General features: G+C 40.9%; 1 protein-coding gene and 1 long non-coding RNA gene across 2 annotated transcripts; one reads left to right on the plus strand and one right to left on the minus strand.

Moving 5' to 3' along the window:
• Positions 1-6051: 6051 nt before the first annotated feature.
• Positions 6052-47066, minus strand: FAM91A1 (family with sequence similarity 91 member A1). The gene is made up of 24 exons (XM_026679104.2): positions 46830-47066; positions 43421-43505; positions 42119-42270; positions 41136-41193; positions 40077-40144; positions 37675-37788; positions 37126-37216; positions 33117-33179; positions 31042-31148; positions 29135-29173; positions 28888-29000; positions 26536-26654; positions 25017-25129; positions 24719-24805; positions 22774-22906; positions 19177-19325; positions 17900-18034; positions 16928-17041; positions 15443-15515; positions 14892-15041; positions 13578-13685; positions 10948-11071; positions 10775-10844; positions 6052-10151 (listed from the first exon to the last, which is right to left on the minus strand). Exons 1-24 carry the CDS (start codon positions 46899-46901, stop codon positions 9945-9947), a joined length of 2544 nt encoding a protein of 847 aa, XP_026534889.1. The 5' UTR covers positions 46902-47066; the 3' UTR covers positions 6052-9944.
• LOC148131545 (uncharacterized) lies at positions 46662-56711 on the plus strand. The gene is made up of 3 exons (XR_015749045.1): positions 46662-46735; positions 53777-53833; positions 56591-56711. It is a non-coding gene; the product is annotated as an uncharacterized LOC148131545 (long non-coding RNA).
• The last annotated feature ends 9771 nt before the right edge of the window (positions 56712-66482 follow it).

The following is a 66482-nucleotide window of genomic DNA, read 5'->3' on the forward strand; positions in this document are numbered from 1 at the left end:
GGGTCCGTGGGGTTTTCTGAGCTTGGTGGTGTTTTTGCAGACGTTTCATTACCCGACTAGGCAACATCATCAGTGCCAGTAATGCACTCATTGCCACTACAACCATCTGCTTTGCTGTGAAATGGAGATTTCCCAAAGAACCACTGGTTTAGTGAGTTGTCCTATACATTACAGAGGATTGGATTAATCGATCTTTCAGGTTCAATTCTACGATTCTCTATACGATCAAGGTAGGACATGATCCTATATCTTCACCCATCATTTGGGATACCTATGAAGAGAGCATCTAACTAGATTTATCTTTGTGCGTAAAGGACTTTTAGACTGACGTTGCCGGGATCACAGTACGAAATCTACTAGGTACTAAAGAATTAAGAAGCAATCTTCTCTTGTATCCTGCTTTCCCCATTCTTGAGATTAAACAGCTTTTCCTTTCCAGGAATTTTACAGAAATGGGAAAAAAAATTAGGGAAAGGAGTTAACTGTAAAACAAAATCAGATGCTATAAATAAGGATTAATTGGCAATGGGAGAATTCTGGCTGAAGATACCTACATAACTCTTCCAAGAACAGTTAAAATAATGATAAAAAATCACTAGTATAAAGAAAGAGGAGATGAAAGCCAGGAAACAGATTTACTGTACTCAAAAATGACATTTGCAATCATCATTCATTTTGATGTAGAATCCAGTCTGGATTGCTGCATTGTTGTGGAAGGGAAGGGAGTGGAAGGAAAGGGAAAGGAAGGGAATAGAAAGAAAGGGAAAGGAAAGAAAGGGAGGGAGGGGAAAGAAAGGGAATAGAAGGGAAGGAAGGGGAGGAGAGGGGAAGGGATAGAAGGGAAGGATGTAGAAGGGAAGAGAAGAGAAGGGAAGGATGTAGAAGGGAAGAGAAGGGAGTAGAAGGGAAAGGAAAGGAAAGAAAGGGAATAGAAGGGAAGGGGGAGGAGAGGGGAAGGGATAGAAGGGAAGGGAAGGATGTAGAAGGGAAGGGAAGAGAAGGGAGTAGAAGGGAAGGGAAAAGAAAGAAAGGGAATAGAAGGGAAGGGATGGGAGGGGAAGGGAAGGGATAGAAGGGAAGGGAAGAGAAGGGAAGGATGTAGAAGGGAAGGGAAGAGAAGGGAAGGATGTAGAAGGGAAAGGAAGAGAAGGGAGTAGAAGGGAAGGGAAAGGAAAAAAAGAAAGAAAGGGAGTAGAAGGGAGGGGAATATAGTAGAAGGGAAGAAGAAGAGAATATAGAAATGATAGTTAAAATACTTGCAAGTTAAGAGTTAATAACAGTAAAATTCAACTTACGACAATTGTGACCAGAATATTGCTAAGGAAAGTGGTTAATAAGTGAGCCGTGCTTAATTTTATGACCTTTTTCACCATGGTTGTTAAGCAAACCATAGCAGTTAAGTAAAGCACATGTTCATTAAGCGAATCCAGCTTCCTCATTGGCTTCGCTTATCAGAAGCCAGCTGGGAAGGTCATAAATGGTGAACACATCACACAGGGCTGTGCAATGTACGAATTTTGATCACGCCCACCATAGAGATGTCGCTGTGGTCATAAGTGTGAGGACTTCTCCAATGCCATTGTAACTGATCACTAAACAAATGGTTTAAATGTGAAGGACTACCTGTAATTGCCAGTCAACACAGAAAGGTTAGGAACTGTGAGAAGGTTGTTGCAAGCTTTTATTTGTGGAGTTTGGGAGGTATTTCTTGGCTTAATAAGCTTCAATATCTTTGTTATCGGATGTTTAGCAGACCAAATAAATAGCAGACAGTTCCTTCTAAGCGCACGACCCCAGAGTATTGCGTTTCACTTGGATGAGTCACATTGAGCCCAGAAAAAGCTGCATTTAACTGTTGCTATTCTAGCAATCGTGTCCAAATTTTCACAGGTCCCTCAATATGCCCGTTCTGACTTAGGCACAAAGCACAAAGTCAACTCCACGTCCTGATAAAACCCCTTTTATTTAGCTTACAGTGAATTCCTCTCCAGAAAAGTCCCGGCCAACAGTCTTTCAAGAGATTTCACAATTACAGACCTTTATCAGGCTTGCAGAGTTGCCAGGTTGATATCTTTCAGACGCCACACTATAGCAGACAACACTTGCCAAGAATGCAGGAACAGATCTTCATCCAAATGAACTAATTGCCTCCTGCAAAACCCCACTTCCCTTTCGCTCCTCTTTTATTCCCAATGGGAGGGGCCATTCACTGTCCACCTGTGGCTTTACTCCCGAGTCGACCCTTGTTCCTTAGCTGTTCCCTTCTTCTGACAGCTCTACGCATGCACACATTGGGAACAGGCTCCAGCTGTTCTTCTTCCCCACTGATCTCCGACTCGGAAGGCAACTGATAACCATCAGATGGCCCTGGCCCCATTTCTGCCTCTGACACAGAGCACTCATCAGAGCCTTCCCCAGACTCCAGGACTGGCCCATGTTCCTCCCCAACCTCCTCACTGTCTGAATTTGCTGCCAGCTCTCCTGGCTGCTGGTGGGCTACAACAATGCCTGAGCAGGGTCCTCACAGCTGCTTAAGGCGAACACAAAGGCTTTGTACTCTAAGGTAAGACAGATTGGATTTCCCTTTCTTGCATAAAGATAGTCCTCAACTTACAATAGGGTTGTCAAACTAAAGGCCTGGGGGCCGGATCTAGCGGGGTGGTACTTAAATCTGGCCCATTCTTTATATGTTTTAGCCTCCAGTCCAGAGGTGGTATTCAGCAGGTTCCGACCAGTTCTGGAGAACCGGTAGCGAAAATTCTGAGTAGTTTGGAGAACCAGCAAATCCCACCTCTGACTGGAGATTTTACAGTATCCTCCCCCTGCCATGCCCACCAAGCCACGCCCACAGAACCGGTAGTAAAACTGCTCCAGTCCCTTAATCATCATTGTTGCTCTTCTCTGCACTCTTTCTAGAGTCTCAACATCTCTTTTACATCGTGGTGACCAAAACTGGATGCAGTATTCCAAGTGTGGCCTTACCCAGGCCTTATTATTAACAGTGGTATTAACACTTCACGTTGATCACCATTTGCGATCATCCGACTTCCAACAAGCAAAGTCAATGGGGAAAGCTGGATTTTCTTAATGACCATGGGATTCACTTAACAATGGCAGGGAGTCACTTAACAACCAAGGAAAGAGAAAGTTGTAAAATCAGGTATGACTCACTTAAAAATCCGCATTGCTTACCAATGGAATTGCTGGTCCCAATTGTAGTTGTTAACACAAGAACTAATTAAAGGCTTAGTTTAAATGGGGAAGAGAAAAAAAATAAAACAGGTGACTAAATTCTCATTCTCCAGCATCCTGGCACTGAATGTATTTATGATGACTATGATCATGATTTATCACTTATATCTTTTAGGTACACTGAGAGCTTATAAACCGAAGGCAAATTCCTTGTGTGTCCAATCACACTTGGCCAATAAAGAATTCTTTCTATTCTATTCTATTCTATTCTATTCTATTCTATTCTATTCTATTCTATTCTATTCTATTCTATTCTATTCTATTCTATTCTATTCTATTCTATTATTCTAATTAATTCATTCATTTAATCTCCATCTACTCTGTCACTCCATATTTATTAACTCACAAGGTCTGACCCAGAACTTAAATCGCGTTACATGTATTTTGGCCTTATATGTCTTACACCCCTAAAAGTAATTAAAATTATGCATCTCAAAAACTAGGTCAGAGATAGCAGTCTAGCTTTGACTAACAGAGCCTCAGGGGAAAATCTATATTTAACTCAAGTTCTCACATCCCGAAGTTGAATAGCCAAGCTTCACATAAGTGAACATCAGCAGATTACAGAAATCCTGAAGTTCCAAGATATTTAGGAAAGATCTCTATGAATTCACCAGAAAGGAATGTCGAGAGGAAAAATAAAAAGCAGCTAGAGATGCAGTGGGAATGAAATGAGAGAAAGCAGGAGATACATCGAAGAACAAAAGCTACCTCATCCCAGTCACCCTGGTTTCTACCTTTTCAATAGCAACAATGGCTAAATCAAATATTTCAGTAGAGCTTTCCATTTGTGTGACACACACACACACACACACACACATACCAGAGGTAGTATTCAGCAGGTTCTGACCAATTCTGGAGAACTGGTTGCGGAAATTTTGAGTAGTTTGGAGAACCGGCAAATACCACCTCTGACTCGCCCCGCCCCCATCTATTCTCTGCCTCCCGAGTCCCAGCTGATTGGCTGGTTCTTCTTTTGTTGCCCTGCACAGGAGAACGGAGCTGGAAAGCAGGTTAGTGGGGTGGGAGGGAATGGGGATTTTAGTTTCCTTCCCCTGGAGTGGGGTGGGAATGGAGATTTTGCAGTATACTTCCCCTGTCACACCCACCAAGCCACGCCATTCCCACAGAACCAGTAGTAAAAAAAATTGAATCGCACCACTGACACACACACACACACACAAGATTGAACATATCCTGGGAAGCAGGGAATACAAATGGCTGAATAGGAGGATAGATGTTGATAGGCAAATATTACAGACGTCTTGCCTATTCAGAAACTGTATTTCATAAAAACAAACCAAAACCAAAAAATAACCCAAGCCTTCATAGAGAGAAGGAAATTTGGAGACACAAGGTAATCTAAAGATTTTGTGTTCTGCATGTTCCTGTCCATATCAAATAAATTTGGATTATTTATTTAATATATAGCCACCCACCATATATCATGCAACTCTGGGTGACTTCCGTGTCCCCAGAAATAATCCTATGGAAAAGTGTTGCAATTTTGCTTTTCCAGGGAGATTCCTTCCTTATTTGTTTGTAAATGCCCTGGAAATCTGTCAAATACGGTAGTGAGATTAAAAATTCAAATGGATCACTTAAAATACTGGATGGCATTGCATAACATGCTTATTGTATAGCATGTTCATATTGCAGTATGAATAATATGCACACTGTGGTAACCTTGGCAACTTTAACATGTGTGGACTTCAACTCTCAGCATTCCTCCCTCTGCTGGCAGGGGAATTCTAGGAATTGATATCCTCACACCTGAAAGCTGCAAGGTGGAAAAACACTGAGCTTAAACATTTAGCCAAAATCAGGACCAGTCCTTTACTTGTACGTTACTCGGTTCTGCCACCAATACTGTTTTTCAGTGAAGTCAATTTATATCTTCACAACCAAAGAATGTGCACCCCCAATTTATTTCTTATATAAGATTGTGATTAATAAACTGTTGTACCTGAGTACCAGAGCAACAGAAATCCACGATAGAGGGGAAAAAAAATAAAATCTGCTAAAAGAGACAGAAATAAGACACACATTCGTATTTGCTGTATATATAAAGTGTTGCGATTGAGATCAAATATAAAGTCTGCCCACATTTAGTGGTTTGTGGTTCCAGCTCTCGCATTTTTCTATTTTAACTAGAGAATCTTTTTTAAAGCGGGTCTGCTGAAGAGGCCTTGTCCATCTACATCTCAATTGTTATCTAAAAAAAGCTTTCCCTTGTTAGGCAATTTGTTATTTTAGCTGAAATAACGTAGATAAGAAGTTCCTTATTTTTAAGCTTGAGATTCAATCCCATATATGTGAAAAAAAACCTATTTCTGGGAAGCATTTGATTAGCTGTTTAGCAACTGTTTAGTAACATAAAGGACCTAAGACATATAGCTGGTCTTTTACTTACCACAATCCAGCCCAATTTTTCTGTTGCTAAGACAGATATTGAGTTTTATCCCCTTTTACAATCTTTCTTTTCACAGTTGTTAAGTTAGTAACACCATTGTTAAGTGAATCTCGCTTCCCCAGATTCTGACTTCTGACCTCTCAGAAGGCCACAAAAGGGGATCATTATGCAATCGTCCTAAATACATGACAGTTGCCAAACATCTGAATTTCGATCACGTGACCCTGGGGATGCTGCAATGGTCATAAGTGAGAAAAACTTTTTTCAATGCCTTTGGAACTTCAAACGGTCACTAAATGAATGCTTGTGTGTTGAAGACTACTTGCACATGTAAATTCATTCTACCGTCAAAATGCTCAAACTTCAGAATAAGACATCCGCAAAAGTTCCAGACTAGCAACACAATTTTATTCGTAAACATTTATGTTACATGTTCCAATAAGTTAACTGAATTCCAGCATTTGTACATTTCACTGTATATGGTCAAAATTGGATTATGAAGAAAGAAACTGGATTCTTCGTTGGTTGTTACTGTCCCGTGTTTTAAAAACCTTCCAAAATACAAGCAGCATTAAAAACTGTGAGGAAATGCAAAGAAAAGTAACAGGATTATTGAAAGGAACAATTTAGATGATTAGGTAGCTGAGAGAAGAGTATAAAAAAAGAATCATAGAAATAAAACACGTTCTGGAGAAACTCACTGAGCGAGTAAGTCCCAATAAAAATATTATCTCTGGATGCCTCGTTTACTCTAAATTCAAAAAACAGATTACATCTTAATAATGAAGCACAAAGACAAACCAAGAAATGTTATGGCCTAAAATATGACTAACTTGATTCTGGACAAGGAAAAAAAAACAGATTAAAAAATAATAATGGATTGCACAGATGTTAACATTTTGCCTTTGTTCACAGTATATTTAAATCATTCAAAAAAACAAACAAACAAAAAAAAACAACCCCTAACATATAGCATAAGCACACATTTTTAAAAAAACACACAAAATGACAAATTAAGGCTCTGCTTTGTATAGCTCTGTTTTCTGTTATAGAAGGGGGTGTTTGTCAGTGAAGCAAAGGCCAGGCTTAGAATGACCCACTCGGGACCCCTTATAATATAGCCATTATTCACCATTCAGCACCTCCTTCGTATCTATTAAGTGTTACCTTTCTGGATTCTCACACCTTGCATAACTGCATCCAAAAAGGCACAAGTGGCCTACCAGTAGTTTTATGGAAACTTTAAAGATGAGTTACAGGGTAACTAATAATAAATGAATAGGAAATGCATTATCTGACATCTGGGAATCAAGTAAGAAGCCTGAATCAAGGAGAGTTGGGAGTCCATCTCTTGAATAGCTCTGAAATTTGAGGATTTTCTGCTGAATTTCTAGGTATGGGTGTGCATCCTGCATTTAAGTAAAACAGGACAAACAAACCCCTGAAAATTCTAACGCTTGGGAAATCCACTAGTTTGTCAATATACAAACACACACACATACGTGTGTGTGTGTGTGTGTGTGTGTGTGTATGAACAAAATTCTGGCACTTTCCCACACACTATATATAGTGTGGAGAGTGTTGGCTGGGAGCAACTGAATCTTCTACACATTAAGAGAGAATGATTTGTAGTTCAGGGTTGAAATGAAGAGTCCTTGGTGCTCTCTGAGCTTGCTCGTTTTCTTGCAGACGTTTCATTACCCAACTGGGTAACAGCATCAGTCACCTAGTTTGGGATAATGAAATGACCGCAATGAAACAAGCAGGCTCAAAGAGGACCAAGGGCCCCTCCCTTCTACACATTGTAACTGTATACTGAAACCAAAAGCAGCCGTCTTTTAGGGTGGCAAACAGGGTAAACAGGAGCCTTGAAAGAAGGCAATTCAGAGGGCAAGTCACTAGGAATGGTTGTAATCGAATCTGGAAGGAACCCAGAAGATATCTAATTATCTCCATGAGAGGGTCTTCGTCCTGAAGATTTCAATATAATAAGCTGCTGTGTTTATGCCCTGAAATGGGCCTGCTTCCTAAATAATTTGGTTTCCCAACGTAACTAGACAATAACTGGCTTCTGAACTACAATTAATCTTCATATTTACTCTCTTCCTGTTTTTCCCCCCTTCTCGGTTAGAAGGCTCTTAAGTAACAGCTGTGTATTTCAAGCACTGACACGGTGGGTGATAAATTACATTTTTAGGTGAAGCTGCATGTTAACTATAATATTAAAGGTCTATCCTAATATGAAGAGGGGAAAGGAGGGTATAAAATGCTGAGAAACGAGAGAAAGGTTGATAAAAATGGGGCTCTTTATACAATTTTTGTCTGTTCTTGCTCTTCAGAAGAATAGTATCAGAATTGGTGGATAGAAATGGAAGGGGATTACGTGTTTTGTATGTGTGTTCTATGCGAGGGAGGAAAAGAAGGGGGAAAAAATGAAACAATATCCAATGCCCTAAGTTCTAATTTTTAAAATATGGACAGAAAATCCTTTTTTAAAAATGAAAAAAAATACATATCTTGCTATATCCTCCTGGAATGTCAAATAAGTGCTCTCTAAATTCTTGGTCCCTCAAACATCTCCAACCATTCAAGCCAGCTGATTTGCATTAAAAAAAAGAAAGAAAAAATCCAGTTAAACAAACCAACCATGCTTCCCGCAAACTCCTGGATCCGTCCACTTTAGGCCACAATGATTTTAGGAAACAAGTCCAATTCCTAACTTCTTACAGCTGCATTTTTAGACTCTGCAACAGCCAAGATCCTGAAGTGAGCAGAACAGCATGACAGAATGTGTTATCGGCCTTACAAAACTAATTATTAAACAACACTGTGCACGTTTCTCTTGCCCTTCTAGGAAGGGAACACTGATATGTTCTACGAAGACTCCAGCACGAATCATTTCCATTAACGTTTTAAATAATGAAACAGAGCACCTCAACTGTTGTGGCCATTCACTAAAATCCCCCTCTCCATCTATTCCTCTGAAACGAGTGAAAGCCACACAGAAAGGCAACCTGTATGGACAGTACGTTCGGGTGAAATTAGGAAATTCCCCGGAGGGTTATCCTCAAAGCTTCCCAATTCTACACCAGATTTGCCTTCCTTTTTAATACCTTGCTTACAGTTCTAGTATCTCCTCTATCTGCCTATTCCTACATGGTAGGTAAATGTTTTCTTGAGTTTGGCCTTTTCGTTTGAGAGTCTCAGTTACCCCTGAACAGAATTCACCGAAAACTTTTTCCTATGCTGCCTTCAAGAACACGGAATATCGTGGTTACGTTTGCAAAGGTTTTGTGGACCGCATCCATGGTTAAAAAAGCTTGTCGCCTATATTTGTCAACTCAGACTAACTTTTTTTCCCCCCAAGCTGCCCGATGAAGTGTGCTTGAAAACCCAAGGGAACAGAGTCAAATTTTCCAGGTTCGGCTTTTGGGATGCTTGTTGGCGCTTTCCAAAGACAAATTCCACACAGGATGATAATTGTGCACAAACGGAGGACTTATAGGATGAAATCCATTATGTGTAAAACTGTTCCATAGCTAACTCTACAATAATATGCCCGTGTGCGAGCAGGTTTTTAGTTAGAAAGGAGAATGTTAATCCAACCTCTTAATGTTTTCCCATGAGGCATCAGCCGATGTTTACAAAATTTCAGATTAAAACCCAGTACAAAATAGCATTGAATCTTCCCACCATTGTTTTTAATCAGGTAGTTCAGAGACTAGATTGGGGATAGTCCCTTGTACTGCTAGTCCTCAAGACCATTGCCAGAATCACCGACACAGACACGGAGCATTCTTGGAGTATAATTTGTGCCTTTCTAACATCAAAAACTGTTTTAGCTGTTTACAGTATTATTGTAAATACAAAAAGAACCAGGCAAATTTAAGGTCAGCATTGCTAATATATAAAATTGCTATTATCCCTTGCGACAGCGTAGAAATTCAATGATCAGAAAGCTTTGGAAGGGGAACGGTCTGTTAAAATAAAAATGAAAGATCGATTGTCTTGAGATAAGGGACAGGCCAACGGATGAACAAAAGCTTTTTCGGATGAACAAAAGCTTTTTCGTTAGGACAGAAACATGCAGGAAACGGGGAGACCAAATGCCTCTTCCTCCTCCCCCTCCCCCATTGAAATGTAACATCGACCCCTTTATTAACACCTTCACTGCAGGGGAACAGCGTTGTGACGGCATCCCAAGTTTCAGAAGATTGGCACTGTGAGTTGAATGCAGTTGGTTATACCAGGAGTCCAAAGGCAAGTTGTGAAGGCCATGCTACTTTACGTGTTCTGGGGGCATGGCTGCAATTAGGACCGAGGAAGGAGACCGTCCGCTCCATTCCGATAATACGCCATCCTTAAACATGAGATTCTTGGCAGGCAGTGGAACCCCGGCGTCGGCAGAAGTTAGAGGAGAAAGTAAACTTGACGCAGAAGAAGAAAAACTGGCCTCTGACAGCAACTCCATGGTTGAAATGTTTTCCTAAATGAGAAGAAAGGGGCACAGGGTTCAATAGGATTCCAGTTTGACGACAGGTAGTCCTTATCTTACAACCAATCACTGAATGACTGTTGTATGCCATATGCCTTCCCCTCTGTTGAGAGAGGGCTGTTCAATTTTGACATAGACAGAGGGGGAGACATCATCTATCTCCAGTCTACAACACAGTCCTTTCAGCAGTTCCAGGAAGGCTCCATACCCATTTGCACCACTCAAGTGACCCTGAGGACGCAGATAAACCTCCAAGTGGCCTCAACAACTCTCTAAAAAAGGATGCAAATGACCAGCTGTCTGCAAGGAATATAAATCCTTCTATTCCCCACCATCCAGTCAGAGCTGAAGAAGCTTCTTGGATGAGAAGCAAAACGTCTTCAAAGAAAAACAAGAAAAGTCCAGTTGCCTCTTGAAAAAGCACCTTTGGGACAACCATGACCTGGGTGAACTGAGAACCTTCAAAGTCCAAAGATCATGAGATACACGCTCCCATTTCAGCTCCTGACAAAAACTATCCATCAGCCCAGAGACACAGACATTTGTAAGTTTCCCAGAGTGGCTGGGAGTTGATCAGCATAAGAAATAAATGAATATGATCTCAGTACATTTACCTGGAATGAATGAACAAAACTAAGGACCTGGAGGGAAAGTTTTCTGCTGGAATGTAACAGTTTTTGAAGGCTGCCAAAAGACAACAGAAAAAGCGACAGAGTTACATACTGTATCGGGTAACCAAAGGCTAATTTGTTTTATTTTTCTTCGGTATAATCCAACAAGGCCTCACCTCTCTCTGCTGCATAATCCATGGCTGGCGATCTTCCGACAGACTTTTCGGTTGAGGTCTGAGCTGAACAGGGGGATTCCGAAGCTCAGTTCCAAGGGAACCCACTCCAGTTCTGTGGTAGGGACTGAAAAGATACCAAGAAAGGGCAAAGTGGAAGGGACTTCAGCTGCCAACGTTTAAGGACTTTTTGAACACTTTTAAAGGTAAAAAGGTAAAGGTTCCCCTTGCACATATGTGCTAGTCGTTTCTGGCTCTAGGGGGCGGTGCTCATCTCTGCTACAAAGCCGAAGAAGCCAGTGCTGTCTGAAGACGTCTCCGTGGTCATGTGGCCAGCCTGGCTAAACGCCCAAAGGCACATGGAATGCTGTTACCTTCCCACCCAAGTGGTACCTATTTTTCTACTTGCATTTTTACATGCTTTCGAACTGCTAAGTTGGCAGAAGCTGGGACAAGTAACGGGAGCTCACTCTGTTACGTGGTGCTAGGGATTCGAACCGCTGAATCGCCAACCTTTCTGATCGACAAGCTGTCTTAGCCACTGAGCCGCTGCGTCCCTAACACGTTTCAGAACCTTTTTCGAACCTTCAAATTACAGTGTTAGTAATGAGTGATGACTGCACAACAACAACAACAATAATGCAATGATGATCTTTTCCTCTTGTATAGGTAGTCCCTCGACTTACGACAGTTCACTTAGTGGCCGTTCAAAGTTACAATGGCACTGAAAGAAAGGGACTTAAGACCAGTTTTCAGACTTACAACCTTTGCAACATCCCCATGGTTACGTGATTTACATTCGGATGCTTGACAACCGATTCATATTTACGACACTTGCAGTGTTCCTGGGGTCATGGGATCCCTCTTTTGCGAACTTCTGACAAGCCAAGTCAATAGGGAAACAAGATTTACTTAATGACTGAGCTACTAATTTAACAACTGCAGTGAGTCGCTTAACAAATGGGGTGAGAGAAGTGGTAAAATGGAGCAAAACTCTCTTAACAATTTTCTCACCGAGCAACATAATTTTTTTTGGCTCAATTGTGGTCATAAGTCGAGGACTACCTGCACCTTCAAGAGGTTGAACTGCTTATGCCAAGCAATAAACTCCACTCAAATGAACAAGTGGTGGGAAAGCAGCAGTCCAGAAACTTGTCTCTTTTTCTTCTGGTTGATGGTTCATCAATAACCATCAGCTCAACCATTAGTGCAACTGAGAAAATCTGAAAAAGGAAGGAATCCCGCATTTTCTGATTATTTCCCCAAAACCAGCATCTGTGAATCACCTTTCAAAGCAGATTTATAATACATTCTCTGCATTCAGAAAATTCATTGCAGAGAACGATGAATGATTTATCCTCGGCACTTTTTCTGCTATGGAGGTAATCCTTGACTTATGACCACAAATTGAGCCCAACATTTCTGTTGCTAAGTGAGACATTTGTTAAAGTGAGTTTGGGCCCATTTTACAATCTTCCCTGCCATGGTTGGTAAGTGAATCTGGCCTCCCCATTGACTTTGCTTGTCAGAAAGTCACAAAAGGGGATGACAGGACCCTGGGAACACGGCAACCATCACAAATATGAGCCAGTTGCCAGGTGCCTCAATTTTGATCACATGAACACGGGGATGCTGTAACAGTTGTTAAGTGTGAAAAACAATCCTAAGTCAGTTTGTTTCAGCACCGTTGTTGACTTTGAATGGTCACTAAAAAAAATGTTGTAAGTCGAGGACTAACTGTTCAATGTGGCCCTTCCTCCTTCTGCCTTTTGTTCTAGCACAAAGCCCAACCCATCTACAATCGGAACTTCTGCTTCTTGTTATAGGTCCCAACTCCTGGTCAACAGCACTCAGATTGTGCAAACAAGCGAATCCCCACTTGTGTTGTGGTTAGCCGGCAGCAGGTGTGGACAGCTGAAGAGAGTGAGGACTCAGGTGAGGGGCCAAGACCATAGCGAGTGAATTGCTGCCTTCAGAGATTGTGGGGGCTGGCAGCAGCGATGAGGAGGTTCCTGAGGAGCCTGTGCCAAGTGCGCATGCGCGCAGGGCTGCTCGTAGGAAAGAGCAGCTGCAGCAGCAAGGGCGACTCGGGAGTAAGGTTGCAAGGTAATGGGCCCCTCCTTCAAGAAGATAAAAGCCAGCTGTGAAGCGAACGTTCTTTGCAGGAAGCAAAGACGTTTTGAAACTCAGCCTCGTGGACATTACAGTATCTTAAGTTGGTATTTGAAGACTCTTGTGTTGTGAAATATTTCTTATCTGTGATTCTTAGCAGTCTCACACAGTTTTGGAGAGGTTTGTGCTTATCAAAGTTAATTAGTTTGCAGCAGCCTTTTAACCGGGGATTCGTAAGACTCATTAAAAGGTTTCTGTTCCCTTTGATTATTGTTTGTCTTATTGGAAAAGGGTTTGGGTCAGAACAACTTGTAGGATGCAGGCAACGTGCAAAACCCCATCCTCTTTGGTCCATGAAAAAAACCTCTCTCCACAGAACTGGTCCATGGTGTCCAAAACGTTGGGGGCTGCTGCTCTAGGTTACCCACCGACTGCAGAGTATATCATAGACCTCAGTGTAATGCCCTTTAAGGTTCTCTGTGTCCTAATAATAAAATCTTCTCCATTTTGATGAGATTTACCTTCTGGGCTTTGTTTAGCAGCAGGATCTATGTAGGGCTCTTCAATGACCATTTCAAAGGATTCTGTGCTTCCGTTTACATCTGAGCCCAGGGCAAGCTCTGGATCCTCTGAAGAGGAAAATAAATACTTAAAATTATACACAAAAATCTTCCTCAGATCAAAAATTGTTCACAACGGCACTTCTACTCCTATTCCCAAAATCAATAGCTGTTTAACCTTAGGTTGCACTGCAACGGTTAACAGGAATAAGATCTGGAAAAAGCAGAAAGATTGATATAAATACAAAAACAGGCTGGTTAGAGCCATAGTCTTTCCTATAAGGATGTATGGATGTGAGAGTTGGGCACCAGGAATGACCAACTGAAGAAGAATTGATGCCTTTGAACACTGTGATGCTGATGTGAATTATGTGCGTATGTTATGGACAGCCAGAGCAACCAACAGATGTGCTGAATTGTATAAAATCAGAAACATCACTAGAAGCCAAAATCACAAGACTACGTCCGATTTACTTTGGCTACATTGTGTGTACAAATTCATTGGAGAAGGCAATGATGCTGGGAATGGTTGGAGGAACAAGAAGAAGGGGCAAGCAAAGAACCTGCTGGCTGGATAACATCAAAACTGACACAAAGATGGACATCCAACAATTGAAAGATGCTGGTGCTTGACTGATTTGCATGGAAAGCACATGCCTATAAAGTTGGCAAGTGTTGGACACAATTAAATGGTTAAAACAGGGGTGTCCAAATCAAGTTCACGGCCTGCATCCGGCCCTCGGGACTACCGCTGTGCCTCTGCCAGCGAAAACAGAGCTCGGGAGGGCTGCACACAGCCCTTCCGGGCTCTGTTTTCAGCTGTGCTGGCCTCCTGCAGCCCTCTGCCAGTGAAAACAGAGCTTGGGGAGGCTGCGTCGGCCCCTCTGGGCTACGTTTTCACTGGTAGACGGCTGCAGGAGGCCACTGCGGCCAAAAATGGAACCTCGGCAAGTGGCATCAAGCTGGCCACACCCATCCTGGCCACACTCCCAACAACACCCCCCCCCCAGCCCTCCCCCCTCAAGGTCAAACACAACCCTGATGTGGCCCTCAATTAAATTGAGTTTGACACCCCGGGTTAAAACAACAACATACAGAAGAACTGCATTTGCTGTAACTAATGGCTCTGGATAGAAGGTTGTGGAATATGTTTCTTACCTGCATACCTCTTAACAAACACAGAAAAATCTTGCTACCATTCTGATCTTGTTCCACCATTTGCAAGAATGCACACAAATTGAATTATTTTTTTTTTAAAAAAAACCCAGGACCAACCTTTTTCCTCAGACGCATCGCTCAGCTTCCTCTTCACGGGGTGACTGAAAGGGTTCAACATGGTGATGTAGCCGCATAAGTGCTGCAGATCCATCTTTTCCCTCAACATCTTCAGTGCTTTATGGACACCCATGTTGAGACGGGAAAAATCTAGATGTAACACGCCCCACCCCAAAAAAAGAGTATATGAAATCACTTTACTAAATTAAACCATAGATAATGACAGGAGATATAAAAAAGATTTGGAGAATGACTGAACGTTGGCATAATGTTGTCCAGTTTGGGATTTGGTGTCTCACAGTGTCTTCAAATTTGGGGTTTCTGTTTTTGTTTTGCTCAGTTTACAGTATTTTCTTTGGGAAAGAAAACTTTTAATTAAAAAAAAAAAAACGATTACTGATGGTGAGCAGGCTTTCCTCTCAGGATACAAGACTTTGCAAAAGTCTCTAGACTTGAAAGTCTAAGGCTGCTTCCTAGACACATGAAGCAGGAACAAAGTTTTCTCTTGATTTAACGACGTATGAACTATTAATAAATAAATCCCCCATTACCTCCTTGCTGTTCCGCTTCATCAAGTGGAAATGGAATATGGATAGTTTCCCCCATGCCGTGTATGCCGTGTCCCTGAATGCCGAGATAAGAGGTAAGGTAAAAAAATTGGCATCCTTTCGACAACTTTCGGTTCTGCTTTTTCCAAGTTGCCTCCATGGCTTTGTGATTTTAGAATAGTGGTCAGAGTTGTTGGGTTAAGGGGTGTGTGTGTGTGTGTGTGTGTGTGTGTGTGTGTGTGTGCAGGGACAACTCCCTCTGTGCCCATAAAGTTCCCAAGGAGCCTGGGCCTGTCACTCTCTCCAAGCGCTATTTTACAACGGGGTTGTCAGAATAAAATACAGGTAGGATAGGAACGTCTAGTACAAGGGTCTTCAAACTTGGCAAGTTTGAGACTTGTGGACTTCACCTCCCAGAATTCCTAAGCTAACATGACTGGAGGAGGGATTCTGGGAGTTGAAGTCCACAAGTCTTGAAGCTGTCAAGTCTGAAGACCCCTGTGCTAGTACATCTTAGAAAAGCAGGTAATCCTCAGCTTATGATGCCAGTTGGGACTGAAAAGTCCATCGCTACGCGAGGCGGTTGCTAAGTGAGTTGAGTCCAATTTTGCAATCTGTTTTGCTGTTACGGTTAAGTGAATCCCCACGGTTGTTAAGCGAGTCACATGATCATTAAGTGAATCTGGCTCCCCTCCCAATTGACTTTGCTTGTTGGAAGCTGGTCAGGAAAGTCACAGATGGCGATCACGTGACCCTGGGGCATTGCAACCCTCATAAATACGTGCTACTTGCCAAGTGCCCAATTTCTGATCGTATGACTGTGGGAGAGCTGCCATGATCATGTACGAGGACTGGTTCTAAATCACTTTTTTCAATGCCATTGTAATTTCCAACTGTCACTAAATGAATGGTCATAAGTTGAGGACTACCCGTGCAAATGAAGTAAATGGTTGTCTGTATCCTGGTTTGTAAGCCATTTTTAAGATCCAGCACCTCTGTCCTGCAACTGCTGAGCACCAATACCAGCAGACCTCGCTAAAATTAGCTCTATATATCTAGTCATCTGGAGTGTGAAGAGTTGTGAGTTCAATTCCAGTAGAGCCTCACAGAATAACATCTTGCTACCCACACCTGACAATTCCCAATAAAAACAAAAGTGGTCATGCAGCGCCTCCTGGTGGTCAATGTCATATATAAAATAATGTGATGGTTTTTCAAATTGAACTATATGGAAGAGATTATTATTGGCTGATCTGACGTAACTGATGTATCTAATTGTAGATCTGATGTATCTAACCAAACTCATCTGGAAGGCATCCTTTGTGCCCTATGATAACAAACACTGACCAGGAATTCTAATAAGCTACACTGAAATGAACAGTCTACTAGCCACTCTTTGTCTGTTCATCTTTCTACTTCTATCCTGGCCAAAAAAAATTTTTTTTCTCAAAACTCATAGTTAGTCTATTTTTGTATAAATCTTTGTACCTGAATCAGGACAGCAGAATGGGTTAAAGCATCATTCAACATAGTGAGCACATTCGAAGTGGGGACCACTCCTGGATCGTGACCCCAAGATGTTATTAATAAGCGGTCATAGCCCTGGGAATCAAATGCAAAGAGACAAATTAAGACCCAATTGACAAGATATTTATCTATCTATTTATCTATATTACATCTACAGTAGTGTAATTCAGTATCTGTATTTCCCCCCGCACGTTTTTCCATTAAAATTTTATTTGGTTCTCTTTTCAGCCTGGTCACCTGGTTTAAATCCTTTTCTGTTTGTTGGGAGAGAAAATATGCAAAACCTGATCTGTATTTAATAAATACTTTTTCAAGTAATATATTTGTTAATGCCATATTTATAATTGCCACGGGCACTATCTTTGGTAGAGAGGCTTAATATAATAATATAGATTAGAAAGTGTATTTGTTTTTGTAGTTAATTTGTTATCAATAAATCAATATAAAGAATCAGAGGGTATATTGTCTAGGCCAGGGGTGTCCAACCTTGGCAACTTTAAGACTTGTGGACTTCAACTCCCAGAATTCCTCAGCCAGCAAAGCTGGCTGAGGAATTCTGGGAGTTGAAGTCCACAAGTCTTAAAGTTGTCAAGGTTGGACACCCCTGGTCTAGGCAACAAGAGAATGTATTAACTTTTGTTGCAAGTGTGTCAGTGGATCTCAAATTACGGCTAATGTAACCCAAAATAATACTTAAAAATGTGCTGGACTCCATTACATTTAGATGTAAAATGACTGTCAAAAACAGCCCTTTGCTGGAGATGTAATAAAGATCATGCTTCTTTAAAATACGCATTTTTACAATGTCTTCTACTTAACAAGTTTTGGGAGAAAGTAATTGATTGTATGACGGAAGCTAAAATTATCAGAGGATCGTATTTTCTTGAACTGCCAACTCCCTGATCGTATTTTCTTGAACTGCAGTTCACCTACCTGAAATATATCTGGAAGTTTTCGAAGCCTTGTGCCTTTAGATAATAACAGGGATGGAGGCCCCTGTCCTGTTATGTGATAAATATAGAGCTTGAACCACACAGAGCTCACTTCTGGAATAGCTGGCCCGATATGCTGTGAAAAGACGAGAAATGCACCCAAAGTCAGAATGAAAGCACACAGGAAGAACAGAGCCATTGACATCAGCATTTGCAGTGGTCCTCAGACAATTTCATGGTGGCTTTTAAAAATATGTTATTTATAAGATAAAAATACAAAAGAAAAGTTAGAAAGGGGAAGGAAGGAAAGAAGGAAGGAAGGAAAGGAAGGAGGGAGGGAGAGAGGGGGGGAGAGGGAGAGGGAGAGAGAGAGAGAGAGAACAAAAAGTAAAACAAAAACTTCCAACTTTTATTCAGTGTAGTAGAATGAAAAAAAGTAACAACCTCAACCTCATGCTTCACATTTCTAGACATTTCAAGCGATTTCTATAACAAAAAATCATTCTAATCATGAACACCTAAAATCAGTTTCATGTTTTTTTCAATTTAAAGCAAAAAGTCCAGAAGCAGAAACAAAACTAGAAAGATTCTTCTCTTGGATTAAAACAGTCAATTTCACCATCTGACAACTGCATCATCTTTAACATCCCTTCTTCCATTGTGGGAATTAGTCCTATATTCCAACAGTTTTGTTTTCAACATGACTTTTGGAAATGTTATCTATTAAAAAACACAAAATATGCTCATCGTGTAAAAAATTTCAAAACATTTTAAATCTTAGAGCTTCCAATCTGAAAAAAAAAATCACTCAAAAGATAATAAAAGATTTCTCATAGTAAACACACAGGATTTGACGCTTCCTGTGCATTTATTACGAGAGATCTTTTAGTATCTCTTGGGTATATTTGGAAGCTCTAAATCAGATTTTTAAAGTGTGTATGTTTTTTAAAAATAGAAACATTGTAGATTTTTATAAATGGCTATGAATAGTTGTGGGGGATTTTTTTTTTTTAAAAAAAAGACAGAATAGGCCTTTAAATACATAATAAAAAAATGGCAAGGTCAAGCTACAAATACAGCACAACACAACACAATGCCATATAAATTTAAAAAGTATTTTGTTTCTCAACCCATTCAGACTTTCATGAGAAACTTTGAACAAGTTGTGAAACAAAACACTTTTAAAATTTACTTAGCATTGTGTTGTGCTGTACTTTGTAGCTTGACCTTGCCATTTTTTAAAAAAAGAAATGTATTTATTTAAAGGATCTTGCTTACCTGGGGAGTGCAGCTGCTGGTAGGTCGAATTTCATTGGTGAGGGGTGCCATGGAGACAAGCAGGGTGTAGTTTTTGTTCAAAACTCTGCTGCAGGTGGCAGGATCCAAGCCAAGCAAGCTTTCGCAGCGTAGTAAATCCAGAGGGAAACCTACGTTAACAATGCCAAAGACACTTGGAATACAGATAGCAAACAGACATGTGTACAAGTGAAAAAGGGGGCAGAGGGAAAGGGAAAGGAAAGATACAAATTTAGATGGTCTCTCTTCCTCAGGATCTGAGTACTTGGGTTTTGTTTTTTTTAAAGAACATCACTAGGGAGATTTGGAATAGGTAAGGAGATTTCTTGGTGAACAAACTACAGGTAGTCCTCGACTTATGACCACAATTGAGCCCAAATGTTAAGTGAGACATTTGTTAAGTGAAATTCGTCCCATTTTACCATCTTTCTTGCCACAGTTGTTAAGTGAATCACTGTAGTTGTTAAATTAGTGGCACGGTTGTTAAGTGAATCTGGTTTCCCCATTGGCTTTGCTTGTCAGAAGGTTGCAGAAGGGGATATAACATGACCCCAGGACACTGCAACCGTCATAAATGTGGGTCAACTATCAAGTGTCTGAATTTTGATCATGTGACCATGGAAAAATGCTACAATGGCCATAAGTGTGAAAAATGGTCATAAGTCACTTTTTTCAATGCCGTTGTAACTTTAAACAGTTGCCAAATGAATTGTTCTCAGTCAAGGATTACCTGTATAAATTCTTAGACCCTTTTTGCTTGCCTCAGCTAACCCAAAAGCGCTTGAACAGTTTATGATCATCATTTCGTGTTGCATGGGATATTTTGGATTTCCTTTACAAAAAGATGGGAACGGCTGGGTCAAGTATAAAAAGCAACACCTAACCAAAACAGGTGCTAAGGACAACAAAACACCCTACCCAAACACACACTCACCAAATAAGAGATATGATAATAGTGCCTACATTATTCTGAACACATTTTGAATGATTGATTGTTTATGAAAGGAGATACCAAGTTTTTAGCTTCTATAGCGGTGTTTCTTAACCTTAGCAGCTTGAAGATGTTTGGACTTCAACTCCCAGCATGGCTAGGCGTTGAAGTTCTCATGTCTTAAAAATGGCTAAGGTTAAAAAAAAAAAAAGCTATCCTATAGACTGAACACTAAACTGCAATGGAGTAATGACAAGTAGTGATATCCATCAACGCAGTATAGTCTGGCTTGGTTTCTCTAATAGTAGAAATGAGAAAAATGAGAAATAAGCTAAAATGGTACAGACTACAAAAGGGATAGATGGGCAGCAGGTGAAGGGGTTACTAACCCAAAAGGACAGAGAGACCTGATTTAGGCTTGGCAGGAAAAAATGAGAGGCACCGAAATAGATAAATATGGCAAGTGCAAAGTGTATAATGGTGACATGTACGTTTTATAAAAGCATCTAAGGATTCTAAATCATAAAACACACCTTCCAGAGCAAAAGTGATGCCAAGTTGATCCAAAGCATTTAAGCTCTGTGTGAATCTGAGAAATAAAATCTAGACACTCTGTGAGCTGCTCCAGAGATTGCCTTGCAGCCATTCTAAACATGTCCTTCCAAACAACTGGAAGTGATATAAACTTGAACATTATTTGGGGACTTGCTGAAGTTGGGCTACTGGAATGGAAGCCATTCTTCAGCTGGGGGATGAAGAAAACTGGCTGGTTTCATAAAAAACACCAGGGGATCTCTCCCCCTCCCCCCACACGACTTCCTTAGAATCACAGGGCTGGAAGGGACCTTAGAGGTCACTTAGTTGAATCCTCTGCCCACAGCAGGACCTCATTGAGCCTGGACAAATGGCTGTCCAATCTTTTCTTGAAGACCTTCAGTGATGAACCACCTACAACTCCGGGAGGCAAACAGTTCCATGGGTTAAGTGTTCTTTCTGTCAAGGAATTTCTCCTTATTGGATTTCTAGATTTCTCTCTTTGACAAGCTTCCACCACCCATTGCTTCTTGTCTTGCTCTCAAGTGCGTTGGAGGTTAAGTCGATCCCCTCCTCCCTGTGACTGTCATTCAAGTTCTGGAAGGCAGCTACCATGTCACCCTAGTCCTTCTCTTCACTAGGCGAAAGCAGGGGTGTCAAACTCCAGGCCTGGGGGCTGGAACCGACCCACAGGGTGTTTAGATCTGGCTTGCAGGGCGGCCCTGGAAATAGCCAAGGACTGGCTGGATCCGGCCTGCAGCCCTCCCGAGCTCCGTTTTCGCTGGTAGAGGGTTGCAAAAGGCCATCGCAGCCGAAAACAGAGCTTGGGAGCCCATTTTCGCTGGCAAAGCGCTTGGGCCATCACAGGCACCCCCGACACGAGTGATGGCAAGCTGGCCATGCCCACTCTGGCCCCCAGGTCAAACATAATAACCCTGATGTGGCCCTCAGTGAAATCGAGTTTGACACCCCTGGGCTAAATGGTTCCCTTAACCGTTTATTGAACAGTTGAACCTCTAAAATCCCTATCGTCTTTGTTGCTCTTCTCTGCACTCTTTCTAGGGCCGTGTTGGCGAACCTATGGCATGCATGCCGGAAGTGGCACGCAGAGCCACTTCTGCTGGCATGCGAGAGCTCGCCCGGAAGAGCCCAACTGTGCATGCACGCGCGCCACTGCTGCCCGACAGCTGATTGTCGGGTATCTGGCGAGCAAGCGTGGGGGAGCACAGGAGACGTGCGCGCATGCGCAGATGCACAGTGCAGGGGGGAGTCACGCGCGCATGCGCAGAGATGTGCAGCGTGGGGGGAATCACGTGCACATATGCACAGCAGGGGGATCGCATGTGCATCCACAGACGCGCAGTGCGCGTGCGCAGGGGGTGATCTTGTGTGCATGCGCAGGGGGCGTGGAGGGGCCAGCACTTCTGGGTGCCAGCATGTGAGCTCGCGCAATTATCGGCACGGGAGCCGAAAAAGGTTGGCCGCCACTGTTCAAGGGTCTCAGCCTCTTTTTTTTTTTTTTGTTCCATGAAAAATCTTACTTAGGGATTGCAATTTATTCTTAAAACTAAATATAGTTCCCAGAGTAGTTCCACAAACACCTTCCTGCCATTAGAAATTCTTTCAGTCAATGTATGGACAAACCCTAAGCTAAACTAAAGGAGAATATTTGTAGCTCAGGGTTGAAATGAGGGGGTTCTTGGTGTTCTCTGAGCTTGGTGCTTTTCTTGCAGACGTTTCATTACCCTAACTTTGTAACATCATCAGTTACACAATCATTAGTAACATGACGATGTTACCTAGTTTGGGTTAAATCAGCTGCAAGAAAGCAAGCAAACTCAGAGAACACCAAGGACCCCTGAAGAATCTACATCTGGTGGATTTTGTTTCTGCATCATAGTGCTTGAATTCTTTTCTGGCCTTAGTTATATCATATTTCACTCCTTCTGCAATTTTAATACCACACAAAAATTAATATTTAGAATAGAAAAACCACACCAGCAATTCTCTGCTCCCAAATGATATTACCACGTATTTGGAACAGAGCTGCCCGACAAGAAAGTAAGCACTGAAGCACATAAAACAGCAGCTTTCTACAGATGTTTTCACTGTACCATTAGTGGGTTGCTCAGCCTGCGAAACCTGAGCCACGAGGTCCTTATTGTGTCTCAGGAACAGGATCGTGTTTCTCAGGGTAAGAGCGTGATCAAAGTATCTTTGAGCTTCACCCTCTCCTGTACTCTGAACCTGAATAAGAGAAGACAAATATGTACTGTCTACGCAAATGTGGTTGCCACAACAAATCGAATTAAGGCATTACACAACATTCCCAACACAAGGGTTAGGAATATGTCACAGCTGCTTTGATGCTCTGAAGGAAAAAAAAAGAGTATCTATTACATTGGTAGCGATTATATTCCTAGTACTTGGGCAACCTGTACCGTACGAAAAATGGAAGGCAAAATTCAGTACTTTAGTTAATGCTGCTGGATCCATTTTTACGGGTTAGCTTTGGGTGCATATGAATAGCTATATATGATTATGGACAGAAAGCTTACCTATATAAATGGATCCCGATAGAGGAGGTGTGCAAACCTTCTGTTTCCCAGCCTAATTTCAAAGCTCCACTCCAAGAGATCTGTTCAGCCCCCGCCTGCCGCCCCCCCCCGGCCCGCTCGGTTACAGCTCTCTATGCCTCCCCTGCTGCTTTGGAAAGAGAGGGGAGCATGTCAGGAAGACAATGGGTGACTCGGCCACATGCGCTGTGTGGCTTGTCACAGATTATCTCTGATCCTCTGTGACTTGAATAAAAAGCTCATCCCTGCTATATAATAACAACAGCACCTAGACCAGGGCTGTCAAAACTCCAGGCCCGCAGACCAGATGTGTCACATGCTGGCCACACCTGGTTTAGCGAAAGGGGAAAAAGTCCCAATATGTCATGTGACACCCCTGACTTAGACTTATATACCACTTTACAGCCCTCTCTAAGCGGTTTACAGAGTCAGCCAATTGGCCCCAACAATCTGGGTCCTCATTTTACCCACCTCGGAAGGATGGAAGGCTGAGTCAATCTTGAACCTGGTGAGATTCGAACTGCCAAACTGCAGGCAGCCGGCAGTCAGCAGATGTAGCCTGCAGTACTGCACTCTAACCACTGCGCCACCACGGCTCATAAAGTTTAAACCAGTTTTTAAGAAAGTAAGGATGATAGTAGTAAAGAAGAGAAAAATGGAATGATGATAAAAAAAAACCTGATTAACTAAAAGATACAGGTAGTCTTTGAATTATGACAAGAGTTTGTGTTCCTAAGCAGAGACAGTTGTTAAGTGAGTTTTGCCCCATTTTACAACATTTCTTACCACTGCAGTTGTTAAGTTAGTAACACAGTTGTTAAGTGAAATCTGGCTTTCCCATTGACTTCGCTTGTCAAGAGGTCTTAAAAAGTGAACACATGACCCCTGGACACTGCAACTGTCAAAAATACCTGCCAGGTGCCTGAATTTTGATCATGTGACCATGCAGATGATGCAACAATTGTAAGTGTGAAAAAGGGTGACTAGTTACTTTTTTTCAGTGCCGTTGTAACCTTAAATGGTCACTAAATGAATGAAGTCAAGGACTACCTGTAATGAGCAAAGCTTTTTCGTATTTTTTTTGCTAGCAATTCAATTATCCAGGGTTTCAGTTATGTTTGATACAAACCCCCCACACCATGTGCTGAGGTATACTAAGAAAATAAATGGGGGTGGGATAGAGGGAGAATATATTATTGCTTAATATGGGCAATATTATTTCTACATGCCTGTCAACTGGATACAGTACCTCAAGCAGGTTTCTATAATCCTATTAACTGTTCCAAAGTTTTGTAAAGCTTTGTCCAGCAGGGAAAGGAAGAAAGGTCACAGTAGTATGATCTTTGGATTTTGAGGAGTGACTTGTATGCTGTAACTAGAAAGACTTTAATGCAAGACAGAATTCCTGTCACGTTTTGATCACTGCCACAAGAATTGTGCTGTGTAAAAACTCACAGGGGTCAGGGTTGTTGGTTTTTTTTACCTTTTCAAGTTCCACCAGAAAACTGTCCAGTGACTCATCGGACAGTTTTCCTACTTCGAACATGGTGACTGCATGACTTTTCAAATTCTGCAAGACAAAAATGCATCGTTACTCATTTGCAGATATAAAATTAAGAGGTAAAAAGCACCTGGAAGAAGAACATAGATTAAAAAGGCCTCTTGAACGCCATTTGTGATAATCAGTGCTTTAAAACTGATCCACAATCCCGTTTAAAATAAAAGAAATCCAAGGACACGTCGACATCTTGAGTTCAACCAGACTGAGCAAGTTATCTTACCGGCGAAAGATTCCCCATCATTAAAAAGGCAGTCAGAGTTGAATCGAAGAGGAATGCTATCCTCTTTGTGTGTGCAGTAGATAGACTTAAGCTGTTCACACTGGCTGTGTCACCTTGGAAAGCAAAAAATAATAATTAAAAAAATCAATCCAATAGAAAATGAATTCTACCAATCAGAACTGCCTACCCTATTTTTGGACTCACCACCTAGTTGGGGTAGCGTCAAACAGTGTGATGGACAGCTTGCCAAACTGAGCAAATCGCTCTCTACTGCCCTCATCCACCAGCCATTGGGACATGCTCTTAATCAGGGGTCGCCAACCTTGGCAAATTTAAGACTTGTGGACTTCAACTCCCAGAATTCCTCAGGCAGAGAAGCTGACTGGAGTTGAAGTCCACAAGTCTTAAAGTTGCCAAGGCTGGAGACCCCTGCTCTAAATCAGCTGATGTGCTATTATACTGTAGGTTTGTGTCACTCTTGCAATTAAAACCTGAAATACTACACAGAGCTTACAACTTACTTACAACAGTCTACTTACAACCATTCATTTAGTAGCTGTCTGAAGTTGCAAAGGCAATTGTAAAAAGTGACTTGTGACTGATACTCATACTTATGACTGTTACAGCAATCCTATGGTCATGTGTTCAAATTATGGGCACATGGCAACATTTGTGGCATCCTGGCATCATATGATCTCCATTTGCGATCTTGTCTTTCTGACAAGCAAAGTCTTAATAACGGCTTAACAACTATGCTTTTCACTTAACAATTTCAGTGATTCAGTTAACAATCACGGCAAAAAAGGCCCTAAAACTCAACTCACTTAACCACCATCTTGCTTAGAAATGGTCCCAATTGTGGTCGTAAGTCGAGGATTATCTGTATAGTACTTAAGCACCAAACCTGATAGTGAATAAGGCCTTAAGTATCTCAGCATATCTAACAGCCAATGCTCAGGTGCTCTGAAATGCAAATAGGCTGTGAAAAATATCAAGGCAAGAAATTTAATTGACAGAAAATCCTGTGTATCACAATCATAGTATCTGTGAGCAATTCTGACTACATTAGGCAGCCGAGAAACTACATTGGGTGATTTCTTATTTGGGTAAGGTGCCTTGAAGAACCTAACAAAAGCCACATTTCCTTTGGCTTTCAGCTGGAGATAAGACAAGACACATCCTTCCTGCAGATGTAGTGGTTTAGCGTGAGATAAGGATGGAATCTTCACCTTAAAAGAATACAGGGAGATTCATCCACAAAATATAACGTAATCTACTGCGTGGTTTTTTTTTTCTCAATCAGTGGCTCTCACTTCACTGCTAGGTTTTTCCCTTCAATGCCACTTGCACTCCGAGACTGGCATGTCTGAAACAAATCCTTGCAATTCCTGCAGTCAGTGAAAGAATCCCTGCGACACGTTGCCAGCAGAGATCAGAAGATGCCAGGCCTATGAATGAGAGGCATGGAATGGTATGAACTGCAACTAATAAACTAGCAGTCAGCACCTAAATTGCTCACCTTGGTCATCTTGACTGTTGGTATCTGTATCGGTGGCAGAAGAGCCAGCCTCTTGGACAGGACTCCTGCTTTCTCCACTCTCCCAGGATAACAGCATCTTCTGTGGGTCCAGGGTTGTTCTGACAAGGGGGAAAATGTGTCATAGGAAGAGTCTTATTGGATCAGATGACTTCCTAATCTGGAATCTTGTAAGTCAAGCTTCTGCCTCCTGAGGAGTCTACAAACAGGATCTGAAACAGAAGATCCCTCCCGCCGCTGTGCCCCAGCAACTGATCTGAATAACTGAGGTTGTGAAAATAGGCGGAACGGTCATCTCAAAATAGAATAACCATTCTAGAAGTCCACAGGCTCTCGGCAGAGATTTGAGTTATGTTTTTAGGCTCTTACAGTCCCAACGTTCACTATCCGAGCTTCTAGCTTGCTATCACCGAACCCACAGATTAAATTAGACCTCTCTGGGGAACTGGTTTTAATCAGTGAAAAGGAAAAAAAACTCTTTATTTATTTTGTGAAGCGATTCTGTAGAACAAAGTTTTGGAAATGGAAAGATGTAAAGGCGCTTTTTCTTTGTGACAATGAGTGGCAGCCTTTTTAGCTGTGTGTTTGAAAGTTTAAAGAGGCTCCATTGAATTCAAAGGCTTTTATTTGTAGGCGTGTATAGGATTAGACTCTGTACTTTGCTGATTTCACCATAAAATCAAACTGCATCATAAGATCAAACTGCATCAGAACTTTACTAGGAGTTTGCCAAGGACATAAGGTCCTTAAAAAGGAAAGCCCTTTTTTATATGCCCAAGAGATAAAAATTGATGATGCTGGAATGCAATCCATAAGGGTCTGTGATATACTTCTTGCTATGTTTCACGATAAGATTACAGTAAACTAGCCAAGCTTTTCTTTAAAGTGGCAGTTTCTTAATTTTCACCTTACCCAATATTTCATTAGACCACAGGTGTCAAATTTTCCATGTCATGTTGCCATCACGTGATGTTTCGCGACGTTTTTACCATTTGTGGAGCTTGGGTGGGCGTGGCCTGGTTCTGACATATCTGGCCCACGGGCTGCTAGTTTGACACACCTGCGCTAAGGCTCTTGATGTTAGATCTTGGACAACCAGCACGAGAATACGATTTCACTTATGACCACAACTGAGCCCAAAATTTCTGTTGCTAAGCGGGACAGTTGTTAAGTGGGTGTTGCCCTATTTTACAACCTTTCTCACCACAGTTGGTAAGTGAATCACTGCAGTTGTTAGTAACACAGTTAAGTCAAGCTGACTTCCCCACTGACTTTGCTTGTCGGAAGGCTGCAAAAGGGGATCTCATGACTGTCGTAATTCTGAACCAGTTGCCAAGCATCCGAATTCTGATCACGTGACCATGGGGATATTGCAACGGTTGTAAATGTGGAAATGGTCATAAATCGCTTTTTTTCAGTGCCGTTGTACCTTTGAATGGACACTAAATGAAGGGTTTTAAGTCATGGACTACTTGCATTTGAATGGAAAGCATTAAAAAAAAACCTCAGGTAAAAGAATTTGCCAGGAAAGACAGAGCAGCTCCCTGCTATGTTCCTTCTGCAGGCAGGCATCAATATTTTAATTCAGGCAAGGGGGCCTGGGATGGATCACTGGGTTTTCGGTTGATAAAGTAGGAAGGAGGGAAAGAAAGAGAGAGATACCATATTTGGTATTTGCACATGTCGTAATTATATTTCAATGGCATTACTGCATTTAACTTTTATCAGCTAGTTTGTGGGCTGCCTTGAACATCATCTACTGATCTCTTGGTGGAAAAGCAAAATATCAGTCCACCTTTTAGAAATACTTCGATTCCAAACAGTACAGTAGCTTTTGGAAGAATATTTTAGGAATACTTTGATTCCAAAAAGTACAACTACTTTTAGAAGAATATAAAGGTATCACTTGACTGCAATTTAAGGCAACGGTGTCTTTTTTGTGCATCACAGCCATACAGGGCCACTGTACAATCCGGGGGAAAGATATAGCTCATTTTAAAAGTTGGAAATGAGAGCTATTTTTCTACCGCCAAGTTTTCTGAAGCAACTTTTTGCAAATGAGTACAACTCTCATATACATAATCCTCTACACCAGTGTTTTTCAACCTTAGCAACTTTAAGACGCCTGGATTTCAACTCCCAGAATTCTCCAGCCAGCTATCTTAAAGTTGCCAAGTTGAGAAACCTTGCTCTATGCATATTATTGACTATTATCTACTATGATTCTTCAGAACAGCGTTTGGATAAATGCTCAAACACAGAGTAAAACTGAGGTAGGAAGCTGGGAAAATTATCCTCTCTGCTTTCAGTGTAAAATTATATTTTTATACTTACTTTAGCCTGTTTATGGAGGGAACGTTCCGCCAAGATAAATGAAGATTATCCAGGTTTATTACTTGACCCTTTTTATGGGCAAACCCTAGCCGGCAATACATGGAAACAGCATTCTGGAAAAGAAAACAACATCCTTCTATCAGCATGCTGTATTTTAACAATTTTTAGAAAGAGAAAAAGAGAGAGACGTTGAGCAACAGAACAGTTAATCTTTTCTCTTATTTAATTAAATAAAGTGGAGGCCTACCTTTACAAGCGACAAATCAATCTCAAGGACATTTGCTAGCTGAAAAATATACAAAATAAGTAAGGTTTATTGATAATTGTGTTCATATACGTCATTAAAAATGTCACACTTATTCAATGTTGACCATATAAGAGAGCCAAATGACTGAATTATATAATGTTTTCTTGGAATATTTAACATTTCAAATACTATTGTAAATACATTTCCAGTGTTTAGCAGAGGCTTAAGATATCAATACATTCCGCAATGATAAATCTGCAGCACCTTATGGAAAATGCATTCTTACACAATTTCACAATCTCAGCAGCTTTCATGCAATTGGAAGCAGCACAATATATATTTCGAAACCCCTTTGGGCCTAAAGTCCCTTGGCTCAAAATTTGGTTGATAGTCTGATCTAGCATAAATTAGCTTTGTTTGTTAATGTGAAGGCAGATTTCAGAGGAGTAAGTTGAAGTATTTTCAGAGCTACAGTTCATTTTACAGTCATTTCAAGGATTTATGACATGTAGCTAGGAATCTGAGTTAATCATACTTTCTATTGGAAAATGTTTTCCATTAGCACAAAAATGGTGAGGGAGAAGCACCACGTTCTTCTGGTTGTTTTTCCAATTTAGCACAGCGATCTTACACCATCATCTCCATAATTGTTGTGGTTAGCCAGCAGCAGGTGTGGATGGCTGAGGAGAGCGAGGACTCAGATGAGGGGCCAGGACCATTAGGGAGTGGACTGCTGGCTTTAGATATTGTGGGGGCTGGCAGCAGCGATGAGGAAGTTCCCGAGGAGCCTGTGCCAAGTGTGCGTGCGCCCAGGGCTGCTCGCAGGAAAGAGCAGCTGCAGCAGCACGGGCGACTTGGGAGTAAGGCTGCAAGGTAATGGCCCCTCCTTCAAGAAGATAAAAGCCAGCTGTGAATCGGGCGTTCTTTGCAGGAAGCAAAGATGTTTTGAAACTCGAGCCTTGTGGACATTGCAGTATCTTAGTTGGTATTTGAAGACTCTTGTGTTGTAAAATATTTCTAGGTAAACTTATCTGTTATTTTTGGCAGCCTTGCACAGTTTTGGCAAGGCTCATGCTTATCAAAGTTAATTAGTTTGCAGCAGCCTTTTAACCGGGGATTCATAAGAATCATTTAAAGGTTTCTGTTCCCTTTGGTTCGTGTTTGTTTTATTGGGCAAGGGTTTGGGTCAGAACAGTAATAGAGATTGAGTGGGAGATGATGGGAAGGTCACAAACTGGCTCCTCATGAGACTAGTGGCATCAAATGGTTGAGAAGTGTTGTTAAGTGAAACATTTGTTAAGTGAGTTTTGCCCCACTTTACGATCTTTCCTGCCACCGTTGTTAAGTGAATCACTGCACTGATTGTGAAGTGAATCTGGCTTCCCCATTAACTTTGCTTGTCAGAAGGTCGCAAAAAGACGATCACATGACCCCTTGTCACTGCAACCATCATAAATATGAACCCGCCGCCAAGCATCTGAATTTTGATCACAGGATTATGGGGATGCTGGAAAGGTTGAAACTGTGAAAAACGGCCATAATTCACTTTTTTTCAGTGCCGTTGTAACTTTGAACGGTCACTAAACAGACCATTGTAACTCGAGGACTATTTGTACTGAGGACTAAAAGGCTGCGTCTGTCTGCAGTCCTGGGAGAACTGTTGCCAACCCACTACAACAACCAATTGTTTGTTTGTTTGTTTGTTTATATTTTCACAATTTATATTTATATGGTTGCTCATTTCATCCATGGGACTCTGGACAGCTACAGGAATTAAAATTCACTACAATATAAATTGAGGAAAAATCAAATAAAAAATCTAAATAAGTAGAAGCTTCTGAGCACTGATTTCTCGCCTCAGATAAAAGCGTTGATTTATCACCTCAGCGAAGTATTGAAAGACTTACCTCTGCGACATTTGTGTGTTCGTCTATAGAAACAAATATCTTGTACAGCAGAGTTTCAAAATAATCTCCCTGCACTCTGTTCATAACAAATCCTTCCAGTGGTGGCACTGAAAAGAAAAGCTATGTTTTTAAGGATATTGTTAGGTAGAAAAAAGAAATGCCGTTTTAATCAAAGAAAGAATACACAATAGAATTCCTGCTTCTGTCTCAGAAGAGAAATTGGCCTTTCATAAGTGAATGAGATACAGACTTACACTTATTTTTCTACTTCTGCATTACCACATACAGGTGGTCCTTGACTTACAACCATAGTGAAGCCCCACTTTTCTATTGCTAAGTGAGGCAGTTATTGAGTTTTGCCCCATTTTCCCACCTCTCTTCCTACAGTTGTTAAGTGAATGACTTCAGTTGTGACATTAGTAACATGGTTGTTAAGTGAATCTGGCTTTCCCATTGACTTTGATTGTCAGAAGGTTGCAAAAGGGGATCATATGACCCTGGGATGTTTTAACCGCCAAAAATACATGCTGGTTGCCAAGTGCCCGAATTTTGATCGCATGACCACGGGGATGCTGCACCGGTCATTAAGTGTGAAAAACAACCATAATTCACTTTTTGCATTGTTGTAACTTTGAACGGTCACTAAATGAACAGTTGTAAGCTGAGAATCATCTCTATGAAATGCATAAATGGGACATATCCATCACACATATACTGTGTGTCAGGATTCCAGCAATTACCCTAATTAAATCATGATTCTAGAGCCAAACTTCAAGAAACTTCAAAGGATTTATTACAGGCGACATACTGGCACTGCCCTGTATGAAGCCAACTCTGGCATACGTAATTTACACTCATCTGTGACCTTGTTTTTCCTCTCCCCCCTGGGTGTCTCATAAACCAGATTCTCCAATTGAGCACGTTCATGGGCTGGGTGTCATCATCCACGTTCTCCAATTAAATCTATTTGCGGGCAAAAGCTCCGGTATTTTAGTTACAATCTTTTAAAGATAAGAGTTGGAATGTACGTTTGCTTTCAAACTGCTGCACTGCTCCTCCAGATTTCCTTCCTCCCTCTTCCCTTTTTTTATGGCAACTACTAAAACAGGCATAGGAATGTTTTATAAGTTGACAGTAAGGCTTTTCAACATGAAAATTCTCATGTAAGATTCCTGTACAATTGTTGCCCTTGGACTTTATTGGTTTTTTTTATTACTGATAATGATAATGAAGCAAATGCATTTGCTCAGTTTTTTTCTTTAGCTTACAAATAGGCTAGGAAGAAGATATAGGGTGAAGGGTAATGAAATAATATATGGTTGGAACAAGCACTGTTTCCTCCTTCTAACTATGACTTAGGATCGGTCAACAAAAGCTAAATTATGGAATATGCAGCAATATCAAAGTAAGTGTTTTGGCAGGCAATGAAACTGAAATCTGGAATTCAGCATCATTATGTCATTAAACCATTAAGTCAACGGTCTACAGCAGGGGTTCCTGGGCTGTGGTCCCTTTGGAACCCGGCCCCATATGCATGTGGGGGCGCATGCTTGCGTGTCAAATTTTTCAACTTTCAATTTCCAAACGTTAAAGGTGCTCAAAGGTTGTGACACGCCTTGGGGATTGTAAAGGTATTTTGGTTTCTTTAATATAATTTAGATGTGCTTGATAAGTAACTACCTGAATATAACTTTTTAAAAATTTTGTTTCATGCTGCATAGCTCCACTTGCACAAGCAACAGGTGAGTGCACGGAAGCATCCCCTCCCCCCCCCCCCGCCAGTCTGCAAAGCCAGAAATAATGGAGACCGCTGGTCTATTGAGATTCTCAGTCATCCATGTCATGACTGTCCCAAAGGTGCTTTTTCAAAAGGCAACTTGACTTTGTTCTTCCTTGAAGATGTTTTGCTTCTCATCCAAGAAGCTTCTTCAGTTCTGACAGTTTCTTCAAGGAAAAACAAAGTCAAGTTGCCTTTTGAAAAAGCACCTTTGGGATATTAAGTCAGTTAAACTATTATATGTTTAATTGTATCAATGTCCTGAACAGGTGTTTTTTTTTTAAAAAGTTACACTTACCTGCTATGCAACTGTCATCGGATATTGGTACATCAAGGTAGATAAACCCCTTATTATATAAGCCTAGGGATACAAAAAAAGAACCCCATTATTGTAACAGATTCTCATGCAGTGTCTTCAATTTGTTGTGCTGAGAAACAAAGAACGTGAGACAGAGTTCAGAAAATGGTACATGGAATACTGACAGTTATGTCCACATTTTCCTCTAATTCTAATTAAACCCAGTTGCTGTTTTGAAAATTAACCCAAATTGCTACATGCATGGCACAGTACTGGATAAAAGTGCTAGTAAGACAGGATACATCGATGGCACAGACTTGAGAGACATAAAACTCATTCTCTAAAGCAGCCTTCTTAACTTTGGCAACTTTAGGATATCTGGGTTCTGAGACCTCTTAAAGTTAACTTTAAGAATTTTTTGAGTTGAAATGCAAACATCTTAAAGTTGCCAAGGTTGAGAAACATGGCTCTAAAGTATCCTTCCTTAACATGATTCTTTCTTCAAGACTGAAATTAATGGACTAGGAAACATGGGCACACACACACACACACACAATTATGCACAAACACACAATGTAAGCATGTTGCTTTTTCGATGAGAGATTTCCTTTGAACATATTCAGATGAAAGTTCCAAAACAAAAGCAGCTGGGAAATTACAGTATAATTACAATTTTATCCTTATGCAATATTTGCTTAAAATATGATTCACTAAAATCCAAATCCATCTCTGAACAAGAATTAAATGTACATGTATGTAATGAATTACATGTACTTTTATTGTACATTAAACATACATTTCATAACTCTGTTCTCTGAAGAGCTTGGGGAAAAAAGACATTTTAGCTGAAGAAGTATCTGCAGTGAAACCTTGCTGTAACAGACCAGTAGACAGGAGTTATGTCCATTATTTCCAAATGCCTGTTAAATTGTCAATTATGTTATTTGCGGCAATTTACAATGTTATGTCCATTTGCATAATGATCTCATTTAGGGTTAATGATATTATTATGCCAATTGCCAGAAATGATGTGAAATTAATATAAATTTAATTTCCTTCAGGAGGATGCCTGGATAGAAATTTGGTTAACTGCATTCAAAATCCACTTAAATTGGTTTTGTTAAAATGTGGTTTCACTGTTTATCAATTGTCACACATAATTATGCTAAAATCTCAAGTGTTATAAAAAATAATTTGTTGGTTTTGTGTGATGCTCAAATATTTCAGACAGATTACATTTTGCAACTAAATTCCAGCAGCATGATTCAGATGATTGAGACACTTATTCCATGAGCTGGAAGAGTTTTTTTTAATTATTAAGGCTATTTGCAAATATGGCACAGCAAAACTATTTTCTAAATTGAAGGGAAATCCCAAATAATACCTGACCAAGCACTGGGATCAGCTGTTCTAACAAAGATACAGAATAACAGACTTATAAGGGATCTCAGAGGTCTTCTAGTCCAACCCCCTGCTCAGACAGGAAACTCTATATCATTTCAGACAAATGGCTGTCCCATCTCTTCTTAAAAACCACCAGTGTTGGAGCATCTACATCATCTGGAGACAAGTCATTCCAAGGATTAATTGTTCTAATTATCAGGAAATTTCTCCTTAGTTCTAGGTTGCTTCTCTCAATTCATTTTCATTCATTGTTTCTTGTTGGCATTCAGGTGCTTTGGAGAATAGGGTGAACATCTCTTCTTTGTGGCAGCCCCTTAGATATTGGAAGACTGCTATCATGTCACCCCCTAGTCCAGGGGTGGGCAAACTACGGCCCGGGGCCACATCCGCCCGTTGGTCTGTCCAATGCGGCCCGCCCTGAAAAAAATCACTGCCATTGGTCTGTCCAATCCGGCCCGCCCTGAAAAAAATCGCTGGGTGTGGCGTATTGCCCTGTGCCGCGTGGCCCCCAAAGCTGCAAAACAGTGCGGAGCGCTCTCGGGTAGGAAAGAAAAGAACTTTGCAAAGGCCTTGGCTGGGAGTTCGAAATCACCTTCGAGTGCGACCTCTCCGAAGGTGAGTCCCCGCCGATCCCCTTTTTTTTCCGGGGCTTCCAGGCTTAAACTTTGCAAAGGCAAAGCTTGCAGGCTGGAGCGTCTTCCCGCCGAGGAGCGGGAAAGGTTCCACCGGCGGGCGGGCGGGCTGCTTGGAGCCACCTAAAGCTAGGCCGCTGCTGGTGGAGCCTTGCCCTGCCTTGGTGCCCGTTTCCCGGCTCGGCGGTCCTGCTCGGGCGGCACTTTAAAGCCTGCTCCCAGCACCCGAGCAACTTCCCAGCAACTTTTGGCTTCTTTTTAACTCGCGGGCGGCAGGCATGATATTCCGCTCTGAAAAAAATCGGGCCGGCCAAAGAGACCCCCGCTGCGCGCCCGGGAATGCCCGCTGCTTTCCTCGCCGGGGCCAGGCAGCGGCGTGTTGCACGGAGGCTGGTCTGTGGCTGGCCCAGCTCCCTTTTCCTGCCGCTCAGCGGCCTCCGCTCGCACCGCCCGGGCTCCGCTCAGGTATCCGGCTGGGGCTGTCAGGAGTTGCTACCGCCAGCGCAGCTCCACGCGACTCCGGTCCCCGTTGCCTCGGGAAGGAAAGGCAAAACCAGGAGCCGCTGCTGCGTTGCAAAGCACCACCGCGGCTCTTCCTTTTGCCTTTCCCTTCCTGAGGCAACGCGGGACTGGAGCCGCGCGAGCCGCACCAGCAACTCCTGACTCGGGGCCTCCAAGGGGAGGGGAAGGAGGAGAAGAAGGGTGGGGGGAAAGGAGGGGCGATTCCCCAAAAAATTGGAATTCGATTTTAATCGGAAGAATATCATGCCTGGGGTGCTCGCGCCTGGCCCCGAGCCGTGCGGCGGAGGGGAAGCCCGGCGGGCAGGCGGGCAGTTGGGCTGCTTGGAGGAGGCGACCAGCGGTGCTCCGGGCTTCCCCTCTGCCGCGCGGCTCAGGGCGAGGCGCAGCGCCCACGAGTTAAACGAAGCCGAAAGTTGCTGGGAAGTTGCTCGGATTTCGGGGCTTCCAGGCTTAAACTTTGCTTGGGCGGCACTTTAAAAGCCTGCTCCCAGCACCCGAGCAACTTCCCAGCAACTTTCGGCTTCCTTTTAACTCGCGGGCGCTGCGCCTGGCCCCGAGCCGCGCGGCAGAGGGAAGCCCGGCGGGCGGGTGGGCTGCTTGGAGGAGGCGACCGGCGATGCTCCGGCAGCAGCAACAGGCAGTTTCGCCCGGCTCCGCTCAGGTGTCTGGCTGGGGCTGTGAGGAGTTGCTACTGCCGGCGCAGCTGCGTGCGGCTCCAGTCCCGCGTTGCCTTGGGAAGGAAAAGGCAAAACCAGGAGCCGCTGAGCCTGAGCCTCCGGTGCCGCTGCTCCCATTGCAAAGCACCGCCGCGGCTCTTCCTTTTTGCCTTTCCTTCCCGAGGCAACGCGGGACTGGAGCCGCGCCGGCGGTAGCAACTCCTGACTCAGGGGCCTCCGAGGGGAGGGGAAGGAGGAAAAGGGGGAAGGGTGGGGGCGATTCCAAAAATCTTGTGCTGACCCGGCCCGTCTGTCAAATTTTAAAAGTCAATGCGGCCCCCGAGCCAAAATGTTTGCCCACCCCTGCCCTAGTCCTTGTTTTCATGAAACTAGACATACCTCATTCTTGCAACCATTCTTCATATGTTTTAGCCTCCAGTCTCATAATCATCTTTGTTGCTCTTCTCTGCACTCTTTCTAGAGTCTCAACATCATTTTTACATCATGGTGACCAAAATTGGATGCCATATTCCTGGATGCAGATGTTGAGACTCTAGAAACAGTAAAGAGCAACAAAGATGATTAGGTATTTACCAAGGCATTATAAAGTGGTATTAACACTTCACGTAATCTTGATAAAAACGGGGAAAAAAATCATACAGCAAAAGGTAAACACTCAAATTATTCTCCTCTCATTGATTCTCTATAATATGGATGCTTTCCAATATTTTAACTTCAAAAATAATATGCAAAAATTACTCTTTAGTTTAGAAGAAAAAAAAACATGTAACTCACTGTGAACAATATTGTAGTCCAGGATTCCAGCAAGCTGAGGACCTGAATCAATGATTTTATCAACTGCAGTTTTTTCCCAGGGTGTGCATATCTAATGGGAAAAGTGTGTATTAAACAATGTATGCATAAGGTTTTAAAAATTATTTGATGTAGAGTGGGCAACGAAGAACACAATCTATGCCTATGCTGAGAACCCACTGTTTGATTCAATGCTAGAATAAATTTTCCATTAGAAAAAGATGCATGTTTTCTATCATGTTAATTCAGGATCTCTTAATGAAATTGTACTTAGTAGGAAGATATAGATAGATAAAATATATATATTTGAAACACTGCATAATTAAATTTATGAAATTAAATGTAAGCCACAGTTTATTACTGCTGTGATTTTCAAGCAATTTTATCAAACATAATTCACCAAAACAAAAAGTTTCTGATCATAACAGCCCAGGTTTTTAGGTTCATGATTTCGAAGTGGAGGTAAATTTTTAGCAGTCCACCTACAAAGCGTAACTTTAACTAAGCTGGAAAAAATAATTTTATTTATACCTTAATGTCATCCTCTGTGATGTAACCGGCTTGTACTACCCACCAAGCTTCAATGGCAATTTCTACTGGTTTCATGGGTAGCAGATCACGGGCAGTTTTCCTTCTAAAAAATTTCTGAAATGGTTTAAGAAGAAATTAGGTTTTCAAATGCAGAACACTCAAAACCTTTAAGCACACCATCCCTTCTCCCTGATAAGACTCTCCTTATCATTCAGCCTTGTTTCTGGCTGGGGAATTCTGGGAGTTGAAGTCCCCAAGTCTTAAAGTTGCAAGACCTCTGATGTAGACTGAAGTGAGAGACTGTAGTAGGTTCTGGTCCATATTTCAGTTTCCACCCACATAAATCTAAGTTCTTTTTAACTGAAGCACATGCATCCATCTGAGAAAAAAGTATTTGTGTGTATTTTTTAGAAGCCAAAGACAATGATAATAAATACATAGGGATAAGGATTATAGATATCCAGAGTCTACAAATTAAACTTTGCATCAGGGGTACCCAAACTCACTGACCCCCACTTTACGAAGTTTTAGATTGGTCACCAACTCCCAGACATTTATTATATGAAAATAATTTATTAATTTATTAAACACTGCTTTAATTATTGATAAGAATTCCAATGTTTTTATCCAAGTGCAGTTTTTATCCAAGTGCAGTTTTGAGCTTGAATGCGGGGTCATAAGATTTTTGTGGAGTTTAATGGCTGAGAGTAGTGGGGTATTTACATTTTTTAAATTGTATAGAGATTATTGTATGGTTGGTTGTGTTTAGTTTAATTTTTTTTCTTTTTCTTTTTTAGTGGTGTTTGTCCAGTTTTACTTGTGGAAGAGCACCTCATTTCGTTGCACCCGCTTGCGAGTGTAATGACAAATAAATTCTTATGTCTTATGTCTTATAATCCCTTCAACCCATGGAGCTGATCATTCTGGAGAACCCTGCCTTTCTTGGTCACATTAATCACCTTTGTTCTCCTTACTGTATTGTATTATACATTGACCTGCCATCGCCATCATTAGAGAGCTCTTCTTAGCCAATGTTTATTTTATTTTTATTTTATTTATTTATTTATTTGATTTGCCAATTGTTTACAAGATAATAAGTATAAGTGTATACATAGTTGTGAATACATGAAATGGGTACATATAAGAAAAATAAAAGAATAAGAGAAACAATAGGACAGGGACGGTAGGCACGTTGGTGCGCTTATGCACGCCCCCTATATGTTGAAATAATTTTATTAGCTGCCCATTCATTTTAGGATATACAAGCCTCAACTTAGAACACTTTGTTTAGTGACCGTTCAAAGTTACAGCGTCACTGAAAAACGTGACTTATGACCATTTTTCATATTTACATTGTAGGATCTCCATGGTCAAGTGATCAAAATTCAGATGCTTGGCAACCGACTCATATTTATGATGGTTGCATTGTCCCAGGGTCACTTTTTTTGACCTTCTGTCAAGCGAAGTCAATGGGAAAGCCAGATTCACTTAACAACAGCATTACTAATTTAACAACTGCAGTGATTTATTTAACAACCATGGCAAGAGAGGTTGTAATATGGGGGCAAAATTCACCTAAAAACTGTCTCACTTAACAACATAAATTTTGGGCTCAACTGTGGTCATAAGTCAAGGACTGCCCATAATTGAAAAATGCAGAGGTTTACCTTCCAAGCCATAAGTGAAAGAAAGAAAGCTTTCCATGTGCTGAGACTTATCAGAAGCACTTTTCCAAGGAAACTGAGCAAGCAACTGGTTTCAGAAATCTCTTTGGAGTGAGGCACACAATTCATTTTCCAAGCTGTCTGAAGGCTGGGATCTTTTTGATTTCCCAAGATTTTAAAGCTATTCAGCCAAACTGAATCCATCTCCCTATTGGAGCACTTTTATTTCTGGGAAAGTGATTCAGTCACACATTTATAATATTGTGTGATCAGTGCTACTGTGTTCTTTTTATTTTAGGTGCATTCTGTTGAAAGGCAGGGTATATTTTTTAATCAATAAATATATATCAAAGTTGTGCAAGATGATGGCAGGATATTTACTGCCATATTTACATTCCCTCCAGAATTTGAGGGAAAGCCATAGACTAAAAAAAATGACCCTTGTAACTTGGCAAAAATGACCAGATGCAAACAGTGGCAAGCCAATATCTCATAAACTGCCAACTGTAACCTGCCAAAACAAACTGTCCTTGTGGGTAGCCTCATAACTCACCAAGCCAAAGAACTGGAAATCTGAAAACACTCCTTTTAGCTTGCAAAAAAACAAACAAACCAAAAAACAAAACAAAACAGGCTAGGGACAGTACGAGTGCTCAAAACTATGAACATATTTGTTTTTATATCAACTTCTAAAGAAGAGGCCAATAGTAGATCAAATGGAGAAAACAGAATACATACTTTTGACGACCTACATTGGTTCATCAGATCAATATACTGGTTTCTTCCTATGCCAAGAAGCCTTAAGCCTGGGGAAAAAAATAAAAAAGCGATAAATCTCTTAAAAACAGAATTCTATTTTGAGAGAAACTATTACTAATATGCAACATTGCTTCCCCCCACTTCTTTTTGCTCTACAACCCAAAAAGGCACCCATAAATGGGCAAAACAATAGATTTATCTGAACGTCATTTGTCATTAAAATAACATTCAGTTGAAGACAGTCATTATATTCTGGCTGATTGAAAACAAGCATTTTGTCTGGAATTATCATGCATTTTTATAAGTCTAATAATCTAAACATCAATTACATTCATCCTTGATGCAAAAGTTACGTAAGAACATTATCTGAAGGACATCTGTTTGAAAGCAGTTGTTTTTTAAGTTAGAACAAAGAAGGCCTTCTTAATTCTCCTACAACTTGAAGATTTCAAACAAAATATATATCCTTGTAACAGCTTTTATCGAAGACAAGCATTGTTTTTAAAGTTTATCCTGGAATTCTGAGCTTTTAATCCAAGATCTGTATTTGTGCAATGGAAAAGAGAACGGGTATACCTGCAAGAGTCATTTATTATGTTATAACAATCTAACTAGAACATTAGTTAATCAGAAAACTAAACAAAGATAGATACATTATTCAGAGCACTGGTCAGTTGACAGCAAACTCTGTTAAAAGCCATGTTATGAACTGCAAAATGATTGCAGTAAAACCACCTAAATAATCTAAATATATCTATTATGGCTTACAGCTGAGACAATAAACAGCTATTTAACAGTCATCTGATCATGCAGAAAATTTATTTTGTTAACTTTCTCAATGTTATTCTCTTATCACTGTCTCTTTTGTTCTGTTTTCAGATGGGAGAGATTTACTATTAAGTTCAAAAGCTCTCTTAAACAAGTGCTGCAACTTCAAAAATAGGAACTATCAGGCAGCTGGACTTTTGAAACTAGGAAATTATTTTTAAAAACTAGGCACTTATTTAACACGTAAACAGAATGTAAGTTTATACTCACAGTCTGCAGCAGTAAAATTAGGCAATGAATCATAACTTTTTTCACTGTTCATTATGTCCTTTGTGAAAAGAAAAAGAAGAAGAAGCGCAAAGTCAATTCAATCATTGTACTATTTAAACTTTATAGCTGTATCCTGATGCTACATCAGTATGTACTGCAAATCCTAAGTCTTTTATTTCAGAAAATTGCTGATTATCACTGGAAGTTTTTAAGAAAAGACTACACAGGCACCTTTTTACAATGGTATAGGGTCCCCTGCTTGAGCGAGGGGTTGGACTGGAAGCTCCAAGCTCCCTTCCAGCTCTATTCTGATTAAAGATTGATTACTGTCACTGGTAAGAAAACTGGGATTAACTGCCAATTCAATCTCATCCTCATTATATATGTTTATTCCTTTGAAGCAGCTTCCTTGATGGAAAAAATTGAATGGAAATCCCCAAATGGAATACAACTAATGCTCAATATACAACCATTGGTGATCATTCCAAAGTTATGACTTACCTAAAAAAGGTAAGGGGTTTGCAACTCGGCTATGAAATTCCTACAGTTGGGTACCTTGCTGCAGTCATGTGACTGCATTTCGTGCACTCAGCAACATGGCCACATTTAGGGCATTCTGCAATATCCCCTGGTCATCTGACTGCACTGTACAACAGTTTTGTTGAAAATTGGAAGTTACTTCTGGTTTTTGAAAAAACCAGACCATAGTGAACAATGGGCTCATTTAACGACCGATGTCATAAAATTGGGTTGTGATGAACCATTTTACGACCGCTATGACATATGACTATAATGGATAGGCTCCATTATGGTCTTATGTTGCGAACTATCTGTACTAATGAAGCTAAAGGGATATAATGTTCCCCAACGTGTACCAGTAGCCTGAGAAAAAGCAAACACTAGACATGTGTTTCCAGTAGGTAAACATTACACTGCAATAGAAGGAAATAGTGCATTTTTAAAGAGTATTTCTCTAAGCTTACCTCCATTATTCCTGTGTAATATGAAAAAGGTGTTATCCTCAATCCCTTCACCATGATGTCAGACAAATGGTAGGGGTACAACATAAGATGATCTCTGCTATATTTTAACAGATCCTCATAGTATTTGCGTTCATCTTTCTTGATGTGCTTAACTGGAGAAGAAATGAAATGTCAGAACAACATTAGAATGTTAGAACAGTCATTAGAACAGTCATTAGTTAATGCAATTCCATTTTTAAATGGGGTACCAATGGGATATAAAGACATCAATGCAAACTACTTTACTTGCACACAAATCTGAACAATACCCTATGCATCTATATAAGAAACTGAAATTTGTATCCCAGTGGGAGAAAAATTATATTCTTAGTTTATTATGAAATTGTTTATTTATATTTCATCTATATGAATGGCCCATCTCTCTCAAAGAGAGACTCTTAATACTCTACCTCTGTCTATTGCAAGATTATTTTCAGCAATACCAAAAATGCAGAGTATAAAACATAGCAATAATGTGGATGGAATTGAGATCAAAACCAGAATTAAATTCCATAATTTAAATGCATAATCATTAAAAAAAATTGTACCACACAATAGTTACTATATATGCAGGATTCTTTTGGGTTTGTGCTGGCCAAGGATGATGAGAACCAAAATCCTTGAAACCAAGAGGAAGTCAACAATATCATTGCTCAGAACTGAGTTTTTGTATGGGACACTGTATATAATGAACACAATCATCTAAGATGTGTCCACTCTCATGGGTGCAAAAGAGAGAGAGAATGGTTTAAGTTTCTAGTTTATTGACAAATGTGACCTTTTTTTCTCCTATAAATAATCAATATAAAAGTAACCAAAAAGCCTTGGTAAATAATTTTTGCTGGTATTCAGATATTAGCATCTGGTGGCATGTGGAATTAATTAAGAAAGACCAATCCAAAGAATTCAATGAATACTACTTAAAATATTACCTTAAAAAAACTTCCAGAGTATTTATTTAAAGCATGCATCTCATCCATTTCGCTCAGATTCGAGATTGCTTACAAACACAAGTGATAGGTTTATTATCTACATTTGTAAAATTCTAACCAAACACCTTGCCTTTAGTTGCTCTCATTGTTTATAATGTTTTACAGAAATTAATAAGAATTGATGTAATTTCTTGATTTTCCTTCATAAATTGGCCTACGTACTTCAGCAACATTTTTTTTTTATTAGGGATCGTTTTTTTCATCATAGCCAGTATTGACAACATAGTTGCCAAACATTTCCCCTTCCCCAACTCTGTATTTCTTTACTCACCTAAGTTATTTCGGTACCGAAGTTGATTGCGGATACTGTAGAGTACAACCTGCTTTTCATATTCTCGTTGTGAGTTTCCAAGACCCTATGAAGCAAACAAACCACATTCATTAGGATAAGCTAATAAAAATTTGATGAACACTTGGATGTTCAGAGATTAACACCCACTCTTTCAGCTTGAAAATACTACTCATCTTAATGGATTACTTTCCAACAAGATGCATGATTGACTAATAGTAAAATGAATGTATTTTTGCCTAAAAGGATTGTTATAAAATGTGATGATAAAAAGTAGTTGGGCATTTTTAATAGATAACAGATAATCAGAGTCGGAAGGGACCTTGTAGGTCATCTAGTCCAACCCCCTGCCCAAGCGGGAGACCCTACACCATTTCTGACAAATGGCAGTCCAGTCTCTTCTTGAAAGTCTCAAGTGATGGCGCTCCCACAACTTCCAAGGGCAAGCTGTTCCACTGGTTGATTGTTCTCATTGTCAAAATGTTTCTCCAACTACAACCAATTCTTAGAATAAATTTGCATGTAATTTGGGGAAAAAACATCTGCAGGAAAAGTTACTTGAAAGACTGCTGATTTTATTGAGGCTGGCTGTGATTCAATTATCCCCCATTAGTCTTATGAGGGTAAAAACTGTAAGGACCTAGTACAGAACTTGTTGTGAGCAGATACAATTCTGAGAATGGAATCAGCATGAATCTCAAAACCGTAGCGGTTTCTAGCATTCAAATATCACATGATTTTTATTTAGATATTCAATTTCTATAGCCAGCCATCTTAACCAATGCCTTTATACAACATATTGTATCAAACGTATCACTGAAAATCATTGAAACATATCAATGCTTTTATACAACAATATTGCAGACCTATTTTTGAGAACAGTCTAAAAAAAGGCCTTCACACAATCTTTTTAAATGCCACTACTAAATATTGCCACTGTCTACACATGTGTTCTTGAGAGCAGTCTGCATCTGAGATTGCGAAAGATAACATATCAATTATAATGCAGCATTTAAACTTAAACCAATAATCAGATTTATAAGAAGCCAAAAATGCAGAATAAAATTTATTATTCATTATCCTGGAACTTTGGAATGAAAAATTGGAATATCCAATCTTGGAAAATCAATGGATCCAGGTTTTAAAACACAATATATGTATGATTTAAGAATGAAATCAATTCATTATAAAGTATTATTTCATAACTTTTGGAACTCTCGAAGAAAGTTTAGAAAATGTTGGACATTTGGTCTACTCTGCTGGAATTGTATGAAATTTGATATACAACTTTACTTTTGTTTCAAACCATAGCATTTGTTAATGTACTTTGGGAAAGAAATACAATAGCTAAAGGTGTAAATATGAACTATATCTGTATTCTGAAAGTGACTTTGTCACTTTGTGAAGAACTTTGGCTCTACCAAGTCTGGTGCTGAGAAAGAGTATAATCTTAAGTAAACGGAAAGAAATTTCTTGATAATAAGAAATGGATTCAAGTTATGAGTTGCTTTTTCATTTTCTTAAAAATTCCAATCTTTAATCTTTTCACTACTGAAAACATTAACACAATTAAATTTAACACTTAAGAATTAATTAGGATGTTAATACGGCACTGATACAAATGACATAAAGTTACCAGCTTGCAAAATAAATGCATGTAATTCTGCCATAAAGAGATTATAACAGCACTGATTATAACTGTTCCACATCATGTGTGTTAGAATGAGTACAAGAATGCTCATCTCTTTTAATCTGTAATGCTGGGAAAGGTGGTAGAAAAGAGCAATAAACGGGGATGGACCCAGTTACAGCGGCAATGATGACTTGGATGATAGGTGAGTGGAAGACTAGGTGAGGGACAGATTAAGATTGAGGGACTCATTGTGGTCACTAGGAGTCAAAAATGACTTTATGGTATATAATCAATAGCACCTCAATCAATCAAAAAAGAGCTGGAAGGGACCTTGGAGATTTTCTAGTTCAACCTACTGCTCAAGCAGGAAACCCTATATCTTTTCAGACAAGTGTCTGTCCAGTCTTTTCTTAAAAACCTCCATGTTATAAAGCACCTACAACTTCTGATTAGTTGTTAACATTTAGTAATTTCAAGTTATATCTGCACAACTCCCTAACCCATAATTGGCTTAACCATGCTTTATTGAGCTAATCCAGTTAAGTGATCTTACCTAATAATGCTGTCCACACAAACTACTTAGTCCAAGTGAGCTAATCACATCTTAAAGTGTTTTGTGAACTCATTTTAGACACCATCTTAATATGCTCCTGTGGCAGAGCCACAGGTAACCTGGAGCTGAGGAAACACTTGAGAGTCTCTGTAGACTCTCTCTCCAGGTCATGGTTATCTCAAAGGTGCTTTTTTTATCCATGAGGCAACTGGACTTTCTTGTTTTCTTTCTTTTAAAGAAAAAAGGAATGTATATTCCTTGCAGACAGCTGGTCACTTTCATCCTTTTCTAAGGTAGTTGAAGCACTTGGAGGTTTATCTGTGTCGTCAGGGTCTCAGTGCTTCTACTTCCCTCTAAAATGGGTCTTCAAACTTGACAGCTTGACTTGTGGACTTCAACTCCCAGAATTCCTCCTCCTCCAGTCATGTTAGCTCAGGAATTCTGGGAGTTGAAGTCCACAAGTCTAAAACTTCCCAAGTTTGAAGAGCCCTGTTCTTAAAAGGAGGCAAATGACCAGCTGTCTGCAAGGAATAGAAATCCTTCCATTCCCCACCACCCTGTCAGAGCGGAAGAAGCTTCTTGGATGTCTTCAAAAGAAGAAAACGAAGTCCAGTTGCCTCCTGAGGGGAAAAAAAACCAGCACCTTTGGAACACTTGAGAGACTGTCTTTCTCCACCTCACTAATGGCTAATGGAAGATCATTAGCCAATCCTTTGGAGTAGAAAATTGTGCCTTATGTTCAACCAACGCTCTTCCAGTAAAAGGGAACTGGCGTTCGGATTAACGAGGCCCTAAATTAGTCAATGTGCCTCAAACCTAGCAACTTTAATTCATGTGGACTTCAACTCCCAGAATTCCCAGCCGGCAAAGGAGGACGCAGGCATCCACATGCGTACCTGCCCTGGGACAAGGGTCATTGACCGGCATTGCCTTAAGCCTCCTCGGACTGCGGCTCACCCCGTTCCCAGCCCACGGGAGGGGGGGGGGGCTATTGCTCGGGAGAAAGGGGAACCGCAGCCCGCTGCGCTACATCGGGAAGGAAGGAGAGCCGAAGAGGAACTTCCAGCATGGACAAGCGGGGGAAACGAACTTGACTTTTGTCTCAACCTGAGTGGGCTACGGGCAGCCCGGGGGGTCAATTTCGCGGGAAGTCGCAGAGGGCTTTGTTTGAGTATGGGTGCCGGGAGGGCTCAGTCACTCGGTACCTGCTTAACGCTGGCGGGGAGACGGGCCCAGGGGTAGTTATGGCGAATGTGGAATTCCACGTCCACATTCATGGCAGGTTCCCCGGGATGGGGTGGAGAGAGCAAGGGAGAACGGACGGAGGGTTGGCGGGCGCCAGGTCCTCTTCGCGGCCGCCTCAGCCCCGTTTCTGAGGCGACCCCACGCAACTGCTCAAACTTGATTTCCGCTCTCCCTCGCCGCTTCCGCGTTGTGGACGCCGGCGGGCCCGCCCCTCCATCTACGTCAGTTCCGGCGCTGAGGCGAGTTGCGTGATGAGGGGGGGTTGAGGAGGAACGCGCGCGGCGGATCTATGGGGTGCTCCTGTCCAGTGAATGGAATAGACCTGGAAGGGACCTTGGAGGTCTTCTAGTCGAGCCCCCTGCCCTCCTGTATAATGAGCAATTCCATTAGCTGTAATAGTTCCTTATTACAAAATAAAAAATATAAAAAGTACCCTTTTTTGCCTTATGAGAAAGAATCCTTGAGAAGCCGAGAAATGGGACCGTTGGAACGTCGGTCTGGCAACACCACTTCTGTGAAACTACGACTCCCATGATGCTTGGGGCACGCTCCTCCCTTTTATTTGTGACGTAGTATAAAATGGAAGGAAGGCGGAGTCTAAATATTAACCTGAAGGACCTTATTTCACCTGGACAGGTAGTCTTCGACTTAACAGCGCATCGAGTGACCGTTCAAAGTTAACGACATTGGCAAAAAAATGACTTCTGACAATTTTTCACACTTATGACCATTTTTCACAGACCATTGCAGCATTCCCCCATGGGTCATGTGATTTACATTTGGATGCTTCACAACTGACTCCCATTTATAATGCTTGCAGTGTCATTGTGTGATTATCTCTTTTGGGACCTCCTGACAAAGTCAAGGGGAAATCCGATCCACTTTAACAACAGTGTTACTAATTTTAAGAATTGAAGTGATTCCTTTAACAAATGTGACAAGAAAAGTCATAAAGTGGGGCTCACTTAAAAAAGCTCTCTTAATACATTTCTCACTTAGCAACATAAATTTGGGACTCAACTGTGGCCGTAAGTTGAGGACTATATTCCTTGGAGTACAACTCCTATCATGCTTAACTGAAGATAATATGGTTTGTCAGGCTGTTGAAAACTGACAGGAGGCTTATTGCTCTGTTTTGTGTATTATGTTTCTATGCCAATAATTAAAAATAAAAAAAACATGATTCTTCATCATCCAGGTCATGATTGTCCCAAAGGTGCTTTTTCAAGAGGCACCTGGACTTTCTTGCTTTTCGTTTGAAGACTTTCAAAGAAATGTTGCAAATGCAAGGAGGAGTTAGAGATCAAGTTAGAGATCACAAGCCACGGTCATCCCCATCTTCAAAAAGGGAGACCCCAGCCTAGTTGAAAATTACAGACCAATCTCCTTATGCTGCGTCACCTGTAAAGTCATAGAATCAATTATTAACCAATCCATTATCCTCCACTTAGAGACAAACAACCTACTCTCCAATAAACAATTTGGTTTCAGGAAAAAACTATCCTGTAATCTGCAACTCTTACACTGCAAAAACATATGGACTACACAACTCGATCAGGGCAAAGCAATAGACGCAATCTACATAGACTTCTGTAAAGCTTTTGATTCAGTGGTTCACGACAAACTACTCCTAAAACTAAAATCTTATGGTATCTCTGGACAACTGCATAACTGGATAGAAGCATTCCTGTCAAACAGACAACAAATGGTCAAAATTGGGAGTGTCCTATCAAACTCTGTACCTGTCAATAGTGGTGTCCCCCAAGGCAGTGTTCTAGGACCAACTCTCTTCATACTCTACATAAATGACCTCTGTGATCATATTAAGAGCAACTGTGTTCTTTTCACTGATGATGTAAAGCTGTTCAATACCACAGACAATACTGCTACCCTTCAAAAAGATCTTGACTATGTATCAGAATGGTTAAACAAATGGCAACTTCAAATCTCAACAAATAAATGCTCTGTCTTACATATTGGCAAAAAAAATCAGAAAATAAAATACAAGCTGAATAGTCAAGATCTTGTTGATGATCCAAGCTCTGTAAAGGACCTTGGAATATCATCTCTAATGATCTAAGTGCTAGAGCCCACTGTAACTACATAGCCAAAAAGGCATTGTTGTTAACCTAATTCTACGTAGCTTTTTCTCTGGTAATATCACACTACTAACTAGAGCATACAAAACATTTGCTAGACCAATACTCGAATACAGCTCATCAGTCTGGAACCCACATTACGTATCTGATATTAGCACAGTTGAGAAAGTCCAGAAATATTTCACAAGAAGAGTTCTCCACTCCTCTACTCGTTGTAGAATACCTTATGCCACCACACTTGAAATTCTAGACCTAGAAAACCTTGAATTATGCCGTCTTCGGTCTGATCTAAGTATGGTATATAAAATCATACATTGCAATGTCCTACCTGTCAATGAATACTTCAGCTTCAACTATAACAATACAAGAGCACACAATAGATACAAACTCAAGGTTAATCGCACCAAACTTGATTGCAGGAAATACGACTTCAGCAACAGAGTGGTCAGTGTCTGGAATACTCTACCTGACTCTGTGGTTTCTTCCCCAAACCCCCAAAACTTTAACCTTAAGACTGTCTACTATTGACCTCACCCCTTTCCTAAGAGGTCTGTAGGGGGCGTGCATAAGCGCACCAACGTGCCTACCGTCCCTGTCCTATTGTTTCTTTTATTTTTTCTTATATGTACCCATTTCATGTATTCATAATTATGTATACACTTATACCTATTATCTTGTAAGCAATTGACAAATCAAATAAATAAATAAATAAATAAATAAATAAATAAATAAATAAATAAATAAATAAATAAATAAAAGTGTTCTGATGGAAAGGCTGATAGTTTCCTTTGCTGTTCAAAGTTTTCCTCACTCTGATATAGGCACCTATGCAAAATTAGTCAGCATGACTTAAAAGGTAAAAAAAAAGACTTCCTCTTTGAATATTATATAATAATGACTATTTGCAAAACCCTAATTAATGGTTTAAAAAGCTCAGTGCCTACGTTCCAAATCAAGCATATTATATCTTATGTTGTGTAACCTACGGCAATGTACTAAATCCCAGTGAAATTCATTTTGGTTTTGCATACTTTGTAGGTGCGTGCCTTTAACTCAGTCTTGATGACTGCCTGGGCAAATCCCTGCAATTTTCATGGCAAGGTTTTAAAAAATGGTTTGCCGTTGCCTCTTTCCTAGGGTTGTAGGAGAGTGATTGGCCCAAAGTCTGCAAAGAGTGATAAGTGAAGAATCATGAGATGTCCCAACATCACAAAAAACCTATGATTTAAATGTTTGCATTAGAGATCAGGAGGAAGTGCATAAGGGTGTGATTTGTACCATAGCACTAACTTGCACACACACACCCGCTGCCCCCTCCAATTTTTACCTTCCTGGGCCCCAGGGAAGCTTCCTGGGAGCAAAAATGACCCCCCCAAGGAGGGGAACACCTTGTCCTCGGAAGTTGTGGGAGTGCCATCACTTGAGACCTTCAAGAAGAGATTGGACTGCCATTTGTCAGAAATGGTGTAGGGTTTTCTGCTTGGCGGGGGGTTGGACTAGATGACCTACAAGGTCCCTTCCAATGCTGATTATCTGTTATCTAGGCTTCCCTGAGGCCCAGATGGGTCAAAAAACGGGGGGGGGAGGGGGGGTTGCCCACCCAGTCACATGGCCATGTTGACCTAGCCACGCCCCACCTAGCCACGCCCACAGAACCGGTTGTTACAAAATTTGAATTCCACCCCTGGTAACGTTTGACCTTGGGAGGTGTGTGACCACGGTGAGGGTAGGCGTGGCAAGGTCGATGTCACTCGAGGCTCCATTTTCGGCTGCGACAGCCTTCTGCAGCCCTCTGCCAGTGAAAACGGAGCCCGGGGAAGCAGGCTGCAGTTTTATGATCTACCAAAGCAAAGGGTTTCAAGAAGGTTAAAAAAAATTGTAAATCTATCAAAAAATACAAAGAAGTGCTGTGTGGTCTATTTCCCCCTAACCCTCTGTTGCTGGTGAGGTAGCTTTTTGCTGGCAGAGGCACCGTGGGCTGGTCCTTTGCTGTTTCCAGAGCAGTCCCGCAGGCCGAATCTAAGCACCCCATAGGCCAGATCTGGCCCTCAGGCCTTGAGTTAGACACCCCTGAAATAGATAATCTCTGGGGTTCTTTCCAGACTTTTCATTCTGTGTTGTCCATGCTGTAAAATCCCATTGCCTTATGCTACAGCCACATCGCAATGTTCTGACTACATGCCATGCTAATCGTTTGGATGGCCAGGATTTTTGCAATGTTGATCTGCCGCTCGCACTCCATTTTGGCTAATCCACATTAATCTCAGTTCATTTTATTAAAGGCTGGACTTGGAATGTTGCTTTTCAACTTGCGGCTCTCTTAATATATTTTAATGTGCACCGATAGCAAAAATAATTGGGAAGGTTAGCCACAAAGTACTGTATATAGTACTTCGTTTGTGAGAAACAGAGCATGCTGGAAACATGCAGCAATAACGTGTATTTTTTTTTAAAAAAAGAATTGTATTAAACATTTTTTCTTATATAAACATAATTTCCATTCATTACAACGCTTTTGTGACGATATACATACTTTTACATAAGTCTTAAGTATCTATATGGTATACATACTTTTACATAAATCTTATCTATACACTTGTCTATGCTGCTTAATCTAACTTTGTCCACTATATCTTTTACCTTATTATCTTATTGTCTTCTTCTCTATTCAACTCTATATTATTTAATCAATCATACAGTACATTCCATGTCAAATAATAATTCATTTTCTCTCTTTCCTTTATCTCCATGGTCAACTTATCCATCTCTGCACACTAATTTTTCATATATTTTCCTCTGGTGGCATACTATCATTTTTCCAATTCTGTGCATAAGTTATTCTTGCTGCCATTAATAAATGTCACATTAAATACTCCGTTTTCTTATCATATTTCCTGTTATTATACCTAATAGAAAAGTCTCCAGTCTTAATTCAATTGACTGTTTAATTATTTAATAATTAAACAGCAATAACATGTATTTTTGTGCTTGGATTTCTAACTTATTTCCAACTTGAAAAGTCTGGGCAAGCTTATGTGTATTTGCAGCACGTATGATAACCTGGTGGTGACAGTGGACGTTTACAGCTGTGAAATGTAGGAGGAATAGATGAATGATGAAGACCATCAATGAACGAATAAGAGGAATAAAAGTAGGTCCAATGAGTACCTGGGAAATTAAAAAAAAGGGAAGGATGTAATTGATTTAGATGAGATCCTGATTCTGCAGATAGAATTGATGAATAGGTAGCCAGGAAGTGAAAGGAAGGGGGAAACAGAGAAAGTCATGACTGGACAAAGGAGAAGTGAGAAGTTTAATCAATAAAAGAAAGTGTTACAAAGGAGAGTGTGAAAGTGATTGAAGCAAACAATAGAAAGATATTAGGGAGGCTTGGTATAAATTAGATTTAGCTGTGCTTTCTTATCTATCTCTTATCTGAATTTCTTTGGATTAGTATTCCTTAGTTCCTTTCAGCACTTTGCATAACGTTGCTTACTAAGGAAGGGGATAGCATGATGGAGATGTATGTATATTTTGGAGCAATCCAGCCTTAGATGGGAAATGAAACTTCTTGCTTCCCATTGCTGTTCCCAGTTTCAAGAATTTTGATGTGCATCGGTCTATTTTTAGGACAGCTGCAGCCTTCTTATTTCCCCATTCTGGAGCTATGCTGCAGTCATGCTCTGCAACTGTTGAAATGTGTAGGTGATTGATGCACACTAAAAGATGCGGATAAGCCATTAGAAATGCAAGTATAATCAACACTTTTGGAGCAGGTCCAGCTGCAGAGTCAGTGAAGCATAAATCTACAGCAATATGTTCTGGTTGGACTGCTGGCATAATGGTGTTGACAACTGGGATGTAATAATTTATTAAGATTTATAGCTTTCTCAGAAAGCATTGAGCAAAGAGCAATACATGTGTTGCATATACTGGTACTACTAAATATTTACAGCACACAAAGTGCCTATTAGACCAATCTTCCTGAAACTGATGTTGTCAAGATGTGTCTGGGCTACAGCTTTCAGAAGTCCTAAGCATCTTGGTGGACTTATATTCTCAGAATATTTTAGAAAGGAGCAGATTGGAGGCGGCTTAGCTAGGCTAGGACGATGGAGAGCCAGTTTCAAATCAAAGCTATGAAACCTAGTTTAGCGAAGAGAAGGACCAGGGGAGACATGATAGCAGTGTGCTAATATTTGAGGAAGGGGTCAAGCTATTCTCCAAAGCATCCGAAGCAGGGGTGGTATTCAGCAGGTTCTGATCAGTTCTGGAAAACCGGTAGCGGAAATTTTGAGTAGTTCAGAGAAGTGGCAAATACCACTTCTGGCTGGCCTCACCCCCATCTATTCTCTGCCTCCCGAGTCCCAACTGATCGGCTGGGTCTTTTGTTGCCCTGCACAGGAGAACGGAGCTGGAAAGCAGGTTAGTGGGGTGGGGAGAGAATGGGATTTGGCAGCAACCTTCCCCTGCCACACCCACCAAGCCATGCCACACCCACAGAACCAGTAGTAAAAAAAATTGAATCCCACCACTGATTCCTGAAGGCCAGACAGGGAATAATGGATGGAAACTGAACAAGGAGAGATTCAACCTGGAAATAAGGAGAAAATTTATGACCGTGAGAACAATCAACCAATGGAACAGAAGTTGCCTTCAGAAGTTGTGGGAGCTTCATCACTGGAGACTGGACTGCCATTTGTCAGAAATGGTGTAGGGTCTCCTGCTTGGGCTAGATGACCTACAAGGTCCCTTTCAACTCTGTTAATCTGTTAAACCTTGGTCCAAATGTCTGTCTTACCTTACAGAATCAGTATGGATAAAATGGAGCCATGATGGGAACTTCCTTGAGAAACAGAATACAGGTAGTCTTCAAATTACAACAGTTCATTTAATGACCGTGCGAAGTTACAACGGCACTGAAAAAAGTGACGTATAATTGTTTTTCACATTTAATAATCGTTACACCATCCCATGGTTGGATGATCAAAACATTTTTTTAAAAGTGGACAACCAACTCATTATGGTTGCAGTGTCCCAGGGTCATGGGTTCACTTTCTGTGATCTTACAAGAAAAGTCAATGGGGAATGGGTTCACTTAACAACCATGTTACTAGCATTTTGGCATACTGTGTAACGGTGTGGTATGCTGGATGGTCTGCAGTAGATAAGAAGAGAGTTATAAACACAGCACAAAAAATCATCGGTTGCTCTCTTTCTTCTTTGGAAGAGATTGCGAAGACCAGACTCCTCTCTAGAACACTAAAAATCTCCACAGACCGTTCTCATCCTGGACATTCATATTTCAAACTGTTACCATCAGGGAGGCGTTATAGGTTTCTTAAAATGAGGACTAATAGATTGAGAAACAGTTTCTTTTCCAAGGCAGTAGTTGTCTTGAATCAAACAGTGCATTTGTGATGGGGTTTCATATAGGTGAGTTCTGTTCAGACTTTGTGCTAAAGTTAACAGCAATAAACTAAAGAGTGCAACTTGCCTACCACTCTTCCTCATTTTCCACCCACAGTACCTAAGCTTTTCCTTATTTTTAATAAAGAGCTATCAGTCATGGCAAAAATATCTGCACTTTTCTCTGCTAAGGCCATAAAACTTTTCTTGGGGAGAGGCGGTAGCGGTGGGGAACAGCATTGTACTAAGTTTATATTCTAAAAGTCTCTGTTTTTGCAGCAGGTGGCAGCATGTAGCTGACCTTGACTGGTTTTATTTATCAATCAATTTTACATGGCTGTCCATCTCATGGAAAGTGACCCAGGCTGGCATCCAAACCATCCAATAAAATGGCAGACATATAAAACATTCATTTCCTAAACCATTATATAATAATTATTAAACAAACATTAAAAAATACGAAGGCACAACTTAAAACAGAATAGTAAAAAATAGATGGAAGGATATTAAAGGTTTAGTTTTGATTAAGATTTTGGAGGGGAGACTGCAGAAGCCCTAGGGATATAAAGCAGATTGGAAAGTTGAAATTTCCTAGAGGCAATAGGGGAACCACTTCCATATCCCCCCCCCCCACAAACTGCTGTACATAGATTATTCAACTTAGCTATCAAGAAAGAAATTTTCTCTTTTTAGTTTATAGATTTCCCTTTGAATTGGGCAGCTGAGTATCTATTCTATTCCATTCCATTCCATTCCATTCCCTATTCTATTCTATTCTATTCTATTCTATTCTATTCTATTCTATTCTATTCTATTCTATTCTATTCTATTCTATTCTATTCTATTCCATTCCATTCCATTCCATTCCATTCTATTTTATTCTATATTATATTCTGTTCTGTTCTGTTCTATTACATTCCCTATTCTATTCTATTCTATTCTATTCTATTCTATTCTATTCTATTCTATTCTATTCTATTCTATTCTATTCCATTCCATTCCATTCCATTCCATTCCATTCTATATTTATTCTATTTTATCCTATATCCTATCCTATCCTATCCTATCCTATCCTATCCTACTCTACTCTACTCTACTCTACTCTACTCTACTCTACTCTACTCTACTCTACTCTACTCTACTCTACTCTACTCCATTCCATTCCATTCCATTCCATTCTCTATTCTATTCTATTCTATTCTATTCTATTCTATTCTATTCTATTCTATTCTATTCTATTCTATTCTATTCTATTCTATTCTATTCTATCTATTGCAGCATTCCCATAGTCAAGTAATCAAAATTCTAATGCTTGGCAACTGGCTCATATTTGTGACCATTGCAATATCCTGAGGTCATGTGATCACATTTTGCAACCTTCTGACAAGCAAAGCCAATGTGAAAGCAGGATCCACATTGTTACTGCAGCGATTTACTTAACTATAGCAAGAAATGTTGTAAAATGGGACAAAATTCACTTAACAAATATCTTGCTTAGCAACCTGAATGTTGGACTCCATTGTTGAGGACTATCTGTACTGCAGCGTTGTTCTAGGTAGGCTAATGGTCTGATTCTCTACATCAGGTCCCAACGTCCGCGGACCGGTACCGGTCCATGGAACAAGTCTCCTACCGGCCGCTCGGTATAGTTGGCGCCATTATTTGATGAAAAAGGCGGGGGTGCTGTCCGGTGAGCTTTTCCGGTAGAAAGCTCACCGGAAGCACTTTTTCATCAAAAAGATGGCGGGCTTATGAGCTGCGGGAGCTTTTTCCGGGCAGAAAGCCATTTCTTTACGCCCGAAAAGTTTCACCGAAGCGTTATCATCGCTATTTGATGAAAAAGTGCTTCCAGTGAGGTCACCGAAGCACTTTCATCAAAAAGATGGTGGCGCCCAGCTGATGCCGGTGCACTGGCCATGCGAGCGCCCAGCTGATGCTTGCACCGGGCGGGGGCTGCATAAAAAGGAGATCACTGGGGATCACGGCATCACATGGCAACATGACAGGTCCAAATATATCTGAATTGTCCAGCTTGAGAAAAATCTCTTCTTATCATTGCAAAAGCCTGGCTCACTTTCTCTTCTGGTTCAAAAACTAATGCAGGGTAAGGCATTTCAGAGAATATAAATATAAGCACAGGATAATAGCGTGAATGAGATTCATACCCTCGGAATAAGATTAGGCACTACAAATGCATGCTCTTATTTTTGCAGATGGTGGAGATGTGTGAGATCAAAGAAACCAGTGGTGGAATTCAACAAATCCTTTGATATTGTGGTGCATCTTGTTGCAAGAGGCCTGAAAATCTGATCTCAATTTCTTGATATTTTATAGAATTTGTCTAATATTTACCACCTGATTTGTTCTGATTTTGCCATTTTCAAAGAGGCATCTGTAGGAGTGCAAAAGAGCAATAAGCTAACAAGAAGAGACTTAAAGGTCAATAGCACTAAATATAATTGTCTGGAAAAAGAGTGTTGGGTTCATGCTTACAACTGACTCAGCTGTGTTCCTTTTTAAACAATATACTGTATTATTAACTGGGATGGTATTAGGTGGGAGGAAATATCTGGTTTTCCAGAAATGACAACAGGTGGCAGATAGAATTGAAATCAATATTATATTTTTCCTGTTCGACTGAAATAGAGACTTGGGAGATTATACTTGAAAGGGATGATCTACCAGAGATACTGAATTTATTTATTTATATATCAAATTTAGAGACTTTCTATCTCACACACAAAGCCAACTTGGCATTGTATTGAATTGAAACTGGATTAAATTGCATTGTCTTGCAGGAGTTACAATGATACATCCTAGGGCAAGGGTCGTCAAACTTGACAGCTTTAAGACCTGTGGACTTCAACTCCCAGAATTCCTCCTCCAGTCATGTTAGCCCACGATTTCTGGGAGTTGAAGTCCACAAGTTTTAAACTTGCCAAGTTTGAAGACCCTTGGCCTAGGGCTGTATCATTTCAACTCCTGCAAGACAATGCAATTTAATCCTGTTTCAATTCAATGCAGTGCCCAGCTGGCTTTGTGCGTGAGATAGACAGTCTCTAAATTTGATAAATAAATAAATTCAGTATCTTGTTAAAATGTACAACCAGTGCCAACCCTGCAACATAGTCAAAGTTTTTAGAACAAACAACCCTGATGCCGACATTTTGCATCAGACCATTATCTTCATCATTTCTAGCCAATATAAATAGTGTGTATGTGTTCAATTAATTAGTGAATTCATCTCACTACTTTCCAGAATGCAACTAAATAGGCCATTATGGCTGAGGTTAATAGGAATTTCTCATATTTGGAGGGCACAAAGGCTGGGAAGCCTGAGTTAAAAGAAACAAAACATCTTTCTTATTGACTGCATGCTATACAACAATTAAATGCATTGAACCTTTATTATTACAGTTTGTTAGGTCATTTACTATTTCACTGAGATTAGAATTGTGTGTATCTCCTTAGCACGATTAGTGTACAAAATTGGGATCTTTTCAGGCTTGGAGGAAGGACACCCCCATGTTTTTGAAGTATAATAAAGGATAAAGGAAATAAATGCCCCCCTCCTTCAAATCTGTGCACTGGCTGAGCAAATGTAATGGATCTGTAGTTCAAGAGTGGAAGGGAGGTGAGAAAACCAGGAAGATGAATGGGATCAAGTATCCTGTAATACAGCATGAGGGCCATTTGGAAGCTCATCATCATTTTTATGTGGGTTTCTCTGTCACTGAATTATGGGTCATTCTACAAAAGGGAATTTGTACCAGTTAGATCCATGATGGCGAACCTATGGCGTGCATGACAGAGGTGGCATGCAGAGCCTTCTCTGTGCCAGCACATGCACATGCACACACATGTTCCAGTTGGGTCACTTGGTGCTGAAAAGGTTCGCCATCATTGAGTTACTCTTAACCCTAGATAATGAGCATCCATCCATCCATCCATCCATCCATCCATTCATTATCTGCCACAGTCTCAAGGAATTCTCATGGGTAGCTGCTACCTGAATTTTCATGTCATTTCCACTTGACATGGAAATTCATGTAGCAGCTACCTCTGAGAATTGTGCACTTTTGTGAGAACTATTATAAGTTGTGTGCTTCTGTGGGCAAGCATGGGACTGCAGGGCTTCTAGGTTATGTAATGGTATGTAGGAATGACCTTGGGAGACAGGAGGAAAAATCACACACTAGACAACCATCATGCAAAAAGACAACTCAGTCCACAGAAGCAGAGACGCCGTGGGGAGTATTTCAGAAGGGACCCTCCCTAGATGTTCACAGAATAAAAGGAAAGGAAGTGAGAAATACTTTTAAACTTGTAAGATTTTGTTAATATGGCCTTGCCCTAAAGATAAGTGCTAGTACTCATACTTGTGCATATTAGTTGTGCATATCAGAGCAGTCTTCCCGAATATGAGGCTGGGCTTAATAGTCTCTCAATTCCTCAGCATGCAACATTCTGAAAATTATACCCACAACCATTTGAAAGGCACCAGATTGGCAAAGACAGCTGTTCATCTCCTGGTTATTCCATGAAATGTGTGACTTGTTCCTTGCCCCCATTTTTTTGCAAATGTGCAAAACCATTTTTTTTTTTTTTGGTATTTAGTGCTGTGGGTGCATAACCAGAACCTTCAAGAGATATTTGAGCCTCCAAATCACCTGAACATTACTATAGAGCCTATCCAGAATTTGCCACCAAAAAGTCATCTTGAGGTTTTAAACTTCACCACTACTGTAATGGACACCACTGTGGTTGGGTCTCCAAAGAAGATATAGAGTTCCAGGAAAAAGTCTGCTTTTTTTCAGATTCTTTTCTTCCACCATAGAGGGCAGCTTTGGGGGACCGAAGGAAGAGCTGCTGCCAAAACAATGGTCAGATAAAAGAGGTCTGAGTCTGGAATAAAGATGTAATCTGAGGAAACATCTCAGATAAGACTCCCTGGTTGACACAAAGTTAAAGGGAGGGAGAGGGAAAGTGTGTTCAGACTTGCAAGATTCTGTTATTATAGTTTTACAATAAAAATAGTATTGATGTATTCAGAGGTGGGGAACTATGGCCCTTTAAGACTTCAGCTCCCAGAATTCCTGAGCCAGCCATGCTTTGTATTCTGGGAGTTGAAGTCCACAAGTCATAAAAGGACCATAGTTCCCCACCTCTGATCTATGTGATAATGGATTCCTGGTTGGATTTAAATTGTTGGAAGAAATGTCCATTTGGGTTCAGTTCCAAGAAAGACACTGGAAACATGGAGGCTGCTTGGAAGGATGGTTTAATGGTGAAGCAGAACCACCAAGCACATGTGATTCTGGGTAGATGACCACATGGAGTGGAGAGTGAGATATATTTATACCCTCTCTTGGGCCTGGCAAGAAATGTATCCAGAGGTGGTATTCAGCAGGTTCTGACCAGTTTTGGAGAACCGGTAGCGGAAATTTTGAGTAGTTTGGAGAACCAGCTAATACCACTTCTGACTGGCCCTGCCCCCATCTATTCTCAGCCTCCTGAGTCCCAGCTGATTGGCTGGGTCTTCTTTTGTTGCCCTGCACAGGAGACCAGAGCTGGAAAGCAGGTTAGTGGGGTGGGGAGGGAATGGGGATTTTGCAGTATCCTTCTCCTGTCACTACCACCAAGCCACTACCACCAAGCCATGCCGCACCATGCCCACCAAGCCACGCCCACAGAACTGGTAATAATTTTTTTGAATCCCACCACTGAATGTATCCTATTGATTGTCAGACTCCCAGGGGGCTACGTGGGGGTCCAGCTACCTTTGTAGGCTGTCCGTGTCCCAGGCTTGGCTGAATCTTGCTGGGTGATGATGTAATGAAGAGGGTTGTGTTCAGGGGTGGGATTCAAATTTTTAACAACCGGTTCTGTGGGTGTGGCTTAGGTGGTGGGCATGGCTTGGTGGTCGTGTGACTGGGTGGACATGGCTTGGTGGTCATGTTATTGGCTGGGTGTGGCAAACTCAACATCACTCACATCGAGGCACACATCTCCTCGCCTGGCCTCTCATGACTGTGGGGATGCTGCAACAGTCGTAAGTGTGCAAAATGGTCATAAGTCACTTTTTTCAGTGCCATTGTAACTTTGAATGGTCACTCCACACAAACCAAGTACCAGCAAAGAAGAGGGAAAAAACTCCAGAGAAGTTCCTGAGACAGGAAGTCTAGTCCTGCCAAGAATGTAATAAGAGTTAATGGAGAGGCAGTTTCTGTAAGCAACACCAGAATGTTTCCTTCCTGCCTTTCTTACAGGATTAGGCCAGTGATTTCTTCTAACAACTGGTTCTCCGAACTGCTTAGAATGTTAACAACCGGTTCTAGCGAACTGGTAGAATCCCACCCCTGGTTGTGTTCTGAAAGGGTGTTGGGCAATTCCTGTTATGGCTTAATGGCTTTGTCCTGGTTTGGATCTTGAATGAGCGCTAATCCTATCAGGTCTTTTGTCTTTTTAGATAGGATGGCCCAGTCTTTCTGGGGCTATTAACAAAATTGGGGGCCGCTTTCCAAGAGCATGTTTTTCAATTTCTCCTCCAGGGAGGTATAATATCCTGCCTTTTTAATATTTCCTAGAATATTTCATTCTTCTAGGAGAGGGGTGGGTGCTAACTTTCTACAATCTAGAAGGGCTGACACCCACCCATCCCAGGGATGGTGTTGGATTTCTTCTAAATTGCTTTCATGGTGTAATAAAAAGTGAACAGGTTTTCATGTCAAGAATGCTGATTGTGGGTTGTGCTCAACACCTGTTGTGTTAATCTTCCCTCTCCTGTTTGATTAGGGCAAGTAAAGATAGCATGCTCCCTTTTCTTAAAATAGTGGTGTATTTTGAATTTTTTTTTTAAAAGGTTTAAAGCCGGATACAATTTTCCCTTCCTTTTTCTCTGCTTTTTCCCATCAACATGTCTTGCTTGCAGTTAGAGCTAAACACTGTAAATCTGCTAGTTTTCCTTTCTCATTCCAATATAACACAAGAGCACACAATAGATACAAACTCAAAGTAAACCGCACCAAACTTGATTGCAGGAAATACGACTTCAGCAATAGAGTGGTCAATGTCTGGAATACTCTACCCGACTCTGTAGTCTCTTCCCCAAACCCCAAAAACTTTAACCTTAGACTGTCTACTATTGACCTCACCCCTTTCCTAAGAGGTCTGTAGGGGGCGTGCATAAGCGCACCAACGTGCCTACCGTCCCTGTCCTATTGTTTCTCTTATTCTTTTATTTTTCTTATATGTACCCATTTCATGTATTCACAACTATGTATACACTTATACTTATTATCTTGTAAACAATTGGCAAATCAAATAAATAAAAATAAATAAATAAATTTTAAAAATTCAAAGACTTCCCTTTTTTTAAATAAAGAAATCTGCTACATTTGAGCTGTACAAAAGAAGCTGGATCCTTTAGAACTATTGATTGCCTACACAAGTAATAATAATCCTATCTCAAGGTGGTAGTCGTGATTCTTTGCTCTCTATCAGTCCTCCTGGGTAAAGCAGACAGGAAACACAAGTAGATGAACTTATTCTACTTAATTGTAAGGCTACATTTACATCATCTTGTAAATCAGAAGGCACAAAATTCCTATCTCCATTTTTAACTGTCTGATCCATTAGGGCGAGTCTTTCCTAAGTTTCTTTCTCTAAATGTTAAGCCATTGGGGGCTTCTCTCTCTCTCTCTAATCTGATAGTATCCTAGGTCTTTCCCTCATCACCCAAGATCATCCATACAAAGTTTAGATAGAATAGAATAACAGAGTTGCAAGGGACCTTGGAGGTCTTCTAGTCCAAGCCCCTGCTTGGCAGGAAACCCTATACCAGACAAATTGTTATCCAATCTCATCTTAAAAACTTCCATTGTTGGAGCATTCACAGCTTCTGGAGGCAAGTTGTTCCACTGATTACTTGTTTTAACTGTCAGAAAATTTCTCCTTAGTTCTAAGTTGCTTCTCTCCTTAATTAGTTTCCACCCGTTGCTTCTTGTCCTGCCCTCAGGTGCTTTGGAGAATAGCTTGACTCCCTCTTCTTTGTGGCAGCCCCTGAGAAGTTGGAACACTGCTATCATGTCACCCCAGTCCTTCTTTTCATTAAACTAGACATAGCCAGTTCCTGCAACCTTTCTTCATATGTTTTAGCCTCCAGTCCCCTAATCATTTTTGTTGCTCTTCTCTGCACTCTTTCTAGAGTCTCAACATCTTTTTTACATCGTGGTGACCAAAACTGAATGCAGTACTCCAAGTGTGGCCTTACCAAGGCGTACATTCCATTATATAGTCAACTGCCTAATTTCTTTAGCCAAGCAGCATAATATGGTCCTGATTCAGGAATGTCCATAGGGGACCCTAAAAGTCCAGTTTCTACACATGCAACACACATAAAAACAAGGCAGAGCTTTGATTGTGCTGCTGTGGCTGCCATCTTGAATTTTTGTGACTACACTCTGCTACCAATCTAATGCACCATTTTAATATCTGAAAGGACAAAAATCACAGGGGCAGGGAGATTTGGTGCGTAAGTGCAGTTTGCTATCCGCAATCGCATTGTTAGGATTTTCTATACTTTTACAGATTTTATGTAAAAGAGCTGTGGTGGCACCATGCTTAGAATACAATATTGCAGGATAATTCTGCTGACTGCCAGGAATTTGATCCTGATCAGCTTTTAGGAGGACAAAAGTCTTGGTGGAGTGGGCTCTGCCTCACACAAATGAGGAAGGAAGACATTTTGTGTTTCTTCTTAGAAGGACCAAGATTTCTTAGGATATTATTTTGTTAATTATCTTGATTCAATTTTAGAGAGCCTTGGTGGTGCAGTGGTTAGAAGGCGATGAATTCTTCTGACTGCCAACAGTTCAATCCTCACCAGCTCAAAGTTGACTCAGTCTTCCATCCTTCTGAGGTGGGTAAAATGAGGACCCAGATTTTGGGGGGCAATATGCTGACCCTGTAAACTGCTTAGAGAAGGCTGCAGTCATATAACATACCTCTTTCCATTCAGACTGATTTGGTTTAATTAATAGTCTCTAAAAGTTGCTCCCATTTCCAATATAGATTTGAATTATACACAAATGAAGGGAACTATATGTGTCCCAGGATAATGTTGCAGGATCCAATCTGGATTGGTCACAGGGACCACAGGTTTAGTCTTCCAAGCTTTCGGACACATGCTGGAATCCCATCCTCAGGGAACTTCACTCTTGTGCACACATTCTGGTGAGAGAGAAGTTCCCTGAGGAGCATGGGCTCCAGCACAAGTCCAAAAGCTTGGAAGACTAAACCTGTGGTCCCGGTGACCAATCCAGATTGGATTTTGCTACCTTTATACATTCTAATTCATTGAGAGTTGGTTTGGTGTAGTGGTTAAGGTACCTGGGCTAGAAAGCTAGAGACTATGAGTTCAAGTCCTATTTTGGCCATGAAACATAGCTGAGTTCACTTTGGGCCAGTCACATTCTTTCTCAGTCCATCCACCTCACAGGCTTGTTGGTGTGGGGAAAATAGGAGGAAGGTGTGAATTTATTATTTATTATTTGCAAAAATAAGAAAGGTGGGATATAGATAGATATAGATAGACAGACAGACAAATTTCTCTAGTGCCATGTCCATTAAAACAAAGTTGCAACTGTTTGGAGAAATGAAACTGGTTTCTGTTTTATAGAGGATCTCCCTGAAAGCAAATATCAAAGAGTTGTGCATTGCCTCATTTAACTGCACGGTCTTGGATGCTCTTGGACTGAATGCCAAAATCTTGAACATAACTGTATGTTTGAACAGCCCCACCCTATTGCAGTAGCTGATACTTTGGGAAATTAACTACAAGGAAACCCTATGAACGGGAGCAGAAAAAGAATGGCTTGTTCCTTGAATTAGTCACAGGAGATACCGTCTGGAGTGGGCTACAGGGAAGTAAGTGCGGAATTCAGAAGGACCATGGAGAAGCCGGCAAAGTAAGTTAATGCATCTGAGTTTGCAATCTGGGTTGGGAGGTTCAGCAGAGGAATCAGCCCAACGTAGCCATCTACAAGTGTTAGGATGGACTACAACATCCTGGATGGGAACTCTTAAGACTTGTAGTCCTCACATTTGGAATCAAGTAGGCTGGGCAAGACTGAGTAATAATTGCAGTGTCCACATGGCTCCTGTAAGATACCCATAGCACAGGGGTCTCCAAACTTGGCAACTTTAGGACTTGTGGACTTCAACTCCCAGAATTCCCCAGACAGCATGCCATAGCAAAACGAAGGCATGCAGCTAGACTTAATGAATACAAGGGTAGGTAGGTGTTTTAGCGTGGCCAGTTTAGTTTGAATGCACTCAATGGCTCTGCTTTGCTGGCACCACAATTAAGAAAAAAATTGAGCCCATCTTGTGATAGATAGCCAGCCCACTTGATTTGTTTATATGGTTTAATGTATTGTGTAAAGATTTAAAAAATGAGGTTGAATTGGGGTTCAATTAACTGAAAGGAAGCATGTGATTCGAGCATAATATAAGTGGGACTTCCTTCAGAATAGACCTGCACAACACCGAAGAGAGCTTTTAATGTACTGTAGATGTTCTCTAAGAGATTCTATATACAGTAGTACCATGAATGTAGATTTGTAAGACTGGGTTTAGGATAATAGAATTGCTGAAGTTGCTGCACCTGTTCAACCAGTCTGGCTCTGATAAAAATAGTGACTTAATACTTTTCTCTTAATTAAGGAGATTTCTCTGCATACATTAGAGGAAAGAAACCTGTTACTTCCTGGAGTTATCAGACTGAAATTCTCACCATTCTTTATTCTTGGTTATGTTGACCAAGAATGCTGCAAAGTGTGGGTCAGTAACACTTAGAGCAGGGGTTTCCAGACGTGGCAACTTTATTAAGATTTGTGAACTAAGCTGGCTAAGGAATTTTGGAGTTTAAGTCCATAAGTCTTAAAGTTGTCAAGTGTGGAGACTCCTGACCTAGAGAGTTAGAGGCTTATCTTCCCATTATTGTAGTGGGGATCAGGAATTAACAGAGGTTCTGAGGTTCAATATTGCAAAAAAATAAATAAATATCTAATCTAAGAATGAGATTTTGACGCTCTATTTTCCTGAAGGAGGGAGCGAAGAAAGAGGAGAAACTATTTTAATTTTTACCCTGCTTATATATCCCCAATCTAAATTACCACTTTGCGTAGGAAAAAAAAAAAAGAATACTTTGACATGAGTAATATGTGCAAAGCTTGGTGTGGCGTTGACAAAAGTTTCAGATAAGGAGCTGTAGAGTGTCTGTGGACATTCTCAGACATCCAGGTCATGGTGGCCCCAGAGTTGCTTTTTCAAGAGGCAACTGGACTTTCTGTTTTTTTCTTTGAAGATGTATAGCTTCTCATCCAAGAAGCTTCTTCAGCTCTGACTGAAGAATTTCTGCACCACCATCCAGTCAGAGCTGAAGAAGCCTCTTGGATGAGAAGCTATACATCTTCAAAGAAAAAACAGAAAGTCCAGTTGCCTCTTGAAAAAGCACCGTTGGGAGCTGTAGAGTGGAAAAGATCTTTCCTTCTCAGATTATCCACCACGATCAAGATATCTAGAGCAGTGGTGGGATTAGTTTTTTTTTTACTATCGGTTCTGTGGGCATGGCTTGGTAGCCAAGGTGTAGCTTGGTGGGCGTGGCAGGGGAAGGTTACTGCAAAATCTCCATTCCCTCCCCATCCTACTAACCTGCTTTCCAGCTCCATTCTCCTGTGCAGAGCAACCACAGAAGACTCAGCCGATCAGCTGGGACTTGGGAGGCTGAGAATAGGTGGGGGTGGGGCCAGTCAGAGGTGGTATTTGCTGGTTCTCCAAACTACTCAAAATTTCCGCTAGTGGTTCTCCAGAACTGATCAGAACCTGCTGAATACCTCCTCTGATCTAGAGGTGGAACCTTCTCTTCATCTGATAGCCACCTTCAGAATGGTGAACCCCCGTTGAGACCCCAGACCTACTGGCAAAGTCAGAAATTCCGGCTCTTATGGAAGGTCAGAATGGTGGATGCAGATCTCACCTCTCGGGTGCATGATGTCTCAAAGAGCCACAGCAGAAAAGTCTCTTCTCTTGGACTCTGCCAGC

This window comes from Notechis scutatus, chromosome 3 (assembly GCF_049901735.1).
Source record: "Notechis scutatus isolate UNSWTSFEM ecotype Mainland chromosome 3, rNotScu1.2, whole genome shotgun sequence".
NCBI classification, from domain to species: Eukaryota; Metazoa; Chordata; class Lepidosauria; order Squamata; family Elapidae; genus Notechis; species Notechis scutatus.

What these genes read in the sequence shown, in the direction of transcription:
- FAM91A1 (XM_026679104.2), bottom strand. Translation starts at nt 46,901, where the DNA reads ATGAATGTGGACGTGGAATTCCACATTCGCCATAACTACCCCTGGGCC. An exon ending in TCACAGAGGATGACATTAAG is followed by an intron (nt 37,217 to 37,674) that starts GTATAAATAAAA and finishes TTTTCCCATTAG; the next exon opens with ATATGCACACCCTGGGAAAA. An exon ending in GGACTACAATATTGTTCACA is followed by an intron (nt 33,180 to 37,125) that starts GTGAGTTACATG and finishes TTGTATCCCTAG; the next exon opens with GCTTATATAATAAGGGGTTT.